Below are 72,089 nucleotides of genomic sequence, written 5' to 3' on the forward strand. Positions count from 1 at the left end.
TAAAAGTCCTTGCCTGCTTGGCAACAGCTAAAACATCCATGTGTTATCAGCACTGCTCTCATCCTAAATCCAGCACTACACCAGCTGCTAGAAAGAAAATTAACTATCGTAGTAGAACCCAGGACAGGGTGAATCTGGGAGGCTGGGCTCCTCCAGGAGGAATCTAGCCCAGGTACACCAAAACTGCTTTGAGAAAAGAATGCCGGCATATGGCGGATGAGAACAACCATGGGACTGGCGTCAAAGCTGTGTCATCGTTCTGCATCACTGCCCTAGCTAGAGCGTAGTCTACATTGATGGAATAAAAGCTATGCAAGGGAACAGGATTGGCTTGCTTTTAGATTTAGATAACTTTTAAATGATTCAGAGTCATTAAGTTACATTCATTTTTAGCCTGTGAAAACACATACCCTTCGATGTCTGCCTCAACACCAGTGGGTGTAACTTGTCATACATAATGATTCAAATCAGCAGTTTGACCTGTTTAGGCAGACTGCAGAAGGGATGGAACTACACACTTCTTTTTTTTCCTACACAGATCAAATTGATAGATTTAAGATTTTCAGCAGAAGAATTAGGTCACATTTACTTCTAAGGTATTTAGGAGAATTGGAGAATTCTGGTAAATACTGCTCAAGACTGAAGATGACTGACTTTTTACTGTGTTTTAATATAACTTGTAAGAGATACGGGGCAGGGTGTGTGTATGTGAACCAAAGCTAAATCGACATATACAATAAAGTGTTAATAAAAAAAGACTGCCCTCCAGGTTACTAGTGACTAGGCCTGGATTCTTACAGGTTTGCCAAGCTCCCATTGATTTAAGTTGGAAATTAATGCCCAAATATTTGTGTGGACATAAGCTGTGGCCTTTGAAAATTCTGTGGTCAAGGAAAATACCTGGAAGTGCAGTCCAAAGGAGCTGATGAGAGTCATTAAATTGTTAAGCTGGGGCTTCATATAAATGAAGACCAGCAGCTTGTCCTGGTTTTGGCTAGGATAGAGTTAATTTTCTTTCTATCAGCTGGTGCAGTGCTGTGTTTGGGAATTAGGATGAAAGCAGTGCTGATAACACACAGATGTTTTCAGTTGTTGCCAAGCAGTCAAGGACTTCTCAGTTCTTCATAGTGCCCTGCAAACGAGTTGGGGGGTGCCTGGGAAGCTGGGAGGGGACGCAGCCAGGAGAGGTGACCCAAACTGGCCAAAGAGGGTATTCTACGACAGTTATGTCATGCTCAGGATTTGGGGGGGAGGTGGGAGGGGGGGGACAGGGTGGGGTCCACACTGGAGCAGGTTTGCTGGGGGACTTGTGACTGTGGGGGGCACCAGGCTGGAGCAGTCTGGGCCTGGAAGTCCATGGAAGGGAGGCATGCTGAGGCAGTTGGTGAGAAACTGAAGCCCTGAGGGAAAGGGCTCACGTTGGAGAAGTTTATGAAGGACTGTCCCCCATGGGTGAAACCCCACACTGGAGCAGGAGGACTGGGAGGAATGCCCCCCCAGCTAATAAGGAAAACAACTTGTGAGGAACTGACTGAAACCCCCATTCCCTGCACCACTCCCCTCCCTCCCCCTGCCCCCCCCCCCCCCCCCCCCCCTCCCGAATGTGGCGGAGGAAGGGAGTAAAATCATGACTAAAGTGAAGTCTACTAAGAGGGGAGGAGTGGGGGGAGGTGCTTTAAGATCTGGTCACACTTCTTATTAGCCGACTCTGGTTTCTCTGTGTATGCGGTGTAGTGTAATATATTAGAGTTTTCTTTCCTTTATTCTATGTTGAGTCTGTTTTATCCATGATGCTAATTGTGGAATGATCTCTCCCTGTCCTTATCTTGACTCCTAAGCCTCTCAATATATATTTCCTCTCTTGTCCAGCTGAAAAAGGGAGTGGTGGGCATCTGGCCTCCAGCCAGCGCCAAATCACCATACACCAGGAAGACGAAACACATAGCTAGCAAGGTAGAAAGTGGTAACATGAGTGGATGCTCAAATGCAAATTGCATTCCCCAGCACACCTTGACATCAAGTTCATGCAGGAATTATACACCTGATGGGTGTACCCAAATTCAAATCCACAGCACTATGGGACCTTCCACACATTTCATAGGTTGTATTGATTTGGTTGCAGGACACAGAAAACCCTACAAATTAGTAATAGCCTATTAAAAAACAAGTAGTGTCTGAAGTGTTTCTAAAAAGGGTTATTTTTATTGCTTACAGTGCAGCATTATTATAAATATACAAAGTTTATAATATAAATTCATCCCCATATGTCCTGGTATTGGTTGAGAGAATTTTCTTCCTAGTAGCCAGTAGGGGTTTGGATTTAGTGTAAGAACAGTGTTGACAACACATTGATGTTTAGTTGTTGCCAGGTAGTTGTATCTACTCCAAATCAAGGAATTTTTCAGCTTCCCACACCATGCCAGGTGCACAAGAACTGGGAGAGCACAGCCAGGACAGCTGACCCGGGCTGGCCAGAGGGACATTCCTTGCCATATAATGTCATGCTCCAGATACAACTGGGGAAGCGAGCTGGGAGGCAGGATCACTGCTCGGAAACTGACTGGGCATTAGATTGTTTTCTTTTTGCACATGGTGAACAATTGTATTTGCACATAACTATTATTACTACTACTATTATTATTATCTTCTTCCTTTTCTGTCCTATTTATCTGTCTTTATCTCAACCTGTGAGTTTTCTTGCTATTCTCCTCCCCTTTAGGTGGGGAGGGGTGGTGCTTAGGTACTGTCTAGGGTCAAACCACAACACAACAATTCTTACAGTAGATTGTAAATATGTATAAGGGTTTTAATCTGAAAAAAAATATATGTTGTGTAGTCCCTGGACAGCTAGTTAGTTTTCTGTTAAATCAAATAAATATATACTTGGAGAGAGATATATTAGAGGATATTCACCTGTGTTAAGCATGCTGTATTTTGCAGATAGACAAAAGCAGCAAGTTCTTTGTGAACAACAAACTGGGTTTCAGATTTGCTTTTTTAATAAATATTTGCTTTTAAAATAAATAACAATATTTGTATCATTAGATACTTTACTCATGCAAATACAATACTTTTGATTTTGGCAATACAGAATTTTAGTCCTGGTTCACCCAGAACAAACACCACATATCCATCTTGGAACACTGCTAAGGAGTCAAAGACTTTCTTACTTCAGAAACTGGATAATTATCTAAGACGTATGAACACACGCTGGAAATTAAAACCCCAGACTAAGGAAGGAAAGCTGAACATAAAAGAGATGGCTGTAACAATGTTTGGTCAAAGATTAAACAGCTATATCCCTTACCTTTCAAGTCTTCTGTTCAGTCCAGATTCAGTAGAATGGGCACAGAAAAAGTATTTCAAAAGCAAGATGAGTTTAATTCCTATGAAAAAGAATTGCAGATTCTAAGCATTTTCAGTGCTTGAAGTTTCTCATTTTAACTGCCTATTCTGCTGGTTTGCCATGATAACTTATTCCCATTCTTTCACTCACAAAGAGTAAAGTGATGCCGCAGCAAATCATCTGGTTGTGAAGCAGATTAAAAACAGAGAAATCAAAATGCTAAAAACCAGACTGGAGCCCAGTTTGATCTTCTCATGCCAAGACAGTGTCAGTTAAAAGATTTCTTTTCTTGTTCTCCTGATTTCAGAGATCCACCCAGTGTCATGAACTGGTACTGAAGTTGCAGAACACCCAGTTACTTTACACACTCTAAAGTACCACTGTCTTCATCTCAGGAAAGAGAGCACAGTCAAAACAAAAGTAAACAAAACTTGATGGTCTGCTTTTCCACATTAATTTGCGATACCTCAGTTTTGGGAAGTCAAGGACATGACCATAACAACAGGAGGCTTATCTCACAGCTGTCAAGTCTTGCTACATTTGAAATATTTTATTCTTGATTACATAGACAATGCAGAAAGGAGGACTTGGATTCAAATCGAATCTTCTCAGGAGAAAACGGAAGACATAAATAAAAAGTGAATAATTTTAACATTCATGATTATTTTAGTGGAACAGATCGTAATTTTTTGATCTATTTTGCATTCTCCAATGTTGAGATTTCATCCAGCCTCCTTTTATGTTAATTATTTGAGCCTCCCACCTGTAAGTCTGTTTAACTATGTGGAATTCATCTTACATGTTTAATTTCTCTTATGCCACTGGTTTAGTTGAAAGCCTTAGGCACGCTGGAGCTGTTCCCGTCTTTGTGAGCAAATCACTTGGATTAAAAAAGCCCAGCCCTTTTTTGCCTAAAGATTGAAACCCAAAAGAACTTCTGTCAAAGGCTTTAGATTTGTGTCTTGCAAACAAGGAACACAAGAACTCTTCCAGAGTCAGTACTGCCACACAGTCAGCTTCTGAAATTTATTTTTTTCCTGAAAACTGATCTTATGGTTTCACTAGAAAATGCTCACATCCAAAATATAGCTGGTAATGAAGAGTTGTCTACAATAATCCCCCTTCTGAGGTTGCTTGAGATTAGATAAACAACTACTAAAGAAATGTTTCTTTTGCATTAACTAAGAGAGGTTGACTTTGACAATACATTTGTACTGATAGATAAATAAATAGCATCTAGGTACAGCTGAAACACCGACCTTTCCATAATCATCACTGCTTAATTGTAAATACACTCCAGCTGTATTTGGACTGCTTCAATAAGCTGTTTCCATGAGGTCCCTAAAGAGTGGGCTAGTCCTAAGCAACAGTTGGCTTTGAGATCAGAGATTGGAGCCAAACCCCCTTATTTAGCAGCACAAAGTCAAATATTGGCCTTTTGTGCTTTAAATTGAGACCTCTGTAAATACCATCCCCTTCCACTTCTGTTTTCCTGCTGATTTAAAGCTCCTGAGCTTTCCTGAAGATAGTGGAAAGAAAACATGAATGGAGCTGGACACAACACTTCAAATTAGATAATCTGCCTACATATTCAGAGTTCAGATTAGACTGAAGAATCGCAGTCAACTGCTGCAAGAAAAGCTGCAAAAAATGGCCCCAGCGCTGAGTCCTGTCACAAACCTTTCTGTGTCAGTTTAATTCTCCAGGCCTACAATACAGTTTTCACAGCGTATTTCCAAATCACCAGTTTCCAACAAAAATTACTCCTGTCTGTTGTGGTTCTGTCCTTAACCCTGCAGCATGTGTGTGTGTGTACAGACACCCCCATCCCATCCCCAACCTTCAGAGATGTTCCCCTACAGAAGCCAGACACGATCCCGTTTGTAGATGGGTCCCGTCCCCACGGCTCCACAAGACATCCAGCTTCAGGATGTGCTTCCTGTACTTCCACCAGTGTGCGAGAACCTTACTGCCAACCATTTCTTTGGCGCTAATTGAAGGCCTTGTCCTGGCTCATGTCTCTGTACTTGCACGAGGGCTATCAGCCACCATTTACGCCAATTCCTGATTCGCCTTTGGGGTTGTGCATAAGTTGGGGCAACCTGAAAAACAACTCAGCTTCTTAACACCATCTGACACTACTATGTTGAAGCTCTTCTGCCAGCACAACCATTACTCTGTCTTAGTGTGTGGTGGTTTAGGCCTGGCTGGAGGCCAGACACCCACCAAAGTCGGCCTTCTTAGAGCAGCCATCTTTGCAGCCCCCCGTTCTCTAACAGCACCCAGCTATGCAAAACTGCAACACAGCAGTAACCAAGTGCTGAACTCATGATAATGCCTTACTGATCAGTAAGGACAGTGGGCCTTCCTGGCTGCCATGATCCTGAACATGCTCTCAGCCTTTCCACAGAGCAGTCACCACCTCCTGCTCTTTCCTAACTGTTTACAGAACCAAGCCCCAGGAGATGAAACAAGATCTGGCTGCACCAGGGCTTCCAGTTAATACATGGAGTCCTTGTGACACTCCCAGCATGGCGACCTCATTGCACCTCAGGTTCTTCTCGCTTACCTTGCTGATGTGACCCACCTAGTGGCTTGCACTGGTGAGTGGGGGTGATTAACCATGATTTAACCAGTTCCAAGAAGGCCAAGTGGTATCCTGGGGTGCATTAAGAAGAGTGTGGTCAGGAGGTTAAGGGGGGAGGGGATGTGGTTTTATCCTTACTCTCTACTTGGCCCTGCTGAGGCCACATCTGAGCTCCCCAGTTCAAGAAAGATGGGGAACTACCAGAGAGAGTCCAATGAGGATGATGAGGGGACTGTAGCATCTCTTGAATGAGCAAAGGCTGAGGGAGCTGGGGCTGTTTAGTCTTGAGAAGGCTCAGAATGGATCTCACCAATGCTGATAAATATCTAAAGGGTGGATGCCTAGAGGAAGGGGCCTGACTCTTTTCAGTGATGCCCAGTAGCAGGACAGGGGGCAACAAGCACAAACTGGAACACGGGAAGTTGTCTCAACATGAGGGAAAACTTCTTCACTCTGAGGGTGACAAAGCACTTGGACAGGCTGCTCAGAGGAGTTGTGAAGTCTCCTCTAGAGCTATTCAAACGTGCCTGGACATAATCCAGTGCAAATGCTGTAGGTGATCCTGTTTTAGCAGGCGGTTGGACTAAATGATCTTCAGGGGTCCTTTCCAATCTCTGCTGTTCCGTGCTTCTGTGACTGTAGCAGTACAAGATTGGTTTGCCCCAAATTTGTCTGTAAGAGGACAAAAAACTGCAGCACTTCACATATTTGGTCCACAACATCAAATGAAGGGTCAAAACTAAAACTGTAGCACACCCAAACTCATGGGCTTCCTTTGTAAATTCGTAACTGGATTTCACACAGATGCCCAAATTCTGTAACTGCAAATACTTTTTTTTTTTTTAATCGTAAACATGTCCTTGGGATGAGTAGAGACCTGCCCATGTAGAAATATAGATGCTACTACTGTCACTAGTAACTTTTGAGAGAATGCGTCATTTTTCAATACCTTTTGTGACCTACAGTGACCAGAGGACTCATTTCACAAGTTGTTCAGGTGGTTTGTAAGCCCTACAAATCCAACAGCATATACAGTATGAAACTGTAGAAAGGACGAATTCTGACTAAGAAATATACTTGCCAAAATTTGTGAAGAAACTGGCCTTAAATGGCCAAATGCTTTACCACTGGCCTGATACATAGCAAGAGTGAATAAACCCCACAAACTATCCCCATTTCAAGGTGCAATGTGTAAACCCATAAGGTTACTGAACACCCCACCTAAGGCACCACAGAGGTCCAAGCTACAGATGACCAATGATGTTATGTTGAATTACTGCAAAGCTCAAATGAAATACGTGAGGACCATCCACTCACAGGTAAAAGGAGTCCTTTCAGAACCTGCCTCTGAATGTGCCACTCTTTGTAACTTGGGTCTACACCAAGGTCACACACAAATGTCTCATTATCAACAGAACAAAAACCACAAAGGCACTCTTTATATCTTCACATAAACTATTAAAATACCTTTCTTCAGTTGGCCTACTTAAATGTTTCAAAATGTTGGGTGTGTTCCCATATCCCTCATCACTCCAGTGGAGGTGTCACCATGCTTCCTATAGCATGTAATTCATCAGTAAAAAGACCAGTCTGGAATCCCCAGAGGGCAGAAAATCCTTGTCTAAGATCATCCCTGGTGACAGTAAGTGGGAAGTGATCCAAGCTGATCCAATACAGATGTGCACGAAGCTCCAACACCTACCCACCACCTGGGATTAGTTGCCTCTGGGAATACTTGTTACTTGAAAGCTGAAGAACAGGTTAAGATGAAGAGAATTTTCTTTCCTGGTCAAAAATGAGTTACTACTTACACCTTTGTGGTATCCTCTGCACTAAAGTCTTTAACTTTGTGGTGGTTTGGCCCCAGCTGGAGGCCAGACCCCCACCAAAGTCACTCCATCACTCCCTTTTTCAGCTGGACAGGGGAGAAAATATATACCGAGAGGCTTAGGAGTCCAGATAAGAACAGAAAGAGTTCATTCTGCAATTAGCATCATGGGCAAAACAGACTCAACACAGAATAAGGGAAAGAAAACTCTCTAATTTATTACACTACACTGCACACCCAGTGAGACCAGAGTTGGATAATGAGAAGATCTTAAAGCACCTCCCCCCACCCCTCCCTTCTTATCAGACTTCACTTTAGTCACAATTTTGCTCCCTTTTCTCCCCCATTGTGGCACGGGCAGGGTCAGGGATGGGGGTTTTGGTCAGTTCCTCACAAGTTGTTTTCATTCTTAGCTGGGGCGGGAGGAATTCCTCCCACTCTTCCCTGCTCCAGCGTGGTGTCTATGTCTCTCTCTCTTCCTTAGTGTAGAAAAACACTACAAGATCTTTCTAGTTCTTTCTTTTGGTCAACCATGTACATTCAAAGAGTTAAGAAACAACAGTTATCAAAGGGTTAAAAAAAAAGCATTATACACTCACCATAGTTTTTAGGGTTAACCTTGGGCTAGAAATACAACACAAGTACAAGCTTCAAGTACAATACAAACACAACAGGAAAAGACTGATGTTTTCTTTGCCTTAAAGAGGCCAGGAGTTCCATGGATCAGCTTCTGAACTTACTTGCTTCTTTCTCATCATGCCATTCATTTCTATAAGTCCTTAAAGAGAGTCTTCTGTAGAGTCTCATGTGCCGATACAGGATCCTTGGCTGGAAATCTCAGTGGATAAAGGAAAGGGCACTGAGCTTCCTTAGATGAAACTGCAATTCTTTTTTAGCAATGTTGACCTGGATGAAGTTATCCACTACTTGAGCAAGCTGTCCATCTGAAGTTATCTGCCTTGATTATTTTATGTTCCTAAAAATAGAGCTTCTTTCAGGAAAAAAAAAGAAAAAAGTTTTTTATATTCATTTTGGGAAACACAGAACTCACACAACCATCTCCTTCATCAGACATTATTACTACCTGAGGTGAAAATCTAAAATCCCTTTTTAACATCTGCCAGTTTTTCAAGAAGTCATCATTAGTAACTTGTAGGTATTGAATAATTAAAAGGTCATAAAAATGAAATTTTTCCCATCATTCAGTGAATGTCCAAGAAAATAGCAATGTGACTGCTTCATATATTAGTATTAACATGAATACAAAACATTACAGACCCTTTTGGATTTTAAAAGCTTTTCTAAATTGTCTTCTGCAATGCATATAATTTTAATATCATATAAATATCTCATATTTTTATGTAGTATTTTTAACTCATCCAAGGGAAGATTCCATAAGGCATTCAAAATAATCTCTCTTGGTGAAATACGAAGAATGGTGAAATTACTTCACTTTAAGCTTCTGATGAGACAAGTTTTTTCATCTATCATAGTACAGATCTGCTTTTTTTTGAATGTGATTCTTCAGTCTTTTTCTCAATCTTACTGTCTCCTCTAATTTTTACTTATTTTTATTTTCACATCTTTTGAAGGCGTTAACTACATTCACTAAGAACTTGTTTGCACGTAATACTTATTTTGAAGTTCAATGTTCCTTCTTGGATATAAACATCTTCAAAGATTTCACACACATTTCTGTTTAAAAAAAAAAAAAAAGACAAAACCCCAGAAGCACTGAGTTAGGAAACAGAAAAACAAATTATGTGAAATTGTGTAATTTGCATACCATCAAATTATGTATTAACTGAACAGCTTAGTCCATGGTAGGGGAACAATAAATGTGCTGGTTTTGCCTGTACCTCACAGATTCGCACAGGCAAAGTTTATCACTGCGCTTTGATCCTTCCTCAGCACAGCAGGAATCTCAAGCACGTTTGATAACGTGCCTATGAGTCTATCACAGGCCTGTGTAATCTAAACACAGATGTTCTACGAGTCCAATACACAAGGCTCAAGAACAATTAGAGTGATATATGTGTTTTTCTACACCCCACCTGCAAGTCACTTCAGCATGTTTACAATCCCCCTCACCCATCTTCTGTTATTTTCTCACACTGTTCAAATATTTCTGTAGAATGCCTTCATTATAAAATGACCCCCCGAACCTATGAAAAACAATTTCAGACCTATTCTTTGTCCTCACCATCTCCCCAAATTATTTTTAATGGCTTCATTTTTTCTTGAATAGAAAAAAATAAACCATTCCCATATCCTGAAGATATATTTTAATTCAGCAAGTCTTAGCTGCTAAAGTACACAAATTTCAGTAATGCAGGTACATCTTCACAAACATGCTATTTTCTCCAGTGCTTTTTTGCCCATGTCTAGAGGTGTACATAATATTCTGGGAATATGATAAAGAATAAATCAATTTCTGTGCTCCAGGATTGAGACATATGCTTTCCTATATTCTAAATTACTCGATTTGTATTTTACTGAAAAATCAGTATTTAACATGAAAATGTGCTCTAGAAGCAATATTGGATCTCTTTCAAAGTGAAATGAAGTCAAATGCAGCTAATAAAATCACTTTACTTTGGATTTTATCTTAAATTTACAAATTACAATGAAGCCTCACAAAAAAAACCCCAACTCTTCCTCCCCATGCCATAAGCAAGGAAGTTGCCTAAAATTTTCTCTTTGAATGGCAGTTTAATTGTAGTTTGCAAATGTTTATGGCATCTTGTTCAAAAGTGTACATACCAAAACCATGAGATCTGGTCAACACATTCTTTTTACACATGCCATTTTCTTCCCTTTACAGAAGAGAATTTAACAATATAAATTTCCCTGTTTATTAACATTAAGACAGTTGATGAATCCACTTCCTCCAGTAAATTTAGACATAAAATTACTTGCCTGATAACCCTAGACCAGAGAAAAAAGCAGGCAGTATCAGATGACTGAAATAAAAGAAGGGACATATGATACCACGGGATATGCTAAACCGGGAAAGTTCTCAGGATCTTCCTTTTCAGATGGTTAAGTATCTCATCTAGAAATTTATAATACAGATCACACAGCATTGTTGAATAAATTCAGCACACTCATTGCATGAACTGCAGGCAATCACTTAGTAACAATTAATAGAGCGGGGGTACCCACATCAGGTTAATTTCCCATAGAGCTGCTGCTTCTTTGTCAACACCTTACAGTTCTATAAACATTTTCCTTCCCACTCTGAAAGATGCTGATCCTAACTTCCTACTGGTGTGGGAAAATGCTTAGGAATAAAGGTGGTTGTACAAAGGAAACCGGAATCAAACATATGCAAAGCTCAGAGATGCCCAACCAAGCAAACATCTGCTGGGAGGGAAATTTCATGCAGTCACACTGAGACTTCTTTGTAACTACAGCAGATCACATTTCAGATGTGGACATTGGCAACTACCACTGTTTAAGAAATCTGCCTGACCTACAGCTGCCACTTCAGAATGTTTTTGGTAGGTCCTGTGTCATATCTTTGCATATGTTTTTAGTACAGTGGGATATGTAAAATAGTCTAAGCCACCAATAAAGCGTGATTTCTGGAGGTAACGTCTATTTGAATAGCAGAACTGAAGAACTGATACAAATAACACAATAGTATGATGAATACCTGTAAAAAAATAAACCAACCCCCACCTTTTAACTTGCTTCATTCTTCCTTGTAAATAGTTTAATGAAATCCACACAGAAGAAATTAGGTAAATTTAAGACACGCTATACAGATTCCATTATTCTGCCCTGATTTTGAATGAAGTTAAGTCATCGGAACAGTATCTATTCTAAATCATGTAGAGTTAGGTCAAAACATGAAGATTCCCCTACAGTCTGTGGAGAAGACCATGGTGAAGGAGGCTGTCCCCCTGCAGCCCATAGAGGTTGATGGTGGAACAGGTATCCACCTGTGGCCCGTGGAAGAACCCATGCTGGAGCAGGTGGAGACACATGTAATTCACCCTCAGGATACGCACAACAAGGCAAAGTCTTTCTTTAAGTTTTAGAACCATGGCAAGTCTGTAAAGACCTGTAATATACATGATCATTACAAATAAATTCTTTGGAGCTGTACTAGCAGTTTTAAAAGTCAAGTTTTCAGTTTTCCAGGAGGCACCAATTTGACTTAGAAATGGTGAAAAGTTTTAAATAAGATGTTTGTTCTTCAACCCAAGAAAGCCATTGCTACTCACCTGATGAAACCCTGGTAGGAGGTTTAGTTCCCGAAACCAAAACCAAGGTAGCACCACAAGACTCACAGAAACTGAAACAAACTCTCTGAGGAGTTTATGTAATTGCTTTACCCTCTTCAATACTTTTCACTCTTGTCACAGAATTCATTAGAGCTAATCTGAACTTCAAAACAACTACAGGTCTGGAGGACTTCCCAGAAATCCCTATAAAAAATTAACACCAGCTTAGCTACCAGGAGGGAGCTGGGGGGTTAATGATGTCTAACACAGTGCTGGGTGCTGCCAGGACACTCGTGGCTAGACACAGGCCACAGCAAAGGGGAGAGTCTGCAGCTTATGAGGAACAAGCCTCCATGTGAGTGCCCGGGAAGACCCGTATCAGAAAGGCTGGCACTGCTAGACGGCGTTAAAGCCACTGTCACGCCTGAGGTAAAGAACGACGCTGCCCGCCGCCATTCAAGCACTCTGCATCGCCTCACCCCACTCCTTCCCTTCAACAAGATGGCGGCCTTCCCACTCACCTCCTTAACCAACATGGCGGGTCAGACTCCCATTGGCGTCCGTCCCCGTCCACCGCCTCTCTATAGGCTAAGCCGCCGGCTTTCCCCACCCACTGCCTTACACGGCCTCTCTTCGAGCTGGGAACTACACTACCCAGGAAAGCCCGCGCTCAGAGGGCGGGGGAGGGGGGTTGTCTTTTCTTCCTTTTTCTCTTCTCTTACGTAGCGCCTCTCCCGTCTCCTCCCGGGCACGGAGGGAGCGGGCGAAGTCTCGCGAGAGCCTGTGCAGGCTGAGGCGGGGCCGGGCGGGCAGCGGGGAGGGGGCGAGGCGGAGGGGGTCCGCCTTGCGCAGGAAACGAAACCCCGAGCGGCTGGGGCGGGCTGCGCTCTGCCTCGCTAAGACCGTTGGCCTGGGCCCCATGGCGGCTGCAGAGGCGGTAGCCGCGCCTGCGGAGGCGGCACTGGATCCTAGCGGGCTTTCTCCGAAGGAAGAAGGGGAGCTGGAAGACAGCGAAGTCAGCGACGATGACAACAACGGCTTCGGGCCCGGCGGCGGTGGCTTCGAGCCCAGCGGCGGCCTCGTCAGCAGCAGGCCCTACTCGAGGCGCAGGTCGCCTCCGGGCCCCCGCGGGGGCGTCTCTCTCTCGTCCTCCGGTCGGCGGTTACCCCGCTCGCGGCACCAGCCCCCGCCGGAGATGGGGCACCTGCACGGCCACGGCGGGTACCGGCCCAAGGACTCGTTCCGCTCCCATCCGCCGCCTATGCCGCCGCCTCGGATGCCGTCGAGCTCGCACTCTGAGACGGGCCCCCGGCTCTCGTTTTGGGAGCGCAGCCACAATGCGCTGGACCGATTCCGCTTCCGCGGTTGGCCCTACAGGGGTGGAGGGCGCTGGGGTAGGCATCGAGGCGGCGGCGATCGGGGAGGCAGCCCTTCGGGGAGGCCGCCCGGAGGGGGAGGCGGTGCCGGATTCGGTAGCAGCCAGGGCTGGAGGGAGCCCTCGCCTCGGAAATGTATCCTTGAGACGCGAGAGGGAGCGGAGGCGGGGAGGCCGTATGCTGGGGTGGGCCTGGGTGTGTCAGAGCCACGTTACGTGGACGACAGCCCTGGGAAGGGGCGCTTTTCCCCTCTGCTCGGGCACTGGGGCTGCCCATGGGCTGGCGGGGAGGACGGCTCTCCATCCAGTCCTGGGAGTTGGCCGGGGCTGCGGGCCCTGCTTCTCAAGGAGAGGCTGCTGGGAAGCTGGATTATTGCTGTGACCTGGTTCGTACCCTGGCCTGTCCAGCCCCGTGTAGGGGAAAAAGTGTAGCCTGAAACAAAGACTTAGTCTGCTGGAGCCCAGGTGACCACTTTTCTAGCCCCAAGTGTGAATACTGTGACTGGGGTCAGTGTTTGGTGCAGCAGTTTTAATGTATGTAATTAAGGTGTCACAGTTGTAAACCTAAAACCCTAAGCTTGTTAATTTCACTTATTGGGCAATGAAGGATCCACTGTTTTTTTCAGTTTTGCTCACAGCCTTTCAGAGACTGTTACACATAGCTAAAGCAAACTTTAAAGCTAAACTGAAGTAGTAGTGGGACTGCAGGTGCAGAATGTGGTTGATAGGGGAGTTTGGGTAACACAGGAAAGCTCTATATAGGTATGCCTTCTCTATAAAGACATATCAGATGTTCCTTGTAGGATGTTAATTGGTTGCTCTTAGAGTTGCTTAGGTGACTGGAGTTCCAGGGTTACCTCCTTTTAGGAGTAGGAGCTGTGAAAGTGGTGGAAAAGCTCCTCTAATTTTCCAGGTTTGCTATAGAAAAAAATGTGAAATAATAAATGCCAAGTGTAACTTAGGGGCAGCCTGGTATACTGAACATTGATGTAACTGAGAAGTGTTAAAAAACCCTAACAAAAAAAGGGCCCCCCTCCCCCAATCCCAACCTACCAAGCAAGAGGACTGGTAGTTAAAACCTGCTCCCCAGAATCCTGAATATTTTGTTGTCATCCATACCAGTCACCAAAGGGGGTGTGTTGGTTGCTTGACTGTGGTAATTGATCCCAGGAACAGTAATTTTTCCTAGTTGTGCCAAAAATTAAAGCTTTGAAAGGTACTTGTTGGATCCTTGTGTTATCTAAATGCAAAATTATAAATTTTTTTAATATGTGGATGGAATATGTAGTGATAGAGATGTTTTTATTTAAAGTCACCTGGTAACATTGTAGCATTACTGAAGTGTTCATAAGCAGTCTTCTTTGAAGGAATTAATCTTGAGAGGCAGTAAACGAAGGTGTGATTTGCCCCGAGGTTGCGCAGTCAGACTGTTCTAGTGCTGAAAATGGGTGTTAAGTCTCTTAATTTGCAGTGTTAGGCTGAGTACCAGGAAATGGTTACTTCCTATGTAATGATGAATTTGCAGGGCAAACATTGATCATCCTAAACAGACCTTGCCATACTACCTAGTTCTGATATTCCCCTTCTCACTTTTAGTTAAAAGAGCATTCGGAAATCAATAGTTCCATTTTTCAAACCAAAATGAGGAATTACTTTTTCCCTGACAGATGGAGTCTTCTGTTTAAATGTAATAGAGAAGGTTTGAATACTATTGCTCTTTAACAGGCAACATTGAATTGTTTGCAGATCATATGGTTAAGGAAGGCTCACAATTTTCTCTCAATGAAAGTTCTCTTCTGTAACTTTCATATTCTTGCTACATAAAGGAGTTGATGTCAGAGTATTCCTAAATATTAAGGGATCTCCAAGTTCTTAATACTACTGGAGTAGGGGCGTAGTTCATGAGCATATGACTTCAGAAGAGACCTTTGCATCAGGTGGTATATGGAGGCTTGTGGCCTGCAGTGGAATTTGGAATTCTTCCAGGAAAGTGAAATGTTTGTGTCCACTAAAAGAATAAGATGTTTTTTTTCTTTGTCCTTGGAATTAGTACTTTGCACGGAGTGCGTGGCACAGTGGAGCACCTGAAGAATTTTTGTTACTCTTCTTTGGGTATTAGCTTTTAATAGGCTTTTATCTCTTAACTCCTAGCAACTTAACATGAAATTGTTGGATACTCATTCTGCAGAAATTCTTGAGAGATGGTCCAAACTGACTTTCTGTTGAATTCAGAATTCTTCCCTTGTACATTTTTCTTTGCTTCTGACCCCGCCAGTTTCTTCAGGTTGCTTTTGTTGCTGGAGGATGGTGTTCCTCTTGAGTTGCGAAAGAATAACTGTTGTTTTAATTTATACATGTCTGCCTGCCTTTCATAGCACTCCATCAAGTCTTGCCTTCTGTTTGTGGAACCACATGTAAAAACAATTTCTACATATGCGGAACACAGAATTTCTGATTAATTCTGATTATGGGAGCTCAAGTGATGTTGTTATCCTGAGCACAAAAAAACCATCTCAAAGCTGTTGCCCAGCTCGAGAAGCTGTTGAGGTATTTCAATATCAAATAGACTTATTTTTATGAAATATGTTAAATCACTTAATTAGCTTCAGCATTTCCTCTGACTCACAAAATTGCTACTGTCTTTTTGGAAGTAGAAATGTGTTGGAAGTGTATTTGGCAACTATGCTTATTGCATAATTTGGTGTTGTACTGCCCACAGCTTTTAGTATTTTCAGCATATTTATAGATTGTTTGATTGCCTTCTGGATTTTATGTAGTTTCTCTTTGCAAGCTTCTGCTTTTTGTGCTGAAGCTTAAAGAAAGCACTGTACCAGCATTCTATAGCAAAACATTTCTTCATACTTAGACTAGAAGTTAGTACAGCAAAAAATGCAAGCTGTTGATACATGTTGCTGGCAGAAAATAAATACAACATTATCCTCCTCTGGTTTCAGTGTATCTAGTCAGAGGACACTTTAGCTTTTAGTTGAACTTTGTTTATTGTTTTAAGAAGATGATGTTGGTGAAAAAGCATTTCACGTAACTGTGTGCGAGTCAGCTGTTAGCACAGTGCGATTGATACTGGAAGTCAGATGAGTCAAACCTGACTCAGTGTTGTAAAAGATGACCCCTCAAGCACAGTTATTTTACAGGATAGTCGAACTTTTAAAGTGTCAGATTAAGGTAGTAGGTAGTCAACTTTGAGAATTTTTATTCTGGATGCAGTTGCCTACAAATATTTCCCTTGCCTCTTTGGAACAACATGTTGTCAAGAAAATCTGTCCCTTGGGCGTTCACAGACAACCTTTTCTGAGTAATTAGTAATACCCAATGCTCTCTTAGCATTTTTGAATGTTTGTGTTGGGGTTTTTTTGCAAGTCTTTAGCCACTTTTTTTTTTCATTCTCCTCAGTTATTTGTGTGCCTTACTTCGATTGTTGAGCTGCAGTTACTGCAGTGCATAATTATGGTGTGGCTTGACTTACCCATTTAGGAAGGGATAAAATGAGCAAAGATGAATTTAACCTGTCTTTCTGAATGTCAGATGGGGAGTCAATACTGGAGAACTCTGCAAGTTTGAGTTACCCTTTGTAACAGGGAACCTTGTCAGTGTTACAGCTGTTGTTTCTGGGAGGATGGTGTTGAGCAAGAGACAAGACTTCTAAGTGGTTCCTGACAGTCTTGTGATGAGTAGGGTATTTTAAATTGCTGATTGAAGGAGATGTTTATTTAAGCTGTCTATATAATGATGGATAAATCTTTTGCACGCTGCTTGTATTTATAAGGAATGTTTTTCCAGCTATACATAAGGTAAAAAAAGTTCTCATATTTTAAGTTCTGTGTGTCATAATTAAGTCTTCAGTATAATAGTGCTGTTTTTATACATGTTCTTGTTGTCATTTTCCTGACCCGTAATTCAGCCAAAACTTTTGGAAGGTCCCCATCTAGAAAGCAGAACTACTCTTCTAAAAATGAAAACTCTGTGGAAGAAAGTTTTGAGGATCTGCTCTTGAAGTACAAGCAGATACAATTAGAGTTGGAATATATTAATAAAGATGAAAGACTGGCTTTGAGCAACAGGGAAGAAAATGAACAACAACACAGTGATGATAAAACAGTGGACACTGAGGACCAAAAAACTGTAGAAAATAACAGTATTACAACAGATGCTATAAAAGAAGTATCTCCTGAGGAGAAAAATCCGGTTATAGCCTTTCAGGCATTTGAACTGAAACCTCTCAGACAAAAACTACCCACGCCAGCTGAGAGGAGCAGGTTAAAAAAAGGCAAAGAAGGAACCAAGCAGTCGTCGCAAAAATCTGAAGTCACAGAATCCGGCCAAGGTAAAGTTGTTTTGGCTTGTAAAGTTCCTTTTTGCTTGCCATTATCTATTGTATTTATTGGGTGTGGGGAAAATCTTACTTTAATTAGAATTCTAATTTTAATTAAAATGTTAAATGTTTTATGTTCTAGATTTAATGTACTTCACTGAAGGAATTACATAAAACAATTGTATAAACATGCTTGGAAGCATGTTTTTGCTTGGGTGGTTTAAACTGCTGTGTTTTCTTAGACTAGCGGTGTGGCAGACAGCACAAGGAAAAGTCTTGAAGGTTCTAACTGCTATTGACAGCAGAAATTACTGGCTTTCACGTAGTTTTCCTTTTTCCCCTTGTTATTTTTTTGCAGAAGCAAAATTTGTTTGTTTTGGTTTTTTTTTTAGCTGAAGAGGTTAACATTTTAGTGGCACATTGTTCTGTGTTTCACCTTTGTTACGTGTTTTCTTCAATGTGGCAAGCCACTAAAAGATTTTCACTAGAATTGTTTTAGTCATAATTATTATTTATGAATCGTGATGAAGTCATGGGACAGAAACAGGAAGGATTTATAGAAGGAATGTAGCCCAAGGGTAGAATAAGTATCTTGTCCTCTTGACCATGTAGTTCTGGACTGTAGGCCAAAGAGCATAATTACTCAGGTGCGTGAACCAGTTAGTGAGAAACAAGTGATTGTGTTCAGCTGACCTGGGGTAAAAGTCCTTGAGCTTACTTTTAAGCTTGCAGCAAAATAAGATAGGTAGCTTAAGATTCCTATTCTAAGGTTTCATCTAGTTCTAATAAGTATTTGCTGTGGCAGAGGGAGTGCTAGTGGCTATCGCTTGTCATCTGATGTTAGCTAATTTGTCAATGTGTGTAAACTATCAATTTGAGTGGGAAGAGTTGAAGCAGGTAATGGATGGATTAAGAACACCTGTGAGTAATTAGTAGGAATATGAAGAAAGGTAGGACTACAACAGTGAAAGTCATAATCATTTATATGTAACTTTAGAAGACAGAGCCTGTAAAGAAACAGAAGAGAAAACTGATAGTAGTGTAACTGCCTAATTCTAGGATTCTGCCCTCCCCCCATTGTCATAATAATAAATAATAAAAGTTCTGGTATTCTTTAAGAGGCAGTGTAGTTTTAAATGGGAGACATGAGGGAAAACAGCAAACCTTGATCATAGAATAAGAATCAGTAGCCTGCAGGAAGAGAACATAGCAAGGCAGGAGTAAAGCAAAACAGTCAAAATGTCCCATTTCAAAACTGTGAAGAACCAAAGTTCATGTGATAGTGAAAATAGTGTGCACATTAAGAGCATCTTAATTTTTGCATGCTACTCAAATGTATGAGAGAAAAGTTATCTGAAATCAAATTATGTTTGACTGTTCATGACAATGTAATGCAGGCTTCTAAAGTAGAAAAACCCACTTAACTTCAGTTATTGCAGATTCATGTGTATCAAATAAATGTATACTATGTGATTGTGCATATGTTACGTAATAGGAAAAATTTTATTTTACCATTGCATTTGTTTTTAAATGGCATAGTAAATGTTTCTTTGGAACTGTTCAACTTGAAGAACTAGTTGTAAACTTAAGGAAATTCAGAATGTCTTTCTAGAGTGAATTAGCTACTCTGCTAAAGGCTTTACCATATTCCCTGTTTTCCTTCCTTTGTTGCTCATTAGTCTTTCGTCTATATTGTCCCCTTCTGGGTTGAAAGTGTATTTTAATTTATCCAGTATATCCCTGCATATATCTGCCTGTGGCACAGAAGCTACTGTACCAACTATTTCTCCCTACTTGGATCCTATGGACTGAGTGGTTAGGATCTTTGTGTGGTGTAATAGCTTTTTTAAATTTTCTTTTAGAATGCATCTGGGTATTAGATACCGTTTTGTCTTCCTCTTGTATGTGTGTGCTTTTAAAAAATAGTATGCATGTGCAAGCAGGAAGACCTTCAGCATTTGCAGTGCATCTTTCTTTGTGTAGGTGTAAGGTTTTGATACGTTTTAATGTACCTTTCTGAATGTGACTATGTAAAATGCTAGGAAAAGTAAAAGCTGTACGATGTGCAGACTCATTTCCTTATGAACCTGAATTGTGGGAAGGAATCACTCTTTGAAGAAAGCGTAATCAGAAAAGATCTCAAAGCTTCTCTCGAAATTTTGATTTCCTTCATGTGATGCAGACAAGCATGCACATGAATAGTTTTAGATAATCTATTATATAACTTATTATTAGTATCACTGATATCAAAGTTATGTAATAGTATAATATACATACACATTAATGTGTTATACGCCCTCTAATCAGATGTGTACATGGCTTTTGGGCAGTGTAACGAGTAACAGGGAAGTATTACTATTTACTATTCATAGAATAACTCTTTTCTGTTTTCCTTTGGCGTGAAATGGAGCAAGTGTTCTTACTGCAGCTCTGTGCCTTTATATTTAATTCTGAAAAAGACTGGCCAGTGACTCAAAATAGCTGCCAGTGGAATCTGAGATGCTCAGGACAGCAGCTGATACGAGATGGTAGCATGAAACAGATGGCAAGAAGTCATCTCTCCCTCTTGTCTCCAAATCTCTTTTTCTCTGTGCTTGTGCAAATGTCAACTTTAAGACAGAATTACTAAAAAAGTTACAAATGCTTGTCTTAGGCTTCTGGCATCATAATGGTGTGGATGTCATTAGATATGCCAGGTTTATATTAATGTTTGCTAATGTGGTGTTATGCATGCAACCAAAAATACTGGTAAGTTGTCCACATGGATTAAATTCTGTACATCATTTTAATGTAGCCTTGTCTCATGAGAAACAGCCTGCTCACAAATGCGGTATTTTTCTTTTGGAAGGTACAGAAGACAAAGAGCAAACATCAGTGCGAAAGCTGAGTAGTTCAGATGTTACATCTGAAAAGGTAAGAAAGTATTACTTCAGTGACAAGTGTGATGGTTTAACCTGGCTAGCAGCTAAAACACCATATGGTTGTTTGATCAATTCCCACCCCACAAGTGGGATCAGGGAGAGAATTGAAAATAAAAAGATAAAACTTGTGGGTTGATATAATGACAGTTTAATATGACAGAAAAAGATGATAATAATCATGATAAGAATATACAGTGATGCTCACCACAACTTCTCACTACCTGGAGCCAGTGCTCAACTAGTTTGTAAGCTGCATTGCCTCCTGGCCAGTTCCCCAGACTTATATACTGAGCATGATGGTATGGAGTATCCCTTTTGGACAATTTGGGCCAGCTGTCCTGGCTGTGTCCTCTCCCAGCTTCTTGTGCACCCCCAGCCTTCTTGTAGGCAGCCAGTATCAAATGCTGAAAAATGCTTGACTGCTTGGCAACAACTAAAATACCAGTGTGTTACCATTATTCTCATCCTGAATCTGAGACACATCATTGTACTGGCTGCTATGAAGAAAATTAACTCTATCCCAGCTGAAACCAGGACAGTGAGACTTTAATTACATTGCAATACTCTTTTTTTTTTTTTCCAATTTGCAGTGCAGAAATGTTTCAGTAATAGTATCAGTCCATTTTTAACAGATGCACTTACCAGTACAATAGGATTTTTAAGCTTTCTCTTGGTAAAAATTTTGTGACAGACTTCAAAATACTTTTTTGAAGTTTCAATTATTAAATGATGTTTCTTGATGACTTTTTGTCTTACCCTTCTCTTTTCTTCTCAAGAAGCTGCTTGATGATGAGGAAGAGATGTCTGAGTTGCAGCTTAGGCTTCTTGCACTTCAGTCTGCTAGTAAAAAATGGCAGCAAAAGGAACAACAGGTGATGAAGGAAAGCAAGGAAAAATTAACAAAAACAAGAAATATAACACAGAAAGTCAAAGCCAGTACAAAACCACATTCAACGAAAAAGCCTAGTGCTACAGGTAATAAGTTTAATGTTACTATCAATACTATAAAGTTGCTATCAATGGCATACTTCCATTTCAGAGGTTATGTGAAATGTTGAACAGTAAGCCTTTAATCCTTCAAAAACACCATATGCCTACATGAAAGTCTTGAAGAGTCTAGAATTAGGGGAACCCATTTGGGTAAGGTGGACTTAATCACTTATCATTTCTACTTATAGCCAAGCAAGCTTTGAGGAAACAACCAACAAAGACATCAAAGAAGATGCAGCAGCAAAAGGAACTAGACAGGCGTCAGAAAGAGGAAGACCAGAGGAAACAAGAAGAGGAAGAGGAGAGGAGAAAGAGAGAAGAAGAAATCAGAAAAATTAGGGACCTGTCAAATCAAGAAGAGCAGTACAATCGATTTATGAAGCTAGTTGGAGGAAAGAGGAGATCGAGAAACAGGGTAATGAATGTTATGGGTTCAGGTGTTTATATTTGGCATTTGAGTGATTCCTGTCTTTCCCTTCCTGATTCTGTGCCCCCCTTCTCACTCTTAAAAAAACCCAAAACACCACCACAGAATATTTCAGTGTTTGCAGTGCTTTAATCCTATGATAGACAGGTATTCCATTTGAGTTTGGTAAGATCAGATTTGTGAGAGTTGTATGCTTGCGACTCAGTGGTAAAGCATTTTCCTCCTAAAGATGTTTTGAATATGGTGATCAAAGAGCAGTGTAACTTAACACAAACCAATCAACCAAACTTTTTTTGGCTTTATTCTTTTCAATTGCCATTTTGTCTCCACATTTTCAAACTCTTTGTGTCTGTATGACTCTAGTAGCCTGCTTCTTTCAAAGTGTTGACTGAGGTTTGGTTCCTTTGCAGTATTTTTTCATATGTCAAGGTATAAAATATGCCCAGACACAGAACATAATTACTTCAGCCTCATTATAGGATGACATAATAGTCAAATGTACAAAGGAATAGCATAACTGCAGTGGTTAGTACATGGAAGCTGTTTTTATTCTCTTACCTTGATAGCAGAAGGTACTTGCATCACTTGTTTTCTCTCTGAAGCATTGGTACATTACAGAAAAAATGGCAAGTGTTTTTTCAGCGTTAATTCTTTCATCATGGAAGCAGTACTGCAGGTGCAACTAGATGCTTCACATGCTTGGAGCTACTGATCCTCTAAGGAGAAATGAAACTGCCCCTAAGGGAACTGGGACTCCCTCTTTGAGATCGTGGTACAGTCCCATTTAGCATAATGACTGGAAAATTTAGGCTAGAAATGGAAACAGTAGAAATTCTAAATGCTACCAAAATGTTCTGTTGTATGCTTCTCAGTCATACTTGTTCTATATGTTTTCAGTGTTCACTGAACATTGATTAGCATCCACATAGTGTTAGGCAGTCACTTTAACAAAGCAGTTTTATTAGTTGACAGTCTCTAGGCATGTTGTGTAGTATGTGGCCCTTTCTGGGATAGTAAAAGAGTTCTCCGTCAGTCTTAAAACAATCAGACTGTGTTTCACCTAAACATGCCATTGTCCTACTGAAGATGAGCTTTCTGTAACTTCTGTAATGAGTGTAGTTCAAGCGCTTTTGGCAATGGCCATGACAAATTAAGAGAAGTAATAAAGCATTTAATTACCTTCCACTGTTTCAGAAACACATAACCATGGCATTTTACCAGATTATAGATTTATGTTGTAATAGGTATTTAAAAATTGTTTCTCTGTATCATGACACCCCTCTGCCCCTCCCTCCCTGGGAGATCCAGTTATTAAAAAATTTCTTGTTCATTTGTCAAGTCACTACCTGCAATGGGTTTTAATAGGTAATCTTCAGTTTGTTTTTTTTATACAAGTTAAGTAAATTGTGGTTATAAAACTGAATACAAAATCATAAAGACCTATTTCTAAAAGTTACTGTTAATTGGTTTGCTCTAGCAAAGGGTAACATGAAACCAGCTAAATAAAATACTGTTCTGTGTGTTCAGTCTTTAGATTTGGACTTGAGATGGTCTTTGGATAAGCCCTCTACAGATAGCGCAGGAGGCATATACCAGTATGATAATTATGATGAAGTTGCTATGGATACAGATAGTGAAACTAACTCTCCAGGTAAGACTGATTTATGTTTTTCTTGTTGTAATGCTGACTGTTGCCTCTCCATCTCTGCTGTAGTGGTACTTCGAAGGTCATCAAGGTTATATTGTTTTCATTGTAGTACTGTAGAGTTTTTCACATTCCCAAGCAGCCATGTGAAAAGTAAGGGCACCAGAGTGGTGACTGGGTAGACAGTTCTGTGAAAAAAGGGTCTGGGGGTCCCAATGGCCAATAAGTGAAATGCAAATCATGCTTGCCTTTGGGTGATACAGGTGATCTGCAGCCTGGGTTGTAGTTCTGTGACTACACTGGGTGGGTGAGTGGTTGGAAGGGGTTGTTAAGCACTGACAAACTCTGTTTTCTGGTTTCATGTTAAGGAGTGATGTACTAGGAGTCTAGCAAAGGAATTTTTTGACGAAGGGAGACTGAGGTCTGTTTTTCATAAAGCTTATTTTATGAACTGGGAACTGGAGTACTTAACTTACGGAAAGAGACTGGGAAGAGTTGAGTTTGTGTTGAGAAGGCTAAAGAAGGTGCTTGCCCACTAGGTAGTTCAAGACAGTTGCACTTACAGAGAGGACAGCCAAACTCTTCTGTGGAGTTTGCAACAGAAGGATAAAGGGCAACACTTAAATTGTAGCAGAATAACAGCTAGTTAGATGTAAGGGAAAACTTTCACAGAGCTTGGTAAATACTAGAGCAGTTAAAGGCAAAAGGCAAATGTGGAATCTTCATGCTGGAATGTATTTGAACTTGACTAAGGCCTCAGCAGCCTTATTTTGGGGCAGCTTTGCTCTGAGCACCTGTACTGGGGTGTATGTCTTTCAGAGGTCTCCTTCAGCCTAAATTATTTGACTCTTGAATTTGAGGTGCATTTAAGATCGTTTGTTCTCCTTTTTCTATCTCAATATGTTGAGTGTTGAGAAAGCTTCCACTCTATTGGTCATTTTTATTCTCTTGCTTTTCGTGTTCTGTATTTTTCCTTTTCCCCTCTTGGTCCCCTGTCTTGTCAGCCTGCCATATGTATTAGTTTGCTAAAATACTGTACCTGCTGTTTTGGACATGTAAGCTATGTGTTTTCTTTTGGTGAAGCATCTCAAGCTGTAGTCTTCAGAATTCAATACCGGCTGTGCATTTGGTCTGATTCTGTGCAAATTCATATTGTATTTTTGGTAGTCAGTAATCAGGAGACTCTCCCTTGGGATACTTTACAAAGGTGGATTCTTACAAGTTAAATGAGGTACTTAGATGTGTAAGAGAAAATCACTGTCCTGCAACTGGTGTTATGTTTCAAATTGGTGCATAGTAAAAAAATAACAACTTGTTTCCTGCTCCTGTGGCATTAAATTGGTTGAAGTATAAGCCATGAGATGATGTTTAGTAATTACCTGCCAGATTTCTTACACTCTTAATTCTTTTAATTACAGCTGCTTCTCCAGTGCAGCCTCCTTTCTTTGAATGTCCCATAGGATACTTTCCACCTCCAGTACCACCAATTTCCTTGCCACTGCCACCTCCAATTCCAGTAAGTAACCTTGAAAGCATTGATTTCTTTTTTTTTAAACATTGATAATTGTAATTCTGTAATCTTATTTCTAGTGCTAAAGTTAGGTTTAGATTTAGATTATGCTTTTGATACAACTCGCTATTGAGTGATTCCCTGGAACTATCTGGTAAGACTTAAAGCAGCCACTCTAGCTGTTTTTTTGGCTGATGCAATTCATGTTTGAAGTTTTTCTTACTGAATTGAATCTTTTTCTTTGTTGTTAGAGCTCTGCTATTTCAAAACAGAAAGTAAAACACTACCTGAAGCATGTAAGGAAAATAAATTAGAATTATCAGTGCAAGGCAACTTTGCCTCTTATCTCTAGGCCATGAATGTAGATGTGTTTATTCTGACTTTTTACCTTTGGGAGGGGAGGAACCCAACCAAAAACATAGCTCACCAGCATCCTTCTTTCACACTGTACATTCTGACTATATGCTGGCTGTCTTCTCACCTGGTAGTTCACGTGGAAACTTAAGTAGTGTGACTCTTTCCCACCACTCCACTAAAAGAAGAATAAAAGTCATGGTAAAGGAGTAGAAAGTTGTCATTCCCTGTCATGACAGCTTCTGAATTTTGGTGAAGGGAAATTTTAATTTTGTTAGTGAAGATAAATTAATAAAACTGTTTAAGAACTGGCATTTGGGTTACTTTTTCCAGGCAGCATGAACCTGTCTGGTCAGCTATATTTCTGTGGCTAGACTATCTCTGCTTCTGAATTCTCATGTTTAGTTTGTACATCTGTACTACTTGACTATCCAAATGCAACCTTGTTGTTCATTATCTTCTTTAATTAGTACCTGCTTAGCAGCAGTCGGCCTATGACAGGGATCTAAATCCACCACAGTTTGCATTAGTTTTAAACCATTCAAGTGATTCAGCTCATAATTTTCACTTTTCAAACCCTTGTTTTATTTTTTTTATTTCAGCCTGTACCAACTTTGAGCCAACTTTACGTAGAGGGTATTCCTTGTGTTTCTCTTGAGCCACCTCCACCTCTTCCACCTCTTCCCCCTGAAGAGCCTGAACAGCCACCAAAACCTCCGTTTGCTGATGAGGAGGAAGAAGAGGAGATGCTCTTAAGGGAAGAATTACTCAAGTCTTTAGCCAACAAACGAGCTTTCAGATCTGAGGTACTATACTGGGTTTTGTATATAAGCCTCTAGATGGCAGTATTGACCAAACGTAAATGTGACCTGCTAAGTCTTCATTACAGACTTTTTCTTTATGCTGCCTTTCTGTTGACTTAATAATAAATCTAAATTTCCATTATCCTCTGCCCCCCAAAAGAAACTGAAGCAAAAGCCAACCCAAAACACTTTGAATTGTGATTTTCAGCTTGCAAGTTTCAGATTGGGAATGGGGACTCTATTTTCTGCGAGAGATGTTTATCATTAGCTGTCAGAAACAACACATAACTTTGTTTCAACTTTTTAGCAAAAGGAGTTAGAGGTTAACTGGTTTGGTTTAGGGGTTTTTGAGTGAGAAATGAAGTTAATGGGTTTTAGTTAATGGGTTGACCTCATTAAAAGGGTGCAGATCTTGTGTAGTTGGCCTATGAATAGCTGGTGTGTTCTTGTGTGCCTTTTTGATATTACCACAGACTTACAAGATTTGTCTTTTGCATTTGAATGCTCTGCCTTCCAAGTTCCAAGATATGTATAGGACAATCATATTTATGTTTGTGTCTTTGAAAATATCTCTGTGCAGTATATATTTTTATGACTGTACTTTTGTTTTATTTTGTAGGAAACTTCAAGTAACAGCGGTCCACCTTCTCCTCCTGTTCCAGATAACTTGCAGTCAGTGTCAAGAAGCAACCTGTCTGCTGTCAGTATTAATACCGTGTCTCAGCCACGGGTACAGAATACAAAGTTTGTCAGAGTACCAAGGCTTCCACGAGCAGTGATCACAGTAAGGAAATGCTGGTGCTTTCTATTTGTAAGACTGCGAGTTGAAGTTGTCTTAGGTTCAAGTGAACAGCAGACTCAAGGTTTTCTAGTGATGCAGCACAGAACGGTGGAGCTTCAATTAAACACTTACATTTAGTAACTGTAATAATCCATATGTTCTTCTAGAAAGAATTTGACACCGAAATAAGAATTTACAGTTTGAGAGCGTCAAAACATTCCAGTACTTACCCAACTAAAAGAATTCAGATATAGTTAAATTAATTTTGTTTCCAGATTAGCACTGACTACAGGGTGCTGTTCTGTGGTAGCTGAGCCAATCTAATTGCTGTCTGTTGCCAGAAAAGAGGTGGTCTTACTCTTTCTGCTGCTCCTGGCGACGTGGTGTCTTCCTTCTTTTAAACTGTCATCTGGAGCTGCAGTCCTGGTGGTTATTTAACATGCTAAACTGGTTAGAAAACTAACCTTGGGGAAAAAGTAATTTTCCTTCTAGGGAAAGCTGAATTTTTTCAGTGAACAGCGTATGAATATGAGAGCTAGCACAGAAGTGGTGGCAGATGGCATGTCTGCGAGTGCAGGTGGAAGACAGGAGAGAGAGTATTTCCCTTGGGCTGCAGCAGACTTAGTTGCATTAGCTTAAGCTATGTACTGTCATTTGACCTTCATTTGAGTGGTCATGGGAGGTATATGCAGCTAACATTTGATTTTTGATGTCTGCAGTCTCCTTGGATTGTTGGGAATGTGTTAAAAAATCATATTTGCCTGTGTTACACCAGACTGGAAGACCATGTAATCTATTTATGGAAGTCAACCATACATAGTGGATAGCCTGTGATTTATTTTAACAACACATCTTACAAAGCTTGGGTTGTGGTTCTTTCCCTGTGCAGATTCTCTAATGAGTAGAATGATTGCATCCATACCTTTGCCTTTCTGTAAGTGGTGCATCTCAAACTAATTTTGAGACTAAATTTGGAAAAATATGTAGTATCTGACACTATTATACCACTATCAATCTAGCTGTAGCTGGTCAACAGCTTTCTTGCTCATAAATACTGACTGTATGATCACTTAACCACTTGAAGCCGTAATGAAAAAAAAAGTTTAAGATGATAGACCCCTGAATGTCCCTTTTTGGTCATTCGAAGGCCTACTTTCCTTTCTGTAGGAAAAATGTGCTCTTAAGTTTGAAGTGGATGTGGGTTGTTGTTTGGTATTTTTGGTCTGTCTAGCTTTGCTATCTACTTTGTATAACTAGAGTAATTGCTCAATTTGGGCATGCTTATATCCTTTCTATAGTCATTTCACGCTTACTTACACTTAAGTGTTCTTATGTTTAAATATTAAACCTCTCTGGAAAGACCCTTAAGTTACCACATAGTCCATTGTCCTGAGACTTCATGAACTGCAGTTGCATAAATGAGGGAGAAAACTTGTTACTGGGGAACTGTTGATTTTTTTGTTTTAGTAACATAAAAGTCTCTTATCAGCTGTGCTGTTCAAAGGCATTATGTAAATGTTAAAAAACCTGCAACTGAAATTCAGTACCTGTTGCTTAGTAAAAGCTGACAGACCTTGTATTTGAATTAGCTAGTGGAGTGGCTGTTTGGGTTTTCTTACAAAAAATGACTATAGAAACCAAGCACTTTGTTCTCTTAATTTTTAAGATAGCTTGGGGTCTTGAACATTTTTTATAAAATAGGTGTCTGCTTTTGTCATGGTTTAACCCCAGTAGGTAACTAAGTACTACGCAGCTGCTTCCTTACTTCTTCCAACCACCCCAAGGTCATGAGGAGAATCAAAAAGAAAAAAAAAAAGGCATAGGCTGAGATAAAGGCAGTTTAATAGTGTAAAAAAGGAAGAGTAAATCAAACAAGTGATGCACAAATGCAGTTGCCCACCACAGGTGAAAAGCAGCCTAATGCCCAGTTTGTGTCCAGCTATACCAGTTTGCTTCCCCAATTCTGTTTGGAGCATGATGTTCTGTGGTATGGAATATCCATTTGGCCAGTCAGGGTCAGCTTTCCTGGCTGTGTTCTCCTAGTTCTTGTGTACCTGGCAGGATGTGGGAAGCTGAAATGTCCTTGATTTGCTATAGACACTGCAACTACCTAGCAACAACTAAACATCAGTGTGTTATCAACATTATTCTAACACTAAATCCAACAGCTACTAGGAAGAAAATTAACTCTTGACTCCACTGAAACCAGGTTAGTTTTAAATAACTTGAACAAGATACTCATCACTGATGTGGATGGGGGACAGAGCATACCATACCCTCTGCAAGTTTCCTGCTGATACAAAACTAGGAGAAGTGGCTGACATACCAGAAAGCTGCACTGCCATACAGTGAGAACTGGACAGGCTGGAGGGTTGGGCATAGAGGAGCCTTATGAAACTCAACAAGAGCAAGTGCAGGGTCCTGTACCTCAGGAGGAATAACCCCAGCACGAGTACAGATTAGGGATTGACCTGGGAAGAAGGTCTTCAGAGAAGGACCGCAGAGTCCTGGTGGACAACAAGCTCTCCATGAGCTAGCAATGTGCCCTTATGGCCCAGAAGGCCAGCAGCATCCTGGGGTATGTTGAGAAGACTGTGGCCAGCAGGTTGAAGGAGGTTGTCCTCCCCCTCTGCTCTGCCCTTGTGAGGCCACATGTAGAGTTCTGTGTCCAGTTCTGGGCTCCCCAGTTCAAAAAACAGGGAACTGCTGGACAAAGTCTGTAAGAGGGCTATGAGATGATGGGTCAACTGGACCATCTCCCTTATGAGGAAAGGCTAAGAGAGCTTGGGTCTCTCTAGCCTGGAAAATACCAAGAGAGGATGGATCTTACTTTTAATTAAAAGTGGGAGTCAAGAGGATGCAGCCAGACTCTTTGCAGTGTTGTCCAGTGATAGGACCAGGAACAAATGGCACAACCTGGAGCTGCAGAAACTGCCATCCCAATATGAGGAAAATTATCTTGTTTCCGGGGGTGACAGAGCACTGGGACAGGCTGCCCAGAGAGGTTGTAGAGTCTCCTTCTCTGGAGATATTCAAAACCCACCTGGACACAATCTTGTGCAACTGCTGTAGATGATCCTGCTTTAGCAAGGAGTTGGCCTAGATGATCTTCAGTGGTTCCTTCCAACCCCTGCTGTTCTGTGATTCTGTAAACCTAAGGTCAAATAATGCTGTTGAGAATCTAGTCACAAGGTATTTCTCTGCACAGTGGAAACTGTATCCATTACTTCTGTTAGCATAAGCTTTTAGGAACAAGTTGTATTGAATGCTTATGACTTTAAATTTTTTGTAGTATTTGGTATTTCTTACTAAAGTGAACTCAAAAGAACTTAACCTAGTAGCCTCTAAGATAAAAAGTTTTGTGACTGTTATTGGATATACCTAGAAAAAAAATCACAAAAATAGAAAATGCAAATTGTTCAGGTTTTTTAAATCTGATTTCATAGTTCTGAGGATTTGGTAGCTTTAGACTGTTTGAATATGTTGCACTATTAGTCATAAGAAGTTTTAAAGATGCAAACCTTGGGATTTTTTTCTGTGGTGTTGAGGTCTTCTGCATAGTGAAACAGTTTACAAATATTTGCTCTTTCAATGACATATTGTAACCTTTTTTCAAGGTAGTATTGGTTATTCAGGGATCTGTTCACCACAGGTTGGAAATACGTTGTATAACATTTTGGAGAGAGCCTGGTGAGGCTGTGATTCCCTTGCAATACAACTAGCCTTACTAAAGGTAGTTGCCTGGTGTTACTTTACTGATTTTTTTTTTTTTTAAAAAGGGGGAAAAAATCACCCAGAGAAGAGCTGACTTCAAGCCTTCTGGCTATCAGCTTTTTCCCTAGAAGAAAAGCATGGAAGGCAGAGACAGTTTACCCTACAGAACTGTGCCTAAAGCAGCTTGGCAACTTTGGTCTTTTGGTATTAAGAGCCAGTGAAAGGCAAAGGGTGTATTAGGCATTTGAAGATGAGGAGGAGGGTGCAGTGCCTTGCCTGATTAATTTAGGTTTCCACTGAGCTACAGCTGAAGAATATTTGTCAGGAGAGAACCAGTGTCTTGCTTTGTATTCTTGCACCACTATAATTTGGAATTTTACCTAGCTGTGCTATGGTGGTGCAAAAAGGATACAGCATTCAGAAATAGTAGATTTAGTCTTTATTTTAAGAACTGTCCAGAAAGCGAATATAAAAAAAAAAAAATTATTGTGGCATTCTTCACTTCAGGTAGGGTTTTCTTGGGGATGTGTGTTCTTTAAAAACGCTTAAAGCTTTGAAGAGGCCTGCTGTCCTGAGGCAAAGGTTAAATGTATGACTGTAATTGCCCAGGCCTATATTAGAAGATGAAAAGAGCAGTCCTGGAAATGTGAACTAGGGTGCTGCTTTCTTTTTTTTTTTCTCCCCCTCCAAGTTGTAACTCCAGAGCATTTGAGGTTAATCTAAATTGTCTGCTTCTTTCTGCATCTTTCTTTGTACTGGAAATGGCAGTCATCTGATCTTCACTGAGCTGTTTCAGTTAGTGGTGTTGGCAAAAAGTGATTAATCTTGTTTCATTTGTTCTTTATGTACCATTGGTGTACTGCCAGTCTAACTGCCTGAGCAGCTCACAGCAAGGTCGTCTAAGTATAACTGTGGGACAAGAGGCATCACAGCTGTGTGGCAGAAATATGTGGGAGTTCTGGTATGTCTGTCACAACACTTCTAACCCAGGCTTGATTGGTTGTTGCCTCTCAATTACTGAAAATTGCTTGCAAATGACAAATGATGATTTTCATTACAATTGAAATGATTTTTTTGAAGTACAGGAGCCAAAGTTTTGAGATCTGCATGCTATGACCAGGGAGATGTAAATACACCACAGATGCTTGTGTTAGTCACCCTAATAAAATAACTTGAATTTTAGGTGATTTTGATTTTAAAGGAGTTAGAGCAACTGTATAAATATAAAGCATCATATTAAGGCCCTTAGGAATAGGTAACTAGGACGGTGTGTGCCTTGCTCGTTATGGGAATTGTTATGGGCTCTGAATTAAAACAATGGGTACTGGTTATGGATCTTGAGTCAAAACAATTGATACTAGGGAAGACTTGTTTTGGTTTTGGAAGGTCAGCCAAAGATGAAGTGAGCATGTGCAAGGATGGTGTTCAGTCAGTGGACACAGTGAGGAAGACTGACTATGACCATCCTGCGTAACGTAACTACTGATGCGTTGGGGGCATTGGTGTATGATAATGACTTCCAAGAAATAATATAAATATGCTAATCATTACCCTCCCCTCTTTGTATTCGAAGCCATCAGTAAAGTTAACCAATGTTTTCTGTAGAATAAGAATATAGGTAAGGTGATGTAACTGAAAGCCAATCATTGTAAAGGTCAAATTAAGAAGTGAGCATTATATGCGGTTTTGAACAATGACTGCTAAAAAAAGGGTGTAAATATGTTGTGCTTTGTACCTGTGGGTGAACACATCTTTGGTGGAGCTACTCCCTGTATTTCCCAGCGCTGGAATAAAGAAGTGCCTGCTTATCTGCTCTGTGTAGATAAGTTCTTCATGATTGCAACTGCTAACACTTGAGAATAGGTTGAAAATATTCAAGTACCTTTCATGTTACATTATCAAGAATGGGCACTCTGTCTTGTAGTGGAGATACACAAATGCTTAGGTTTTTTCTTAAAATATGGAAAAGGAGTTAACTTTTTTCTTCTAGTAAATATATACTTGGTTATATCTGTCTCAGACTTTTTCTTCTTGCTATATAACTTTTTTCATTCTCCCCCCAGCTTCCAAAACACAAGTCTGTTGTGGTTACACTAAATGACTCGGATGATAGTGAGTCTGATGGAGAGCCGTCTAACTCAACTAACAGTGTATTTGGAGGACTAGAATCTATGATAAAAGAAGCAAGGAGAAACGTTGAGGTAAACACTGACAGCATGGAATAGGTTATTTTGTGGTGATTGTGCTTTGTATGTGGAAATTGCACCTTTAGAATTTGGTTGAGAGATCATGGATTACATCAGAAATGGACAAGAGTGAGTACATTATTCCTGTCTGGACCATTGCGCAGTAATTTGGATTGAACAAGCTAATAATTTTGATATTTGGTTAAGATTGTACCCTAAAGTTAGAAATGAAAAAAAATTATTTCTATGTGTCAGTTAAAATTTAATGTATATTTAATGATTTGCAAGAAAAAGAAAATTGGCCTAATCTTGTGAGCCTTTTACATCTTTAAGTTTGTGCTGAAATCCCTCTTAAAAATAGTGAATAGCTGTGTCTTAAACTGGTGTGACTAGTATTGACTTGAACTTCTTTATACAGGCCTCAAAAATCAAAGCCCCTCCAAAATCGGAGAAAGAGAATGATCCAATGAGAACTCCAGAGGCTCTTCCAGAAGATAAGAAGATAGAATACAGACTCCTAAAAGAAGAGATTGCCAGGTACAGCTGTGTATAGTTGCTAAAATACACATTCTTAATAGCCCTTCTGTCTATTTTTGTAACTGGAGAGAAAATCTGAATTTGAAAACTTTGTGATTACCTTTGGGTTTTTTCTCTCTCAATTTTTAATCAGATAACATAGCAGTCTAAAAGTAATTGAATTTGAGCTGACAGTAGTTGATTGCAGTTGTGGAAAGTTCTTTTAAGTTGAGATCTTTTCCTGCTACATTTGGGAAGATTTTAAAATTATTGGGAGTGTACAACAAAATGAACATTGAAGCTACTGAACATCTCTGGTTTTAACATCTATGTTTTAGTCGTGAGAAGCAACGTTTAATTAAATCTGATCCGCTGAAGAACAATTCATCCCCCACAAATTCTGATGGTGAAGTTGATGGCATTGGGAGAATAGCAGTAGTAACAAAACAAATTACAGAGGCAGAAGCAAAGCTCAAGAAAAACGGGTAGGTATTTCACTGTCAGAAGACTGAGCTTGTTTGCCTAGAAACATTAATTCAGTAAATAATCTTTTTGAGCATGTAGCGCTTACAACACGTTTTTTTTTTTCTGCCCTGAACTATTCAGGCTTGAATTCTATTGCCATGTGATCTGTTCTCAGTAGTGCTTATGTTCAGTGACTAGAACATCATCTGTACCACCTCATAACTCTGAAATATGAAAAAATGAGTGTGCTATTCACTACTCAGTAAACATTGAGGGTAGCCTGTTTTGATGGGATATGTCTGATACTCTGCAGTAACGTTCACATGGCATCCTGTTTAAAGCTTTTCCTGTGTGCCTTTTCTCATGTGGCATGCCTCCTCAGTGTTTCTCAGTCTTCTTTCAAGATACTGTGGAAAATATAAGTGCTTTGCATCTTTCTTGTCTGCTTCAGTTGCCACTTGATTATTTGTGTGTTCTTGTGAGCAGACTGGTTGGTGGTCAGACATCAGTTGAAGGACATTCTTCCCCCCTCCCTTTATTCACATGCATATGTATAAGCCTTTATCTTGCTTCCTCTAATGTATAGCTTTTTATATTTAATTACTCTGCTATTGTGCCGTAGTACTACAGCTTCTAGTCTGCTACTGTGTGTATGTGACCTAAGGAAGAATGGGACTGTTAGCTAACAGAAAGCAAGAAGGCATGTGTTTTGGATGTCTTAACATTAAAAACAGGATTAAAGATAGACTGTTTGGTTACATTCCCCTATGTTCATAATGAGAGTGCTTTAAACTGGCGTGCTAAACTGAGGATACTGAAATCTGCTGTATGAACTAACAGTATTTATTGTCTTGTGGATGTTAAAGCTATCTGAAGAAACTTAAAATGTTGTTGAAGTGTGAAAGAGACGGGTTCTTAAATAACTAGCGTCTCAGAAGTGGCTATAGCTCTGAGAAGCTTCCCGTTGGAAAAACATTATGTGGCTTTTCTACTTTTAGACTTCTGTTAATGAAGGATGAATCTGTCTTGAAAAACTTGTTGCAACAAGAGGCCAAGAAGAGAGAGAATGTTAGAATTGCTGAAAATAAAATTAACAAACTGGCTGAACAGCTACAAGCAACAGAGAAGATCTTGAATCTTAACAAGATGTTCCTCAAGAAGCTTCAGGAACAAGTAAATTTAATTTTGAAATATTTCTATTTCCTAGAGTTGAAATCTTGAAATGGGAAGCCTGATTTCTGGAGTCAGTAAGCTTCCTCTCAATAAATTACTCATTCCCATGACTAGATTTTATTACGCAGTTGTATCTGAAAAATTTGCGTCTTACTGTAGTATTTCTTTTTTCAGATCCATAAAGTTCAACAACGAGTTACAGTAAAAAAGGCTCTGGCATTAAAATATGGTGAAGAACTTGCTAGAGCAAAAGCAGTGGCAAGTAAGGAAATTGGGAAACGAAAACTGGAGCAAGATCATCTTGGAGTAAGTCTGCATGCTTTTAAACCATGTGTACTTGAAAAGCAGTAGCAATTTTGATTAGGAATCTAGTTCAAATGGGATTTCAGGAAAAAAAATCAAAACACTGTAGGAAGTGTTCTTAGTGGTTTCCTATATTTCTGAAAAATCAACAGAAAAAGTATTAGTTATTTTAAAAAAGTCACTGTTTAAAGGATACATTTCTGTACCAGAGGAATGTCGTTAATAGATAAATGATAAGAGGAACCATGTGTCTGCAAAGGAAGGAAGGACTCTACTGTCTGTAGACATCAGTGGTCTTGTTACAGCTGTCTAGCAAAGATGCTGAAGAGGGAGTCTGGTTGTCTCTTGGAAAATAAAATAGAGAAAAGGCTAAAACATTTCTGTAAACTTTTTTGTTCCCCTCCCCCCAGCAGCACCATATATACTTGTTTTATACCTTTTAAATGTAGCCAAAACTTCTGTTGAAGCCCCATACGTGATGTAGTGAGACTTCTATCAAAATTCTTACAAAACTGCCAATGTAGTTGTGGCAAATTCTACTGTGGTTTTCCTGCTGTTTGCTGAAATTTTCTGGCGAGAGTTTAAAATACATCTTTTATGAACTCTGAATTAAGTATCTTTCCCATGTTTCATTTACTTCCTGTCAATAGATCAGTAAATGTGAAAATGAAATAAAGGGAATTTTTTTCTTTTCAGCCAAGCAAAATGTTGAAATTGGAGAACTCCCCTGCATCAAGTCCAAAAAAGCATTCAGCAGAATTGATTGCACTAGAGAAAAAGAGACTGCAGCAACTAGAGTATGAATATGCTCTAAAGATTCAGAAATTGAAAGAGGCCCGTGCACTTCAAACCAAGGAACAATCGAGCATTGCACCTCATGCAGAAGAGGAATCTGAGTTTTCATTACCTCAGCCATCGCTTCATGATCTTACACAGGACAAATTATCTTTGGACAGTGAAGAAAATTACTTTGATGATGAAGTTCTGTCTAACTCAAACCGAGAACGAAGGAGGTCTTTCAGAGAATCTAATTCTTTCACTAAACCAAATCTTAAACACATGGACACGCCAAAACAAGAAACTATTAACAAACTTTCTAAAAAGTCATCAGAGGAGCCTGAGCTGTTCCTTGGGTTGAATATTGATGAACTGAAAAAACTTTATGCTAAAGCTGACAGCTTGAAAGAGCTGCTAGTGAAAAGTACTGCCTTCATAGTACCTAAGGAAGATCTGTTGTGTGGTCAGGTATATGCTTTAAAACTAAATATGAAGGAATATGAAGGGTGCCTTTGTTAGGTGGTATTGCAATTGCTGTATATCTGTTTGTCTGTTTCCTAGGAAATTTCAGTGGACATGGATTTTGTTACATCGCAAAATAAGCAAACAGAAGTGAAACCATTTCCGTTTGGACCATATCGTAGTCCTCTTCTAGTATTTAAGTCCTACAGGTATGAAGACCTTTGATTTCTCTTTTGACTTCTGTGTACATGTTATTGTTTAAGTATTCTTGATGGATTTTTCCTTGTTACCCAGGTGTGTATAGGGTAAAGAGTTGCAGCAAGAAACTTGACTATACTGAAGCAATTCTGTCTAGTTTATAGAACGTAATGACTTTACTTTTTCTGCTATCCAAGAGTCCCTTGCTTTTGTACAATATGCTGCTTTTCTATGGTATTGTGTACTGTTCCCTGCAGCTGGTGGTTGTTTAGTATAGCTGAATTAAAAAGTTACACATTTGAAAACAGGATATTCATATCTAATAAGAAGCAATGTAAAATTGAGGAAGAAATTAACAGCAGTGTATTTCAATTACACAGTCTTTAAACTTGGCTAGGATTTACATTGTCTGAGTCAAGATTGAGCCAGCCACCTATTTTTGGATTCCTGCTCAGTGGAAAGAGGCATGACCGCAGTGATTCATCTTGATTTAAAGTAGGCACCTGTGAGTGTAATCAACTTGACACATCTGCCTTTTGTAACTAAAGGGAGCTTTGTACCTACATGTAGAATCTTGGAAAACAAAAGTTGGGAATTGAAACTGGAGCAGTTGAATCCTACTATATGTTCAGGTTTTTTATTTCTGTATTCAAGTAGCAAGGGATGGAGGATGCTGTCTTCACAGGAGCATTCTTTTTAACGCCTTGCAGAATATGGCTTTAGTTCTTCTCACTGTTTTCACCTTCCTCAACTGATAGATTAGCAATGCTTTTGGTTAGTGAGGTTATTTTAAAAAAATACCTTGTTTAGTAAAAGCAGTGTCTTCCCTTATACGCTTTGTCACAATAATTCTCTGTTTCTTTTCAGGTTTAGTCCATATTTTCGAACCAAGGAAAAACTGTACCTCAGTTCAGTAACATACAGCAATATGATCGAGCCAAAACAGTGTTTCTGCCGGTTTGATTTAACAGGCACATGCAACGATGATGACTGTCAGTGGTGAGTTCTTTGTAGTTTTGTTTGCTTGAACTAAACCTCTCTTCTATATGTCTGACTCCAAAGCTAAAACAGGCATACTTGTCACCTCTTTAAAAAGTCTGGATTTATGATTCTATGCACAAGATCTTGAAAAAAGTTATTTTTTACCCGATTGCAGATACTTGGTTGGCAGGAAAAAATACCCACTTTCATCCAGGCCGTGAAGGAAGGAGGCTGTTTAGATGTATATTTAGGAAAGTAGTATAGACCTAGAGAATACTTCACCTTTGGTTTGCCCTATAACTTAGATGGGACTGCTCTTGCTTTCTAGCTTTTGCATAACTTCAGACCATTATGGAGCCTCAGGTTGTAGTTAATACTTTTAAGCACAGTAGTGATGAATAATGCTGCTAACCAAATTAAAGCATATACCAAATACTGTGTAGTTACGGAAATAAGAAATGAAACAACAAACAAACAAAAACCAACCTCATGTCTGCAGTAGTACTGGAATTCTAGTTTTCTGGGAAAATAGTGACTAAGTTTGCTTCTAACAAACTATATTAACAGTAGCTTGCACTATTGCATTATTGTGCAATAGAGTTTAAAAGTTGGTACAGGAACAAATGAATATGAATTGGTCAAGAATAAACTTGAGAACTACTGGAAAAATGTAACAGGGGTGAACTTCAGCGCACTCTCTAATTCCTCACCTCCTGCCCCCCACCCACCTTTTTTGGTGACACAGTTCTTGATCAGCTTTTAGCTGTTACCATCAAACTGTAGCTTGATTCTTTTAAATACAAAGTGATATCTAATTCTTAATGTCTTGTTTTAACTGGAAAGTTCTCAATATTGTGTTTTGTGTTAGTACAGATCAAATGTGTAGGGCTTTATTTTAAAGAGTAAGACTATAGTAAATTAATGAAAATTAGCCTTAAGATACTGTTACAGGCTTAAGTTTATAGAAGACCTAGACTCATTTGACAGAAATTTTGAAGCAGGGCAAGGCATAAAGAAAATGAAAGCACTATAGCCTAGTATGTACTAAAACCAACTTTAAAGTTCCAAGTCTTATTTATCACAGCAGCAGTTTAATACATTAATTGCTTATTTGTTTGTTTTAGGCAGCACATGAAAGATTGCACTCTTAATCGTAAGCAGCTGTTTCAGGATATTCTGTCTTACAATTTGGAACTGATTGGCTGTTCAGAAAAAAGCACTGATGAGGAAATCAGCACTGCCACAGGTTTTTAAGAATCTTTTTCTTCACTTTTTTTATATGAAGATTAATTTCCGAAAGGAATGGATTCCATTAAAAATTCTGGGTGCAAGGACTGATGTAAAGCACTGTATAAGATAAAGCTGTGAAAAAATGTTTCTGCAGTTGGCTAATTCAGCCCTTCGTGGTAGGTAGCTGTCTTTATAGAAACAGAAATTCATTGTTCTGTGGATCATTTACTGAAGACCCCCAAACAAAATAATAAAAAAGCTATTGCTGGGATTCAGGGTTTTGAGGAGCAATAGGCATGGAATGTATTCCTCTCCCCTTCCTTGCTTTTTGTAATTGCTAGCCTGCTATTTCAGTGGAGCGGGAATTTTGTAACAGGGTGTTCCTATATATAGGCAAGTTGCTGAACAGAACTTTCTCAGTTTTTAGTTTCCTTGCTATAGTATGTTAAATTACCGTACCTCTTGGTGCATTCATATTTCATGAATTCTGCATAGGTTGTCCTAAACTGCTGCTATGTTACGTATGCATATGTACATGTGTTTTCCTAACATAAAAATACTCTTGTTCCAGAAAAATACGTTGAAAAACTCTTTGGTATAAACAGAGATCGTATGTCAGTGGATCAGATGGCTGTTCTTCTGGCCAGCAATGTCAATGAGAGTAAAAGTCACAGTAAGTAACTTGGTAGATAATTTTAAAAGTTTGTAAGTACCTTAATGGTTTTGTAAACATTTTTTCTTATTGCTTAGTTCATTTGTCTCAGTATTATTTATCCTGCTTATTGTAAATTTAAGACAATAGAGTTTAAGGTGGTAATGTAATAGTTTGAGTTGACTTTGGGAAAGTAACTTGCACACTTGAGAACAGTGTATTTTAAATAAGTAGTGTTGCAACTTATACACTGTTTCAGTCTAAAATACAAAAATATAAAAAATCTCTGCTACTCTGCTTGTTTACAGCACCTCCGTTTACAACATGGAAAGATAAAAGGAAATGGAAACCAAAGTACTGGAGAAAACCTCTGTTAGATAGTAGCAGCAGTGAAGAGGAGCAGTTTGGACCTATTAAATATGGTAATCTGGATGTGTGGCATCCATTGAAGAGAGACAACTGGGGGGAAAATACCTAACAACCTCCTAATTTTTGAAGTGGTTCTTAAGAAAACCCATGCTTTTAATAGCTCTATTGACTTTATAGATCCTGTGTGCAAACTTTCTTTTGAATAATTCTTTGGGTAAAATTTAATCTGAAATTGGATTTAGGGAAAAAAAATGCTATAATGTGTGACTGGAAGTTAACGTAGAATTTTCTACTTGTTCTTAAAGGGACCATAAGGAACTATTTTCTTAGAATGTTTCAGCGTTGCCCATAGACCATTAGGATGTGTTTTTTATTTCAATCTTTCCCCTCTCATAAGTAGAAATATGTTGTGTTCAGTTATCTTTAATTTGTGGGAAGTTAGCATTTGATGTTGAGGTAAGGACTTAAAAAACATTGTTGAATGGCATTTGAGATGTGGAATCTTGCTTGAGTGTCAGTAACCTAACAGGGGCATGTGACTTGTGCAGTGAAAAGCTTTAGGATTTGTAAGCAAATCCTGTGAAGAGGATTTTTAGAGGCTCAGAATTGAGAAATTTTTCTGTCAGATGTGGCTATTTCCTAATGCTGCCTAATGAATTGCATTAATTGGTGTCTGTTGATCAAAGCAGCCTTTTACTGCTGTTTATTTCTTGGCCTCACGAGGTGTAATCAGTTACCTAATTTGTTTCTGGGTACCTAAGCCAGCTCAGGTGACTGCTGCACTCACACACTGCTTCTTGTAAGACTTGTCCTCCATTGGTTCCTGCTACAGTAATTCCCATCCCATGCTGCTTGACTCATGGGTTACAGCAACTTAAAGATATTGCTATTAGTCTCCACCCCTGTTCCCTTTAGACCAGATTGTTTGGTTTAGTGTTGCAATGAACTCCTCTTATTACCCCTGCTCCAGCTGGACTTAGCCACAGGCTGCAGTCCCTTAGGGGTGTACCTGCTCCAAGAGCAGTCTGATCTATGAGCCTCAGTCTCTCCACAGGTGTACCTGCAGTGGCATACACTTACCCACAGTTGCTTTGAGGTGCACCTGTTCCAGGGTGGCCTTCGCAATGCCTTCAGAGATAAATCTGCTCCTGCTCCAGGGCTGGACCTGCTCTGTCATGGCTTTATCCATAGCCAGCATGCTTGGAGGTGCACCAGCATGATGCCACATACAGCCAGTGATGTTTCAAAGTGTCTGCTGCAGCATCCGCAGCCACAGATGCTTCGAGGTGTGCCTTCTCCATTGTGGCTTTATCCTTGAGCTACAATCCCCACAGAGCCGTGTCCGCTGTGGCACAGACATAGCCACAGCCACAGACCCTTTGAGATGTGCCTGCTCTGGTGTGGGCTTATTCACAGCCACAGATGCTTTGGGCTGTGCTGCTCCTGTGTGGGCTCATCCACAGGTCTCAGTCCCTTCAGCTCAAGTTCCAGCCTAAGGAGTGCTGCCCTGGCCATCTGACAGCCCAGGCACATCCCCATCGCTGTTACCAGAGCGCTCCCAGGCACGCAGAGATGATGAGGGAGTAGAGTGCTACAACGAGAAGTGCCAGCCAAGAGCAGCCCCTTATGACCCCTCGACTGCCATACAGTCAGGCAAGCAAGCCCTGTGGCCAGTGCAGGAGCCTGCCAGTTAATAACTAAACAGCAGTAAGGGCTGTGACATTGATCTGGCATGTTCCAGTCAAGCCTCTTGTCTCTCCATCCCTTTGAGCCCCTGTTGGGCGCCAAAGAGGACTGCTGTGGTTTAAACCTCAGCTGGCAGCTCAGCACCACGGAGCCACTCACTCCCTCTCCCCGGCAGGATGGGTGAGAGAATTAGAAGAGTTGAATGGAGAAGACTCATGGGTTGAGAGAGACATTTCCATAGGTAAAGCAAAAGGTGTGCTTGCAAGTAAAGCAAAACGAGGAATTAATTCACCACTTCCTATGACAGGCAGGTTTTCAGCCATCTCCAGGACATCAGGGCTCCACCATGCTTAGCGGTTACTTGGGAAGACAATGTCATCCCCTTCCTTCTCCCCTGCAGCTTTTAATGCTGAGCATCATGTGTCAGGGTGTTGGATATCCTTTTGGCCAGTTGGGGCCAGGTCTCCTGGCTCTGTCCTCTCCCAGTAAGTGTGCCCCTTCCTACTCACTGGTAGGTTGGCCCAGGAAGTGGAAGAGACCTTGACACTGTGTGAGCACTGTTTGACAGTAACAAGAACATCTCTATAATAACAATACTATTTTCACCACAGATCGAAAGTGGAGACCTGTACCAACTATTTTAAAGAACATAACTGTCCCAGTCAAAACCAGCACGAGACTACCCCATTCTAAGCATTAAAGGACATTGAAATGACCAGATCTTACTCTGGTCAATGCCTATGCTCGGAATTCATAAATACCCCCCTTTTGTATTAGTTCTAAACTTACCATTTGCTTTTTTTTAAAAGAAATCTATTTTGTTTTGTTTCTTTATTTGCAGCCCATCCTACAGAACATAAAAAGAGACTTCTGACTCTTGATGCTGTGGTGACTCCTGATGATGTCCGGTATTTCACAAGTGAGACTGATGACATTTCTAACTTAGAGGCAAGTGTCCAAGAAAACCCCAATGATGTACAGCTTTGGATTAAACTTGCATACAAATACTTGAATCAAAATGAAGGGTAAGTCTTCTCTATTTTAGATTTGATATTGTGCTTTTCACATGCTGCTATGAGCAAGTTTCCCCTCTCATGTTAAAAGAATTTGCTTTTAACAAAGCCACAAATAGTTAAAAGCAGTTTACAGATTAGCTTTTTCTTCTGCATGCAGTATAGTATGTCAGTAATAAATTACACTGACTGCTTATCTTTAGGTAGGTTCTGATTCAGAATAGATGTTGATGGAAAGTAGTGTGGGAGAAAGAATTGTGTTTGAAAAGTGCCCAACTTAATGGGTCCCTAAGATTACAGTGGAATGTTGTACTTCCAGCGATAAAGTAGTGGGCCAATAAACGCTCATCGGTTTCTCCCCTACAGAATGAATGCTTGGAATACTGATTGAAACTACTTTCATCAGAAAGCTTGCTTATTAAAGCAGTTCTGGTTCATGATTTTATCCCTGTAGAAATGATCCAGTTGAGCACTTCATTTCTTATTTTGCTATTTAACTTTGGGATTTGTAAGCTTGTCTAGTTTCTGTTCCTTTCAATTATTTCACAGGGAATTCAATAGGAATTCTGTCGTCATGATTTCATTCTATAGATTGACTTTGATCCGAGTGAGATACTGATTTAAGCAGTGGCGACAGGGAGGAAAGGGAATCTGGAGAGGAGCAGATCTCATTTGAAAGCTTTGTTTAAACTGTGACTAATGGAAAATGTAACAGAAACTCAGTTTAGCTGTATCAGTAGCTGCCTGAACACTAAAATGGGTAGGACTGGAAAGGCTAATAGTCAAAGAAAATACTACCAGTAAGTGAAAGGGTGTGAACACACTGTCTCAATTTAACGTATTTGGAAAAAAGGCAAAGAAAAGAAGGGATAAAACCTAATGGAAGACAATGCATCCTTTTCTTGAAACAGCCACCTCACCCAGCCCCCCCACACACACTCTGCCCCCCTGAGGAAAGCTGGGTGATTTAGTTGGTTGACTGTGGTGATAGAAAAGATTAGGAAGGCTTCAGACTTCTCTACATGGATAACTGTGCTAGTTTTATTTTGGAACGTGTGTTTTTCCTTCCATGAATATCTAAGTAATTTCTAAAGATGTCTTCAGAGTAAATGTGACCTCAGAAGCTTTCTGTGGTTTAATGAAAATTAGTTTATGAACTAAGGCTTAGCTCTGTCATTTGCCATACAGTCAGTTATTTGAGATAATCTTGTATTACTTTGCTAGTGTAATCTCATGATAGTTAATCAAAGTGAAATCTCCTTTTTAAAATAGTTTAGAGGCAGAGAAATCTTCATGATGTACAGAGAAACTTGAAATAAATGCTTATATTTGACTGTAGAATGTTTGTGTTGCGTACTTAACTTGCTTTCTGACATATTCTATGAAGCCCTTGAATTTTCTGGTTGAAGTTTAAGTCTGTAAATACCTTTATATGATTGCGGTTTGAGACTACTGCTTACAGATGAACCTTACCCGTTTTCAATTGCCCTTTTAACTGAATTGACACTCTTCCTAGAAAACTTAAAATTACTACAGTGCATGGAAAAGTGCCTAATAATATTATTTCAAAGATGAAGACTTACTGGAACTTCAAAAACTTCATGGCTGTGACAGTCTAATCACAAGAATCTGTTTTCATACTTGAGGGTGTGTAAGTCACACTGACACAGCTGATGTGAGTGGGTTTTTTTATTTTTTTTACAGCTCATCATCTGAGTGTTTAGATTCTACTCTTAATGTTTTGGCTCGAGCTCTGGAGAACAACAAAGAAAATCCTGAAATTTGGTGTCACTATCTCAGACTCTTCTCAAAAAGAGGAACCAGGGAGGAGATACAAGAAATGTGTGAAACAGCAGTGGAATATGCTGCTTCTTATCAAATCTGGTGGACAGTAAGTTAAAAGTATATGTGAAGTTTTCATGTAAGCACATGTTTTTCTACTGTAGAAGACCAATGTGTATGATGGGCAAGTGTGAAATGAAAAACTATAGATGTTTTAAAACTGAAGTTTCTCAGAAAATTAAGGGATTCTAGGTTCTGTATGCTGAGTATTTGTAAAAAATCATTACTCTTCCTCAGATTATAAGTTATTTAAAATAAAGATGTAACATTTTTTGTTACTTAAGCTTGTGAAATTTAACTTAAATAATATTTGAGCAGGTTTACTTGAAGTTCAGTGTGAAAGTGTGGTGTGAAGGGGGGTGATGTGGCTCAAAGATGGTGAAAGACATCACCTGAAGTTTGTGATTCTTGCAATTTTGAAGTTTACCCTGAAGCTTTACTAGTATGATGATGATGGATTATTTTTCTCTAGTTTTTGAATCTGGAGAATTCCTTTGATGGAAAAGACTATGTATGTGGGAGGATGCTACAGTTCCTAATAGAAGCATCAGGGAGAGAAGAAAATCCCAATCTCGTGTCATTTCAGCTGCTGGAGACTCTTCTGTACAGGGTTCACCTAAGTCTTTTTACGGGAAGACATCAGAATGCGCTTGTTCTGCTGCAGGTAACTGCCGGGCAACCACCCCGGGACACTTGTCTGCTTTGAGTTACGATGCCATTGTAAAATTTGAATATACCTTTGGCCTTTTTGTTGTCTATTTTGCTTTGCTTGTGTAGCTAATAGTTTAGGCCACTAAGTCTCAAAATAATTCCCAGGGAATTGCTTTACTTGATTTCTGGTAAGCTGCAGAACACTTTCTGGGAATAATGTATTGCCTCAAATGTTTATTGCTACAGAAATTATCAAACCAGTTCTTGGGAAAGAGCGTAGTTCGTTATCTAACAGTATTGCCCTGCTCTGAAATGAGGAGACTGTTATGAGACTCCATTGATCTAGGAATTATGTCGGGATTTTATTCTGACTGTAGAAAGAGTTTAGGTCACTGTTACTGTTCTGCAGACAGTAGTATTGGATGAAGGTGAGAAACAGTGCTGACATCAGCTCCTACTAGGAGTGGGAGCCACTGTAGCTTCAGTTGCAAGTTTTTTCATTCCTAACAGCAGGTGGCACCTGTTGCTTGCTACACCCTAAAATATTTTTCTCGGTTACGTAGTTTAAGGCTATAATGCTTTTTTTTCTAGCTCCAGTTTGAATAGAAAAGTGTAATGCTTTGATTTCCTCCAAAAGCTCTTCTAAACACATCACTGTTAATGAGTGGAGCTATAAATGCTTGACTGAACAAAAATGGAGACAAAAATTCAGTTTGTGTTAAATTGACATGGAAATACAAATAGGGGAGAATACCATGGCTTGATTTCCCTTATCTTTCCCCAGAGCATTATTACAAACCAAATACTTTTTATTGTGATCTTTTTAAAAAAATACTTGTCTAAAGTGAAAGATTGAAAACTGAAAAGATTGTCTTGGGGAGAAGTTATTTATTAATTGTATTCGGGAAGATAATTTCTAAGTAAATGCTGCTTCATAGCAAGTAGTAATGTGTCTCTGAAAACTGGGAAGCAAACTTTAGGAAATAAATATTTTGAAGGGTGAATAAGTGAAATGTCTTTGAAACTTCAGGTTTTTTCTGATTACAGGGCAAGTGCCATCCTGAATTCAGCTCTAATTTGCAAGCACTCTTGTTCTCTTGAAAATGCCTTCCTTGTTAGTACTGCATTTATCCAGAAAAACATTGGCACTACTCTAGCCATGAGATTCCATTCTGGTTTAGGAGCAATTCTGTTTAGACTTTTTCTAATTGCATGCCGTAATGATTTCATTTGGGATCTGCCAATTCAGCTGGCCTATTCTAGCTTTGTATATGACTGGTAGGAAAACTTTAAGCTGTATTCTTGTTCTCAGTGTTTCCAACACAGGTTTTTTTTAAACAGTATGTGTAGTGATGGTGGTGCTTTTGATAAACGTGGGTAGCTGTAACTTAGTAGATGTGTAACTAGGAACTAATAAAAAATCCACCCCAAACCAACAGCTAAAAACCCACCCAAACACACAAAACCCAGTGGGATACAGCAAGCTGGATCCAACTTGCAGATGAGTTATCTGTACTAATTTGTTACTTCTATGCAATTTGTAACTAATTTGTTACTTCTATGCAACTAGAAGTAGTTGTCCAAGAGTTAATCATAAGGGAGCATGTTGGGAGATGTATGTTTTGAAAGTCGGTCTGGGTTCACTTCTCAAAACGATCTTCTACAGCTTTTCTAAACCTGTTACTAGAACTCGTGCATGTGATTTGAATGCTGTCATACACTTTTATATGCCAAATAGAATCATCTTTGAGATAAAGAATTAGTTTGTGTCTTCTCTATGGAAATGATTTGAGAATATTCAAACTTTGCCTGTTTCCTCTCCTCATTTTTAAGTCAGAAAGACTTTATGGTTGAAATACAATACACTATTTCTTTTAACTGTTACAGAATGCTTTAAAAACGACAAATGAAAAGATAATATCAGAACACCTTACTTCAAGTGACCGTTGCTTGGCTTGGCTGGCTTACATACATCTAACTGAATTTGGCATTCTCCCAGTCAAGTTCTATGATCCAGCTAATGTCAGTCCTTCGAGGATCATGATCAAAGAGCCATTTTTGATGTCATGGCAAACAATTCAGGATGTCAAGACTGATCCTGATGTGCTGTTAGCTATGTTTGAAGGTAAGACTAAGGTGGTAAATTAATTAATATGTTATTCTTTGTAAATCAAGAAATACCAAAATTTTTGGAATTTCAAGTCAGTGCAGCGTTGCTGATGACTGTGTTAAGCCATAGGGATTAATCCAGTGAATAGTTCATCTTCATTTGGACAGAGTAGTGAGGAAAGTCTGTGTCCTTGGGTACTCAGCACACACGACGAGTTTTTCATCTGTGGTTCAAAGCAATAGTTTTTTTCTCCTAAGTATTATATTCTTGTAAGATTAAGACCAGGGACTTGTGATAGTATGACACTACTAATTTTCTTGGGCTTATGCAACCGTAAAGGCAGACTTAATTTGTCACTCTTCATCCATGAAATACAATGTGTCTATTGGAAAATTACTTTCCTGGAATATTAGTCTGCTTATGTAGAGGGAGAACAATGCATATGTCTGTATTCATTCAAAGTTTAAGTAAACTATGTAACTTGAAAAAACCCAAAGATGATGCTAGAAGAAACCGAATTTTTGACTTGGGCTGTCAGAGGTGGACTTCATGATAGCATTGTGTGTCAGTACATTGCATGTTAGCCAGCAGCAATGTTGAACTGCCACTGAGAATCTATCAAGTGCTGCAGGTGGTAATGCAGTGTGAAAATAACCAAGGATAGATTGAGTAGCCCAACTGTGGGAATGAAGGCAGTCCAGCCCTGGTCATGAGGTGTTCACTGTGGGGTAATTTTTTATTATGGTAAGAAAAAAAACAAATCCTATGTTGGCTTTTGTCTCTAGCTTTCAGCAGCTATGCTGGAAGTCCTGGGATGTAGCTTTAAGTAAAGTAATACCCTGTTACCTGTAATGTGGCTTGAACATTTCATTTATAGGATGTTTCCTGTTTTGTCAACGAATAAGGATTGAAACTATGAAAGGCTTCTGTCTTTGCACTCTGGTGGTGTTTGCTCATCTTAAGAAAGCTTTTCCATTTTCCTAGTAGCTTAAAGTAGCACACTCAGAAATGCCTTTCCACACTTAGATATACTACTATGTTAAATGAGCCTTTTTATTACGTCTTCAAGTAACTTTGTTTGAGGTGTAAAGTTTTGATTTTATTTCTCTGTTTTGAAGATGCGATCAAAACATGTACGGATGAAAGCCTTGAGGCTGACAGAAGAATAGCTATCTGCTTTCCTCTCTATAGAAACATGATAGCTTTGCTGAAACTTCTAGAAAGGTAAGCTGTTTCAAGACATTTTTAATTAGAATAGTCAGTTCTGCTCTTTTGAGAACTTACCTTAACTTTTCTTTAAGGTGGGAGTCTGCTGCAGAACTTTGTCGATCTTTATTGGAACTCTCCCCTACCAATTGTCAGCTCTTGGAGAGCTTGGCCACCCTGTATTTGCAGATGGAGCAGAGTGACAATGCCTACAAAGTGTGGAGTGAAGCTTTTGAGAAGAATCCTCAGAATGCAGAAATTTTTTATCAGTTGTGTAAATTCCTTGTTTCACAGGTAATGCTTCACAAGTCGTTTTGTTGGTCTGCTGGCTTTATAAACTTGGGTTTTTCTGTTTTATTTCAAACACTTTGATCCTCATATTTTTGTAATGTCTGGTACTTGTTTATATAGATGGGAAAGTAGAATTGGCAGGATTAGTGATGTGATTAAATATAATCAAAGGAATCATAAATTTAGATAGAATTATTATCTAACAGTGTTAATTTCTTTAGAGCAAACAGTGTAATGTTTTCACCTTTTTTCTGCTACTTCTGTGACTGATCCAATGAGACAATTAGGACAATGGACCATTGCAGAGATAAGAAATGCTACTTGTTAATTACTGTGCTTAAGTGGTTCTTGTCATTTTGAGGTTGATGTCTGATTTCACTTTCTTCTTTTTAAAAAATAAAACCCCAAAACAGGAAAGGTCAAGCAGTATTCTTCCACTGTTGCAAGATTTTGTGGCAGCTTTCTTTGAGAGTACATGCCAACAACATGGTCCCATGGATCTCTTAAGGTACACTTAGAATATTTTCTTCTATTTAATCTTTGGTAATACTTGTATTGTCTTTGAGGGTGAGGGGAAGGAAAGAAGTCTATAAAACTTTGAAACTGAACTGTCTTTAGCTTGTCATGTTGTTCTAACTCTTCAGTGAATTGTTATTTGGTATTTTACAAGATTTATACTTACTGTTTGTGGATATGTGCTAAATTGTAAAACCAGAAGCATTTAAAGATAAAGCAAACTTCATGTCTGGATTTGGGAAATGAAAGTCGTGTATGGTGTCTTACTCCCCTTCTGCCAAGCTAGGAGCCTAAAATTACATACATGATGTACTGTATCTAGGCATTTGCAAAAGCAGTAAATCCAGAGGACCAGCATACTATTAATCAGCAGATTATTGTTGCTGAAAACACTCAGGTTTGTATGTAGCCTGCTGATTTTCCACTTGAATTTTAGCACCTAATAGAATTGCTGAAGGTTTAGTGATCACAGACTGGATTGGGTTGCAGGGGAGCTCGAAGATCATCTAGTTCCAACTCTGTGCTATGGACAGGGACACCTTCCACTAGACCAGCTTGCCCAAAGCTCTATCCAGCCTGACCTTGAACACTGCTGCACTGAATACTGTGGGGCATCTACAGCTTCTCTGGGCAACCTGTGCCAGTCTCACCACCCTCACAATAAAGAATTTCTTCCTGATATCTAATCTAAATCTACCTTCCTTCAGTTGAGAGCCGTTCCAGCTTGTCCTATTGCTACATGCCCCTGTACACAGTTCCTCTCCAGATTTCTTTTTGACCCCTTTAGGTACTGACAGGCTGCTCTAAGGTCTTTTGAGACCCTTTTCTCTAGGCTGAAGAAGCCCAACTGTGTCTCAGCCTGTCCTCATAGGCCCTCCTCTGGACTCAGTCCAGCAAAAGTTAAAACAGAGGTCTTAGCCTTCCAAGAAAGACTTCCTATGCCAAGGCTTGTGCAGATGAAGCTTTGAAATGTTTTTGTCTCCATGTTAGGTGTCAGACTTCTATTGGTGTTTACATTAAGTTTGGTACTGGCAGTGCAGCATAGCTGATTTGATATATGTAACTACTTTCCTCAAAGTATTCTGTGTGGGGAGCAGGAATGTTGAGATAAAAAGCAACATTTAATTTTGTATATAATGAGGGAGAAAATGCTTTCTATATTAACTATTGCTGTATTTCCATGTAATGCTTTGTGTATAAATGACATCTGGAAAGAGTTAAACTAAAATCTTGGAAAAGTGTATTTTTTTTAATATATCTCAGGAAGTGGAATTTGTAAGTAAATATTACATCCCTATAGGATTTTTCTGTGTAGAGGGATGTTCTCATTTATTGCTACTTTCTCTTGTAGATATCTCTTGAATTTTCCAATGCCAATTGAATTTACATCACCTCTCTATAAAGAACATCTTACAGATGATGTTGTAAACCAGCAAATCCCATATCTGTGGCAGATCTACTGGTGAGACTTTCAAAAATATTTCTGAGAAACAGCTGTTGGGTTAGGGTAAATTGCCTTTTCAGAACCAGAACATTTATGATTTGCCGAAGGGTGAATCACTTGGGTTCTTTTGATACGTGATCTGTCAGTCCTTAGAGAACCTCCCTGACTGCTGTATGACCGAGGCAATTTTATCAAACGGTGAATTCTATGTAAAATTCTCTGCCTAAGAAATGTTTCAGAAATTCTGTCCTATGGGAACACAGTAATAGGTGTGTTCACAATTTTTTTGCTTCAATTTGCTACTGCTAATAGTGCTTTTCTTTCTTCTGGCTTTCAGTTGTATCTCATTTATTTTAAAATTGGTTTCCTCCATTTTGTTTCACTTTATTTAGCCTTGTCTCCCACCTTCCTTGACTCCCCGTTTCAGCTGTTCATCAACAGACTATAAAAGTTGAAACTAGCTACAGATGCCCCTCCATAGCAAAGCACTACAGCAAAGCCTTTTCTGCAAGAGTGACAGGTCTTCGTATAGACAATTTTTTCCCCTTTTTCCACCCTTCCTTTGGATAGCAGCAGTAACCAGGTTTGGGAAGCAGCAAAGTGTTTGTCATCTCTAACTTATTCCAGTATAACTGTGGTTACTGAGATGTTGACTTCAGCTGTTCACGAAGCTTAGCAAGTTGTGGTCTGGGCTTGCCAGTCCTCACAAGTAGCTGTTTAGCCTTTCAGATAAGTGAAGTAGTAATGATGACAAGACTTTAAACAGCAAGGATTCCTCAGAACTCCTTCAGCACTGTTGCTTATAGTTTCAAATCAGTGGACAACTAATAAACTGGTAAAATAAATGTTTTTTCAAGAAAATCTTTATATAAGGTTTAGATCAAGTTAGCTTAATGTTTTATATTGTCCATTAATATCAATTATGTTTAGGCAACTCTTTGCAAGTTCAATTTTAAGTTTGGTACTTGCACAGTAGAAAATGTTAAAGGCACTTGAGGTCACTGTTCAGGCTAGTTATAAGGGACCTTAACTTATGCTCAGATGCACCTGTATTTTAACACATGCTTCTAAGGAGAAAACCAGTGTTCCTGAAATAAGTGCCTAAATTACTTTCAGAGCTAATAATTGAGTGTTTCTGTAGTTGAGTTTTGCTGCAGTGAGTGCCTAGATATTTGGGCCTATGTGTCTGTCTTTTTTCAGGTACAGAGAACAAGAGACATAAAAGTTCACTTCTACCAAATGAAAATAAGCCAGTTTGAAAACAGGAAAGCCTCAGAGCTCAAGGAGCAGTGTTTTACTTGGAAAGATCATTGTGTGTCTGTACACATGTGCACGTGTGAGCACAAATGTATACACATGCTCTTTTAGAAATTGGTGATTTAATATGTAGTTCTTGGGGGAAGCAGGAGTAGAATCAGGCCCTCTGATTACGTGACCCTAGTCAGGAAGGTCTTGTAAGCAAGGCAGCAGTATCAGCCCTACCTTGTTTTGTGTTTCTATAGTCTTCCTTTTCAAGAGGTTTTTCTTCCCTCCCCTCCCCCACCTTTTTTCACCTGTTACCACACACTTTGAAATAAGGATTGTTCACTGAATCCTGGTCAAAAACATGTCTTTTGTACTTCTGTCTTTGAGGTCCTATATGTCAATCTGACTATGTTTCTTTGAAGAGCTGTGGAACAAAATTTATATGTTTTTTTGACAGTTGTTAGTTAGTATTTTCCCTGGCATGATCAACATATTTCTACCCCATATTCCCAGTAGTATTGTTTCACAACACTAATTTTGTTGCCATGGTCTTGATACCATTTCTCAAGTGTTTTTGATCTGAGTTTGAAATTCTTTTTTCTGGACTTTTCCAAATGGAAACTCAAGACTTGTCTCTGTTCAGTAGCAGTCAGAACATGCCTATTAAAAGGTTAGTAAAAGGATGCTTTACAAGAGTAGATGATGATTCACAATAATTCATTTCTATTTAGGAGTAGAATTTTAAACTGCATAATTTCTGCCTTGTTCCTTATTATGTGTAATTGAGGCTTACACATTTTAAGTTGACTTTATCAGTCAATTACTAGTCTGTAATGATGCTAAACTGAAAACCCTGCTTTTTTCTTGCATCTCAGAATGGGAAGTACTTAATTGTTTCTTACTCTTAATATGTAAGAACGTTCCTTGTTTATGACAAATGAAACTTCTTAACTTTTAATATAAACAGTTTGTGCCAGTCTCTTCATGCAAGTGTCGGTGAAGCACTGGATGCTTATGAAGCAGCTCTGGGGGCAGTGATGCAGCAGGAAACTGTTCAGAACATCTGGCTGGAGTAAGTCCTTAAGGGAGGAAAGTAAATTAATCTCCAAACTACTAAGTGAAGGCTACCAGAACCATCTTTTTTCTTTTTTTTTTCTTCCAGTTACCTTGTTTTTATCAATAGCAAAGTTGTTGGATCCAACAACAAAGTTCAAGAATTCAAGCTTTTTACTGACCTAGTGAACAGATGTCTGGTTACAGTCCCCACACGATACCCAATTCCTTTTAGTACTGCTGATTATTGGACCAATTATGAGTTTCATAATAAGGTAAAAAAAATGTCTGTGGACAGTTTTAATTAAGCAAAGAGATGGATGACCTTTTAGCAGGTACCTGTAATTTACTTGTTCAAAAACAGGATCCTGTAGTATATGAACACCAAGAGCTAAGAAGCAAGTATCTGAGGGGAGTAGTGTTCTGAGCAGAAGACTATTTAGCAGTGACCTTTTGAAGGAAAGATGTGTAAGACAGAAACTTTCTGCAATATCCTTTAATACTGTGAATACAGCTGTTAAGGATAATATATTCATTCCTACAGAAAAGCAAGAGGCGTCTGCACAACTGTAGCACTGGCAGATGGAAACAGTATTTAAGCTGTCAGTTTTGATCATAGAAATTACAGTGGTTGAAAAACAGAGGAAATAAAGTAGTAGGGGTATAAACATGTTGAGTACTTACCCAGACAAGTAAAACTTAGAGAAATCCTGGTCCCATGTTGCTAACATCCAGTGTATTTCTCCTTACTCATTAAATGGTGGGCAGAAGAACTAAAATACATAGTGTTAGCAACTTGATACTTACTTTTTATTATACAGATTGATTTCTGTACCCTTGGGGGTAAGGTTTGTAGCTATATGGTTTGTAGGTAGTAACTCAGTTTAGTCACAATGTTCATAGTTTGTAATTCCATTATTCTTAGCACAATTAGACAGCTATAAAGTGGATTAATGTTTATAATTCAAATTCTACAGGTAATTCTTTTTTATTTGAGCTGCATTCCAAAATCTCAACATTCCAAAACCTTGGAACGGTTTTGTTCTACCATGCCTGCTAATCCTGGACTTGCACTGAGGTATGTAAAAATACTTGCAGTCAAGACAAAAAAGGTGGTTCACAAAATGTTTGTGCAAGACATGCATGTTTTGCTTTCTACTACAAAAATAAAACTTTTCCTCTATTATTGCATGTTGCTTGAGGTACCTTGTGCCTTCTGACATGGTCTCAATCTTTCTTGTATTTGACAGGGTTCTGTTCTATCTACAGGAAGGTTATAATGGTACAGGAATGAACTGTGTTGTGTATGAGTACAAATGTTCAAAATTTCAAGTGTGTAGAGAAATGTCATATATATATGTTAAAATTTTAGTTTCTTAAGGGTGTATTGAAAGTATAGTTCCAACATAGACCAAAATGGGTATACCAGTGTATAACAGTGCTACCTTAAGGCTTAACTTGCCATTTATTTAGGAAAGATAAACCATTCTAATTTTGAAAAAATCTTATTGGAAACAAAACCAGTTAATGTAAGTATCACACTGATTCTTATTTGAACAGTATTTCAAAATGTCCTCTTTCAGGATTAGAGTCCATGTTTTACCATATTCAGCTGAAGGTTTGACTGAATTTTGAAAAGTCCCCAAACACTTACTGCTAGTCATCAACACTCAACCCAAAGAATCCAAAGCAAGACTTGAAATAAATGTGTGTGATTGGGGGCGTGGGGGGAGTGTGACACACCTGCCTTTGGCACATGAAGTTGAATGGCTGCATTTTAAACCAAGTTGCGATTCTGTCTAGATGGAACTTGCAGCTTCCTTAGACAATGTTGATACTACATGAAATGGGTGAGCAGAACTGACTGAACAGTATCTCCTAGTCACATGGCTCCGAAACTCATTAGCCTCCTTTCAAATATACTGTTACCCTGTGCATGCTAAAAATTGATCTTGGACTCTGTTAAGATTATCTTTTCTCTCTGATTTCACACTTAGTTGTTCTCTGAAAGTGCATCTTAACTTTCTTGTTCTGAGAGCGTGTTCAGTCACGTATTGTTTTTGGTGGCTTGGGGATTTTCCTACTTGTGACTCTTGGCTTAGATTAGGTAGAATATATTTTGTGTAATGTGTTTGTATCTTTGGATTGCTTTTCTATTCCCAGTGATTAGAGCAGTGTTCCTTTCTCATAAATGCCTTTTACAGACTGCTTCTGCAATACTGGGAGGAGAGCAATGTCCAAATTCTGAAACTGCAAGCCAAGATGTTTACGTATAATATCCCAACATGCCTGGCCATCTGGAAAATGTAATGCAACAGTCATACATCTGTTTTCATAGATATTGCTTTTGTGTTTTAAGGTTTACATCACAAAGGTAAATCTGAAACGTCCTTCCAATTGGGCTTGTACTGGAAGTCTCTCTTTCATTAGCTTCTTATTTAAACAGTAACTGTTACAACAGACAGAGGTAATGTCACTTCTTTAAAATGAGACAGGGAATTTCACTCTTGGGGAAACTCATGTGAATGGATACTTAGCAGATAAATACGAATGATGTGTTTACAAGTTGCCTTTTTAATTCAACTATTGACTTCTGTCTCCCCCTCTCTACCCTCCCCTTTATATATCACAATAGCAGTAATCTCCATTATCCAGTGATGCTGAACTGATCTTTTTCTTCAGTGTTTGTTCATAATGGGGAACTACTGAAATGTCTTGCTCATGTAAGGTTATTTTAAAAAATGGCTATTTTTGTCTTCTCACTGTAGAGTAACATCATTGGAAGTTAGTCAGTTTCTTCTCAAGGAATTTGTAATTCCATTCCACAGTCAGTATTCTGCCACTAATGGCATTTACAATTATTCAAGAATAAATATTTGTATATATTTCTCTTCCTCAGAGCCATTGCTGCCGAATGCTTTCTAATGGGACAAAGAGAAGTAAGTCTATACAGCCTACTAAAATAAGTAATTATAACCTTCTGTTAAACTGTTATTCCTTGGCTTTATCCAAAGCAGTTTTGATCTCTTAAACCTGAGATTTCTAGAGTTGAAAAACCGTGAATAAGCAATGTAGCATTTGCCTCAATTGTGAGAAATATCTTTGGTAATCAAGGTATAACAGGTTAGATCATGGGTGCTTGAGCATACTGGTTCTGTGCATCTTTCCCTTACCAAGGGGGTCGATACCCTTCTCCCACTCCTGGTGGGTTGTTTTTTTATCTGTTTAATTAGGTGGAGATTGCTAGCACTTAAAATACAGTAGAGGGAAGGAAGAATTGTTGTGTTGGAAGGTGCTAACAGTTATCTTGACAAGTAGTTGGTAGGGTGGGTCTGCCAAGCCAACATATGTAGAGAGTTCTTGACCCCAAAGACATCAATTTTTTTACATAATAAAAAAAATAAACCCACCGTAACTTACTGGTATTTTGGAGTGGGAATTATTTTTATCACTTCATTTAAAAATACAAGAGTGATTTGGCACAGCAACTGAGTCGCTTTTCAGTTCAAACAGGATGGATGTACCTGGCATTGTTGCTATCACCTTCAAAATGCTCTTCTGCTTGTGGAAAGATGCTGTGTACTGGGGTATCACAAGGCCCTGGGTTTGTGACTCTCCACTTGCATATGGTGTTTTTGAGATACTTCTGTTATATCTTATTTTGTGTCATTCTTGTAGTGGCTGATTCTCAGCATCGTTGTTTTCTGTCAGTAGTCTTCTTTTGAAATGGTATTAAAGCTTTAACTGATCTATAATGGGAAGCATGGCTATTGTTAGGCTTACATATGAAATCTTTTCTTTCCTTTTCTGCTGTCTCCTAGAATGTTTAAAAAGAGCAACCCCCAAGCAGACATGTATTTGGTTTGTAAGATCAAATAGTTCAAAGTCAGGAGATATCAAAGGCATGGCAGCCTATTCAACCTCAATTCTGTCTCTGTATTGATGGTTTGGTGTAATCTGTAAGTAGTCACAGATCCCTGCTTCAGTCATTGTGCTAGATGGACTACATTTTAAGGCATTGCCTATACAGAGGCTGATGACTTAAGATCGCTGCTTTGTTTGGCTGGAAAGTTTAAAAACAAAAAAAAAGATTTCAAACGAATCAAAAAGAGCGTCCTTAAAGAAAATGAGCCAATTAAAATGAAGGGATATGTAAAAGCATTGTAGCTGGATTACACCCAGAAGAAATCTTGTGGCTTTCTTCTGCAACCACCTGACGAACTATACAGTGTGGAGTAAAATCACTTGGGTAGATACAGTCCAGTTGTCTTTTCTTTGGGTTGAGGTGGGGGGTAGGGAGGGCTTAGTCTGCAACGTAGTGAGCACTTACTGCTTATGCAAATCAGTGACTGTTCCAGATAGCTCTGGATTTTCTAGTAAACAAGTAGCATAGTGTTCTAGAATTGAGCTGTGTCTCAAGAGTCTTGATTTCCTGTTGCTGGTGAACCTGTCACTCCAGAGGTCATGTAAAGGTTTGCTAATAGAATATAGAAATGGGCATTTAAAGTATTTAAAATACCAACAAATACTTCTCCTAATGACTTCCTGATTAAAGTTGGTACTCTAAATATCAATAGTTGAAGGAGACTTGGGTAAATACTTGTAATAAATGTTTTGGTCCTCTCTCTTCAACCATACAATGGTAAAACCGTTGTTTCATTTTAAAGGTTTGCAAAGACACATACTGATTGTTAAAGCATAGATAGATGCTAAAGGAAAAAAGCCTATGAAACAGTTATTTTCATTGCAGGGCTGCTATGCAATAAGCAAGACCTTGAGACTACATATTGAGTGGTGAAAGAGAAATATTCAGTAATCTGCTTCATTCCCTAAGAGTGTTCCATCCTGTGCAATGAATGAGGCAAGAGTCTTGTGAAGAAAAATAGAATGTCCTCATGAGTTAATCATGTGCATACAAGGGTCAGAATTAAGGTCAGATGTAAACTTGCCTTTGCTTTTAGTAGCAATTCAATGCTTCACTTTCGAATTTTTTTTAAAGAACAGATTTTTAAAATTATTGTATGATATTTTTGTGCTTCAGATCTCATTTTTGAGTGCATGAAATTGTGCTCATTTTTATTTTACAGGTCCATCATTTATATCAGAGAGCCCTTCAGAAGTTACCTCTATGTGCAACACTGTGGAAAGATGTAATGTTTTCTCCTTATGATTCAGTTTGAGGTTTCATTATAAATTTTCTGCATATCCCATATCCATAGATGTGGTGATGCTCAGGCTCTGGCTAAATCTTATATCTGCTTCCCCATCTCTTTCAGCAACTCTTGTTTGAAGCATCAGGAGGAGGTAAAACTGATAACCTGAGAAAACTAGTTTCCAAGTGCCAAGAGGTTGGAGTCAGCCTAGATGAGCTTTTAAATTTAAACACTTTAAGAACAGAAAGCAAGAATCACTGAACGCTGGGTACGGTCAGCCATAAGTCCTATTAAATGCCAAAATCAGTTGAATGAGTCTACAGGCTGATTCATTCCTAAGATCTGTGTAAGGCAGATGAGTATTGCTGAGCATATCAAGTCTCCGGTCTGCTTCCCTTGAACCTGAAAACAATTAACATGACCCTCCTCTGGAAAAATGAACTCCCTGTCTGGCCTTGCTTCTGGGCCCTGCCAGATTCTCATAACGTCATCTACGTAAGTATGGTTAATCAAAATGACAGACATTATTTTTTTATGTTTTCTTTTTATTTTCTGTTTTCTTTGTTTTGCTGTTCCTGATTCACTTGACACTCTCGCTGATGCCTGAGAGATCTGTGTTTGGGATTAATTTACTGGGCTGTGTTTACAGTAAAAAGCAAGTAGTCCATTCTGGGTTTTTCCTTTTTTTTAAACCTTTTTTGAGACTTTTTCATTACAGGATTTAAAACAAAAGCAGCCGCTCTTAAGGAAAATGTAACTGCCGTGGCCACAAGTATGCTTCTTGCACTTGAAGGCTCTAAGAGGGTTGCTTACTGCCCTTTTCTGCATTGGACTCACGGCAGAGACTATAAAACTTGAAGATTAAAGAAACTATTGCATATGCCAGTGCATCAGAACCTAAGAGTGGTCAATTATGTGCAATTTTTTGTAAAGAAATTTTAATTTATAATAAAGTTTAACAGTTTAAAGATTAATATTGATCTGTTTTGTATTGGTACTACCTTGTAGTAGTAGAGGTGTTTTTACAGAGATATTTTCAATACAAGCTGACCTTCATAAAAAAAATGTGTTGTCTCCTGTTATTTGATCAGAAGGTAGGCCAGTGTGGTTGAGCTACCTATTGTGATGTAGAATAACTGCATCTCAATGGGCTTTTTCTTGCCTCAGGTACATGTTTGTCCCATAACAGCTGTTCCTGTCAGTAATGCCAGTTTGGGAATGGAAAGTATGTTTTCTGTGTTGAGCTGTTTCACCTTTAATGAATCACAGAATGTTAGGGGATAGAAGGGACCTCAAAAGATCATCTAGTCCAACCTCTCAGCCACAGTGGGTTCCCTTAGATTAGGTGACACAGGAACACATCCAGGCAGGTGTGTCTCCAGAGAAGGAGACCCCTCAACCTCTCTGGGCAGTCTGTTCCAGTGCTCTTGTCACTGTCACAATGAAAAAGTTTTTCCTTATGTGCATGTGGAGCCTCCTGTGTTCCAGCTTGCACCCATTGCCCCTTGTCCTATCACTGGCCATCACTGAGAAGAGCCTGGTTTTGTCCTCCTCACACTCACCCTTTACATATTTATAGACATTAATTAGGTCACTCCTCAGTCTCCTCCATGCTGAAGAGACTCAGCACCCTCAGCCTTTCCTCATAAGGAAGATGTTTGACTCAGTGATCTTTGTGGCCCTGCAGTGCACTCTTTGAAGTAGTTCCCTGTCCTTCTTGAACCAAGGGACCCAAAAGTGAATGCAATATTCCAGATGTGGTCTCACCAGGGCCAAGTAGAGGGAGAATCTATTTCAACCTATTAACCACACTGCATTGGCCTTCTTACCCCTGAGGGCACATTGCTGGCTCATGGTCATCCTACTGTCCACCAGAACCCCCAGCTCCCTTTCCCCTATGCTGGTCTCCAACAGATCTGTCACCAGCTGATTATGGTACTTGGGGTGGTTCTTCCCCCGATGCAGGACTCCACACTCACCCTTGCTATATTTCATTGACTTTCTCCCTGCCCAACTCTCCAGCCTGTCCCTGTCTCACTGGATGGCAGCACCAGCCTCTGGTGCGTCAGCCACTCTCAGTTTTGTGTCATCAGCAAACTTGCTGACAGTGCAGGCTGGGGCCTCATCCACTAGATACAGGCCTCAAGCCGGACTGTCTCATTGGCCACAACTGGCTTCCTTCCTTCACACAGTTCACAATTCACCTCCCTACTTGATCCTCCAGACCACACTACTTCAGTTTAGCCGTGAGGATGCTGTGGGAGATGGTGTCAAGTGCTTTACTGACATCAAGGTAAACCACATCCACCGCCCCACTGTCATCTATCCACGTACATTGCAGGGAGAACTGTCCCCCACTGACGCAGGGACAGGGCTGTTCACAGCAGGTTGGTTTCCTCCTCTTTATACGTCAGTGCCAAATAGTATCAAAAGATGACTGTAGAACCTTTTGCATCAGTGATTTATGAAGATGCCACGCAGATGGGCTTTGTGGTTTATGACTAACTTCTAGGAATACTTTATTTGGAATTACACTTTATTCAGTTACATGTGGAGCGGCTCTCTTAAAATGGGAAATGCCAGTTTTCATCTGGGGGAACAGAGCGGGGGATTCTGTACATTAATTCCTTTCAGACAACAATTATTTAAGCATGAATTAGAAAAGTAAAACTTCAGCTACCCACTTTAAATGTCAGGTTTTCCTGCAGGCTACACAACCAGTGTCAGAAAAGCTAACTTAAAACACATTGTTTATGGTAGCAAAGTGGTATCCTGATTTCTTCAAACCTGTAGTACAGATCAGAATTAAGAAAACACCATCCAAGTGCAGTATTCTATCAAAAACACTTCAGGTATGGTGAAGTGCGGTAAATGCTGGCTCACATACATTGCTGATAACTTTCTGTAGCAACAGCTGAATGCCTGCAGCATTAACTGCTGTTCAAGAAAACTCAAGGGTTGCAGCAATTTTAATACTATCTTACACTTTCCCTAGCTTGGTTTGTCTTACACTTAAGTGTTCCACTCTAGCCTCTCTTGCACTGCTGTACAGTAACTTTATAATAAAAGGCCTAGTGTCTCTTTCTAAGGAGACACTTAAGTTTTCATCACAGACTAATGGTAGTTAAGGTACTCTATCTTAAGGGCTTCTCTGCACTTGGAGATAAGGGGTGGGGGAACCCTAAACCTACAGTGTTCTGTCTTCCATTGGCCTTAATCCGTATTGTTTTAATTAAAATACTCCCACTTTATATGTGGCCATTTGACCCAGTTTTGCTTGGCTTGATGGCATGTGTTAGCTAATCATGGTGGGAATTACAGAGCTGGAACGGGGAAGTGTGAGGAAGCTGTACAGTCTGTAGAGCAGCACGACCACTTCTTATTTTTTGCCAAGGAAGAAACAAAATGCGCTGCTGGGTAGCACAGAGCTGCCAGGAAGAAGTGAGTCCTTCCACACGTCTGCAGTTGGTGTGGTAATCCTTGCTGTGCTCTGCTATTCCTGCAGTTACAAAGAAGGCACTTTGTTGGGCAAACAAACAAGGTGCTTGCTTTCAGGTGTTGGCAAAACTTCATTAATTCATCACCAGGAAGAATGAAATTTTACAAAGGTTAATAAATGAATACACTTATTAGTCTTGTAAATTAGTGATCTCTCCTCAGCACTTCCATAAGAAAGAAACTTCAGATGATGGGCAATAGTGGTGAATAACTGGGAAGAAAGGAAAACTGAAGTCAATCAAGCAAAGCACTAGCTGCTTAAGGAGAGAAATAACTTCAGCAGCCAAAGACAGTAATTTTCAACAAAAATCCTATGCTACCACTGTTCTATGCTCAGAACAGCTTCTTGATGAATAGTGGTGCTTATTTGATCTTTAAGGTCTTTCTGAAAACAAAGCCTGGGTATTTACCTGCTGCTACCACAGTATTTTTCATTTGTTGGCTAGTATAAAGACACAACACTGAACAAAACATTCCATTGCACTTACTAGGAAGAAAAATTAATGAAAATAATTATTTTTTTCTTTTTTTTTTTTTTTGCTTTGTTAGTTCATACAGTGAAGACCTAAATGTCATTGTAGTCATTTTAGTGCTTATCAAGAGTATGGTCAATTTGTGGGATGGCACGCTGTTTACTTTTCACCAAAGTTCAATTTTCACCTGGCTTGGTTAGACGTCACTCGGCACAACTGCCAAGTGAAGGTGTGCTGGAAAGTGCATGCAGAAGATTCTTGGTTTGACCCTAGTGGGTAACCAAGCACCGCCCAGCTTCTTGCTTGCACCCCTCCTCAGGCAAGGGGTGGGGAGAATGGAAAGAAATGGCATGGGGTGAGATGAAGACAGTTTCGTAAGAGGACAAAGGAAGAGAAGCATAATACAAAAACACAAGTGTTGCACAAATGTAATTGCTCGCCACATGCATAAAACAACCTGATGCCCAGTCTCTCTGAGCAGTGATCCTGCCTATTGGCTAGCTTACTCAGCAGGAGCATCACGTTCTCTGGTAGGGAATAGCCCTCTGGCCAGCCTGGGCCAGCTGTCCTGGTTGTGCTCTCCCAGTTCTTGCCTGCCTGAGAGGGTGGGGGAACTTGAAAAGCCCTTGACTTAGTGTAGACACTACAACTGTCTAGCAGCAACCAAAAATGACACACTAAAGCCAAAATGCAGCACTATAGCAAATGAAGCAAATGAACTGTGAGATCTCAGCCAAAACCCCTTCTTCTATACCACCTACTTCATGCCCTGGTCCTATATTTCCCCATATTCCAATATAGAACACACAGATACTGTTCCTCACTGTCTGGGCCATCCTTCTCAAATGTCCGTGACTTTGGGCTCATCTGTCATAACAGTCTGTCGGGGCAGGGGACAGTGATGCTGGATTGTTGCATGCTGCATGCAGAGCTCATAGCTGATGTGTCTGGCGCAGTCCACGCTCATGCCAGTGGGTTGAGGATAGCACTTCAGTTCTGATTTTTATCACCTCTGTACCTCGATCATTTTTATCCAGGTTCATTAGTCTGGGTGATTCTTACTGTAACGCCATTGTTATGGCATGTAGCAGCTGTAGTACTGATGACATGCAGTATTACGCAGAAATTCACATGATACTATTACATCACTGGCTATTCTCACCCAAAATCAAATCCCCTTCAGGTATGCATTGGACTTCTCTATCCTTCTGCATCACCTAAGAAGTGCACCCAGGTCCTTTGAGCTAAAACAGTCCCATGGATGGGTTTGCCTTTGCCTGAAGCAGAGCTGACCCAGACTGTCTTCCCCAACATATTCTTTGTATGCACTATGGGGTCTTTATTTCCTTCTGTAGTGCATAGAAGTTTTGATTGGGTGGGGACAGTTTGACTGTGGTTAAGGTGCCCTTTGCTAAATGTGCATCCCAATGTTTGAAGGTCCCATTAGCAGCCCATTGTATCATTTGATTTTCCTGGAGAATGGTGCATGATTTGGGATGTGACACATCCACTCAATGCCATGCTCTTTAGCCCAGGTACCTATAAGATTACATGGGCCTCTGTCACCTCCTCTGGCAAAATGCCAAAATCTTTGCCTTCTGGCCAGTCTGTGATCATTTCCAGAATTCCTGGGCAACTGGGGCTTTCTATTCGAGCCTGTTTCCTATTCTGATCAGCTACTCTGTGTCGCATCAGTTGCATGATGTATAGAGGGGAGCCTCCCTTTGAACACCCAGCCCAGCACCAGCAGTCAGGTTACCAGGAGGAGCTGGGCTTTAGTATCAATCACTTCTGAAGCAGCTCAAACCCCCTTAGATGCTGCTGATATCTCCTCAGGCTCGTAAGCGCAGGAGTTCTGAATGCTAGGAGTTAAAACTGTTGGCCTCTACATCTTGCAAGTTGTTTTGCAGCAGCATCCAGGCTTCAGAGTCGCAGTCATCAGCCGTATAGTTGGCCTCGATGGTTTTTAGTTCAGCTCATAGTGCTGAGCTAATGCTATTCCCAGATGAATTGCATTCTGTGCTTTGATGGCAGATTCTTGTGCTGCTTACCCTTTTCACCCTTCTAGGACATCTGTGAAGACAGAGACAAGTGTTTTATCTTTCTTTTCCAGATTACAAGCCTTGAGCAAGGGCTGAAGGGAGGGAAAACAAAACCTTGGCTGAACTCGTTAATTTATGGCCCGTTTTTCCTGGTTGGGTTATGTAAAAACTGCAAGGATCCTGAAACTGTAATCACATGGCAAAAAGGACTTTTTACACAATGAAAACACGCTTCCTCCTGCCCCTCCATGCCTACAGTTAATGGTCTGCTGCCTTCATATTGTTTGGATACTGATTTATATTCTGACTACAAGCAGTGTTAGAACTATGCACCAAAACCCAACCAGTGCTTATAAGCATAAGTGGATGCTTGTATTTAATATTAAAGTTCTCAGAACCGATTTTTCTCCTTTCTGACAGCCCACATAACAGCCACTGTGATGCTGTCACTCTCATACCAAGTTAGGTGTCCGTAAGGAAGGTAGAGACACAGGATTATGTGGGGGGAAGAAGCAGAGTTTTTCCATGAACAATACACATGGGAAGTGGTATGCCATCCTCACAGAGAAGCTGATGAAGTACAGGCTGGATGAGCGGGCAGCGAGGTGGACTGAAAACTAGCTCAACAGCTGGGCCCAGAGGGTGGTAATCAGTGGTACAAAGTCTAGATAGAGGTCACTCACTAGGGTTGTAGCTCCAGTGTCCATACTGGGTCCAGTCCTGTTTAACATCTTCATTAATCATCTGGATGATGGGGCAGGACGTACCCACAGCATGTTTGCAAAGTTGTGAGGAATGACTGATACGGTAGAGGGTCATGCTGCTGTCCAGAGACACCTCGACCTGCTGGAGAAATGGGGTGACATTTCAGTTCAACAAAGGGAAGTGCAAAGTCCTGCACCTGGGAAGAAGCAACTCCAGGCACCAGTACAGACTGCAAAGCAGCTTTGTTGAAAAGGACTTTGCAGTCTTGGTGGACACCAAGTTGAACACGAATCAACAATATGCCCCTGAGGCAAAGACAGCCAACAGCCTCCTGTACTTCATTAGGAAGGACATTGCCATCAGGTGGAGGCAGCAGTGATGAGGCCACACCTTGAGTGATACATCCAGGTCTGGCTTCCCAGCACAAGAGGTACAGAGCTACTAGAGAGAGCCCAATGAAGAGTCACAAAGATAATTAAGGTATGAGAGCATCTCACGTATAAGGAAGGAAAGGCTGGGAGAGCTGGGAAAACAATGGGCACAAACTGAAAGATAGGAAATTTTAGCTGAATATCAGGAAACACTTTTTTACTCTGAAAATGACTGAGCACTGGCACAGGTTGGCCAGAGTAGTGGTGGAGTCTCCATCCTTGAAGACACTCAAAACCCATTTGGACACGATCCTGGGCAACCAGCTCTATGTGGCCCTGCTTGAGCAGGGGGTTGGACCAGGTGACTTCCAGAGGCCCCTTCCAGTCTCAACCATTCTTTGATTCTGCCACATTCCTCATCAAGTTTGTGTACTTTCACCACCTTTGTCTGATCAGCTGCATGTGGCTCCTAATTGCCTTCATGCCTCGTTAGTCAAGGGCTGAAAGCATGGAGCCAGGCCAACACTCTAGGTTCTTTCCTACCATCCCTGGCTGAGAGGTGATGGTGATCACCTGAGCAGGTGATCTTTTCCATTTGCCTAACTCAGTTTCTAAATACTTCTTAGGGTATACGGATATATGGACTTAGAGTTTCTTTATTGCTTTCCCTGGGATGTTCTCCCACTGCAGACCCTTTGTTTTATATAGTCAGCTCAGGGATTGCAGTTGCTGATAGACTTTCTGCCCAGCTTTATTCTTTCTGGAGGCAACCATGGCCTTCAATAAAGATGTATTTTAGTTTATGATAGGTGATTGGCGGTTGGGTTGGAAAGAATGTTTCAATTGAGAAGACTAAGGGTGCTTGCTGATCTTGTATGGCAGGTGTCTCAACCACCTTGCCTCAGATCAGTGAAGGTCAGATGTAGAATGGGCTTGTTCTTAAAAAAATCCTTCCTTGTGCACCTTCAGTGTGCATTAACTACTACTCAAAGGAGTAGATAACTTCTCAAAGTGACAGTATCCTACCAAATGTTAGAAGCTCACATAATTTTCAAAGCAGCTAAGTGAATAGAAGCAGTGAAAACTTCACATCCTCCAACATTCCTGAGAAGTACAGTAGAGCTCCAACCTCTATACATTCACTAGTCTGTGATACTGTCCCATATGTATGCTATTTCCATCTGGATGCTTGGAACTAATTCCACAATAACTAAGGTTGAGATTGTGTTGAAAATTAAAGATTCTGTATTTCTGTCTAATCAGGTTGAATTAGCTCCTGGTTTTTTTCCCCAGGCTTTTAGTATACACATCACTAAGAATCTTACCCAGCCTTGAAGATTCTCTGTAGTTGTCATTGAGGGGCTGGGATTAAAAACCTTTGAAGGATTAATCATTGCTTTCCAGTCCTAAGGGGCAGAAAAATTCCATGGTGAGAAATAAATCCAACTAGAAATAGCAAAGCTCACCATTGCTGCCATTTCTTCATTCTGTCAGTTCTTCAGCTGCTGCTGATAACCTTTTATTCTAGCATCTGATAAATATATTGGACAAATCTCCCTAAGTAGATCTCAGAAGAATCTGAAACTTTATCCTGCTCCTCCACCCTTAATGCTGGAAACACTATCAATGCCAGGTAAAATTTAATGGAATTTCCATGCAACCTGTTTGTTGATGAACTACCTAGCATCCTGTTGTTTTGGTTTGGCTTTTCTTTTTTTTTAAAAAAAAAACAACAAACCCACAAAAAGCCACAACTAACCCACACCTATATTGTAGTTACTAATTATAGCAAGTTGAACTCTCCTCTTTCACCCCTGTGTTGGTTTTGGCTGGGAGTTAATATTCTTCGTAGTAGCTGGTATGGGATCTCTGTTTCTGATTTATGCTGAAAACTGTTGTTCATGCTGAGCAGTGCTAGCAGAGAGCCAAAGCTCCTACACCACCACACCAGCAAGCAGGCTGGGGTGTACAAGAGTTTGGGAGGGGACAGAGCCAGGAGAGCTGGCCCCAACTGGCCAAAAGGATATCCAACATGATGCTCAGCATAAAAAGCTGCAGGGGAGAAGGAAGGGGATGACATTGTCTTCCCAAGTAACCGCTATGCATGGTGGAGCCCTGATGTCCTGGAGATGGCTAAATACCTGCCTGTCATACGAAGTGGTGAATTAATTCCCTGTTTTGCTCCACTTGCATGAGCAGCTTTTGCTTTACTTTTTAACTGCATTTATCTCACCACATGAGCCTTCTCAGTTTCACTCTTCTGATTCTCTCCCCTATCCTGCTGGGGTGGGACAGGGTTGAGCGAGTAGATGTGCGGTGCTCAGCTGCTGGCTGAGGCAAAACCACAACAGCTCATTTTGCCCCAAAGTCTGGGTATGTAGCAAGTGCCAAAGGGAACCTTCCTGAGACAAGCAGAATTGATCAGACTTGGAATGCTCTTGAGCTAGGCTGTTTTAAAACTGCAAACCATGATGACTGTTACAGAGGTGCAATAATCCCAGTAGAGTTAATGACCATGAGCATGTTTCTCACAGCAATGTATGCACAGCAATGTACAGATGAGCATAAATTTATTTGATCAAGGAAAATTTACTTGTAAAGTGCCTGAGGAAGAAATTGATGGTCCTGTTGTGGCCTTAAGATATGTCATTAAGATAAACAACTCTTCATTGTCACTGCAGTTGCTGTCATGGTTGTACCCTTGAAAGTCTGAAAGCTGAAGATTCTCTAATTCTCTTTTGAGATTCTCAATGACTAAAGCGAAGGAGCCCTTCACTCAGAGAGGCCTGTCAGAGACTTGGGCCTCTAGTGAGGAGGAAACATGCGCCATAAACAGGCAGCAATCACAGAAAGCTGCCCCTTGGAAGCAGGAAAATCACCACAAAATAAAAATATCTTCCTTGCAGAAGCTGTTTTCTCTGTGTTCCTGAGAGCCACCTGGTCTGGCCTTCTGTTAGTTCTTCTGCTCTTTTCTAGCAATTTTGGACATTGCCTCTTTTTGTTTTTCCTTTGGTCTATCAAGAAGAATGCCTTAAGATTTTGGAAGTCATCAAAAACTATTGTATTTTTCAAGTAGATTATTTCATAGGATAGACTTGAATGAGTTTTCTGATAGATAAAAAAAAGATTCTTGACTTGCCCATCACTAGATCTGTGGGATGTGTTCATGTCTCTGAGGCTCCAGAACATTCTGCATCTCTCCTTAAACTGGTCAGTGCAGCTTAAAGAGAGCTTCCATCTTCCAGTTTCCTCCTCATGGGTAATTTGAAATGAAATTTCCTATGAAATGTCATTCAGAATTACCGGGCAACAAAGTTTCTGGTTTATGTGAATATGTTAGGAGTCTGATCACCTAAATTTATGTCATGGAACAATTCATCTGAGAGATGAGAACACTGATCATATGATCAGCTTTTTAGGATTATGAGAAGAATTCTTCCACATGAACATGGAAAAGCAAACTAATTAATAATGTTATTTCTCCCCACTAGTAATATGTCTTCAACTTTCAAATATAAGGTTCCCAAGTAATGGTCAGCTAGTCAAACCCATTTTCTTCTGCAGTTTAATGTTGACTGATGTTTGCTACATTTCTGCTACATAGATTTCTCTGCTTTGTTTTTTGCTTTTTGTTTCCCCCCCTCTCCTGCTAGACATTAGCTTCCTGAACTGTTGTGGAACAAATGCAACTCCAGGATCTTGGTTTGAAGGACACCATATGTATATCCACAGAAAGTCACAAGCTATTTCACTGATTTTGGTGGCACAGGGGCAATGCATGGCTTTTACATTGCTGTAGGAGCACAAACAATGTTTAACAAACTATGTGCAATAAGCCCGTCTATGTTTATGGAGTTTCCTTGCCAGTTTCTTGAGACTTATCTTTCAGCACCTGGCTAATGAAGTGATTTATTTCTTGGTGCTCAGAATTGCAAAAGGAAATAATTTGAATAATTTTGCTAGATGTCCTGTCACATCTTTGCATCTGAAAGACTTCAGAGAGAGTTTCTAAGTTGAATCCAAGCACCTATGCCTTGACAGTGCTTAGTGACAAGATAACTTTGTGAGCTATGTATCCGATGAAGAGCCTGCATCTGACTATCTCTATCTGCTTTATCTAACATATGAGAGATACTAATTATATAATAATTATTGTAGATGCGGATATGTTCCTGACTAGCTTGGCAAAGATGTAGCAGCACTGACTTAATGACTTAAAAACTTTTTCAACACCTTTCAAATGTTTTAGGAATCCCAAGTGGGTTACTGAGGTAGTTATAGTGCATAGATATAGAAGGAGCTGCATCTTACCTGAGGAAACTAGAATAAAAACATCAGATGCCCTTACATGTCCCACCATTTCACCTGAGACGGAGGGGTCATCTGGCCATTGTTTTTAGGGAGTGGTCAGGAATGAGATGAGAAAAGCAAAGAGCTGTTTTCCAGAGTGTGTCGGTATTTTGTGCCAGGGGATGTCTGTTGCTCTGAAGAACAGAGCAAGAGTGTTAGCTTATCCTTATCTGTAAGGGCTTAATGTTTGCAAGGAAGCCAAGATAAAAATTTTGCTTAGAAGAGGATATAGACGTTAACTGCTACTTTTCTCTTTTATTGCCTATTGCCATTTTTTGTTGTCCCACCTGAGTAGCAGATAATAAAGCAGAGTATGGCTCGTAACTGAAGTTTATCATTGTAAAATTGTTGGCAATGAATTATCTGTGTGTCTGTTTGTTCTCTGTTAATAGGGGCATAAAAATCCAATCATAAAGTCTGCGGTGCTGCACCTGGGGTACTGGCAGAAGTGACTGCATCGGGGCTCGGTAAAGTGTTGGCAAAGAGTAACTGGGAAGAGCCTTTCAGTGCCTGATCTAGCAGAAAGCAGCACAGAAAATACAGTGATGCTGTTATATAAGTGACTTGCTTCAAAGAGCAGGAGCCGGGGAAAACTCTGATCTTGCGATAAAGGGAATGATTTTTGACTAATTTCTCTCTGCTACCACAGCATGTAACGGCCACACATGATCTGTGAGGAACATTTGCTCTTTGAGATGATAAGCCTCATTTATTTCTATATCTGCTTTTTATTTTTGTGACAACTGTCAATCTGGCTCTTGTTTATGACCCTTGTACTTAGGTCAGTCCCTTTTCTGGTCAGTTTGAGAAAACTGTGTGGGGAACTTCCAAGCATGGATCTCGAGGGCAGCGATGTTTTCTTTTGTGTTGACCAGAGTTAATACAGCACAAATAGGAAGGCAGAAGAGCTGCTTCTACAAGCTTGCATGATGAAGTTTTTGTTATGTAGGTGTGATGTGGGAGCAGACCATATTATTCAGCTCCTGCCTCCTGTAATCACATCTGCCTTTTCCATCAGCTTTCAGCTTTCCCTCCCGAGGCTTCCTTCTCCTTCTGAAACCTTCTGTGAACTTCCTTTCTCTTCTAATGTTAAGGTACCTTTTTCTGCCAGGAGTGGTAGGAATGACCCAACCAGGTAGGAATGACCCAACCAAGACCTGCACTGTCCAGATCTGTGTAGGGTCAAGAAAAGCCAAACTTTTCCTAACTTTCATGTTGGAACAGCAGAATACAGTGGCAGAGAATTCCTTACATGACTGTAGATAGACCAGCAAGGCTGAAGCATGCTTTCTAAGAGTTAGTGAGTCTAAATTATTAGAGTACATGTATGATACCATTGTTCTTATAAAGTGGTTGAGGGAGGATCAACTAAAAATGCATCTACACAGAAGACAAACTGGTTTAAAAAATTATATGCACAAAAGTCTTAAAAGAACTGACGTGATGACTAAAGACACCAGTATGTTGGAGGTTTGATGGTGGAGGCAGGAGATGGTGTACAGCCAGACCAGACTCTGTGGCAGATGCATAAGCCAGTACTGTGTGTAGAGTACAGACACCTCTTTGCCTCCTAAGCTGAAGTCTCCAGTAGAAGAGAGTGGGCAGAGGACTTTGATGTACCAGAGTACTCTGAGGCACTCAATAAAGAACTGGACTTAGGGTCACAGAATCACAGAATCGTAGGGGTTGGAAGGGACCTCAAGACATCATTGGGTCCAACCCCCCTGCCAAATCAAGGTCCCTGCTGAAATGATTCTCTTAGAGGAGCCTATGTCTCTCTGTTACTACAGAAGGAGTCTGGAGAGGTCTCCATCCATAACTCAGACCAGCTTCTGATGTCACTGGCCCTGTGATGTCTTTGAGAGGAGCACCAATTATGGACTCAGAAGCCTATAAAAAGCTTCAGAGTATATAGACTAGGGCCATATATATATATAGACTAGAGATAGGTGTGCTATACTGGGAACAATCATGCACAACAACATTCAACACTCCCTGTCTGCTGACCAGGACTTGGCCTATTTCCATAAGATAATGTGCTTTTTATTATCCAGAGGATTTTGTTGGTCTTTGTAGTGCATTCATCCCATGTTGGTCTGAAACCAAAGGCTTCATGGTGTGTCACACTGGTCCTTAAAGCACAAATATATGATAAAATCATTGTTGACTATGCATTACCTGGAAGAATATTGTGTTGATGTGTATGTTCTTTAAGCAGAAGTCGGACATTGTAAAAGCAAGTATGGGTTAGTGACAGTAATTCTCTCTGAGAAAGGTTTGAGGTT

At 40.0% G+C, this 72,089-nt stretch overlaps 1 protein-coding gene across 1 annotated transcript; it reads left to right on the forward strand.

Moving 5' to 3' along the window:
- Positions 1 to 12,863: 12,863 nt before the first annotated feature.
- On the forward strand, positions 12,864 to 59,032 carry ZFC3H1 (zinc finger C3H1-type containing). The gene is made up of 35 exons (XM_084276019.1): positions 12,864 to 13,504; positions 17,288 to 17,710; positions 20,547 to 20,611; positions 21,396 to 21,594; positions 21,798 to 22,024; positions 23,564 to 23,687; positions 25,100 to 25,197; positions 26,148 to 26,351; positions 26,968 to 27,132; positions 32,907 to 33,044; positions 33,448 to 33,566; positions 33,884 to 34,030; positions 35,009 to 35,183; positions 35,358 to 35,489; positions 36,183 to 36,731; positions 36,825 to 36,934; positions 37,791 to 37,922; positions 39,029 to 39,150; positions 39,706 to 39,807; positions 40,095 to 40,208; positions 42,683 to 42,866; positions 44,559 to 44,745; positions 45,169 to 45,360; positions 47,235 to 47,472; positions 48,576 to 48,681; positions 48,759 to 48,957; positions 49,368 to 49,462; positions 50,822 to 50,932; positions 53,127 to 53,231; positions 53,322 to 53,487; positions 54,190 to 54,290; positions 55,417 to 55,518; positions 56,112 to 56,151; positions 58,300 to 58,362; positions 58,489 to 59,032. The coding sequence occupies exons 1-35, from the start codon at positions 12,913 to 12,915 to the stop codon at positions 58,624 to 58,626; spliced, it is 5,964 nt and encodes a 1,987-aa protein (XP_084132145.1). The 5' UTR covers positions 12,864 to 12,912; the 3' UTR covers positions 58,627 to 59,032.
- The last annotated feature ends 13,057 nt before the right edge of the window (positions 59,033 to 72,089 follow it).

This window comes from Gallinula chloropus (assembly GCF_964237585.1).
Source record: "Gallinula chloropus genome assembly, chromosome: 1".
NCBI lineage: Eukaryota > Metazoa > Chordata > Aves > Gruiformes > Rallidae > Gallinula > Gallinula chloropus.

Bases quoted from the DNA above. Each gene is read 5' to 3' on its own strand.
- ZFC3H1 (XM_084276019.1), top strand. From the start codon at position 12,913: ATGGCGGCTGCAGAGGCGGTAGCCGCGCCTGCGGAGGCGGCACTGGAT. The intron at 35,184-35,357 runs GTAAATTTAATT...TTCTTTTTTCAG, and splicing joins TCAAGAAGCTTCAGGAACAA to ATCCATAAAGTTCAACAACG. The intron at 54,291-55,416 runs GTATGTAAAAAT...TGCCTTTTACAG, and splicing joins AATCCTGGACTTGCACTGAG to ACTGCTTCTGCAATACTGGG.